Raw genomic sequence first — 72,089 nt, forward strand, 5'->3', positions numbered from 1 at the left:
TGTATTTCTTGACATGTAATACGCTTTAGACGTCTGTTCTTTTCTGTAAGTGTCGTCTAAGGTTGTTGAAGTTTTCCCTTTTTTAAAGTTTTTATAGGAATTAGATGTCGGTGTTTGTTTTTAGTTGACATAGTATACCTTTACAACGAGGGTGTCAACATTATAAATGATGGTATTTTTTCAAACAGAGTCATAGTTAACTTTTGTTACATCGGTAAGTATGGAGTTCTTGACATGTAATCCCATTTAGACGTCTCTATTTTTCTAAAATCGTCGTCTAAGATTGTTGAAGTTTTCCTTTTTTGTTGTTTTTATAGTAATTAGACGTCAGTTTGTCTTTTGAGATGACGTTGTATGTCTTAACGATGTCGGTTATTTGCCATCATTGTTATATGTATCAAAAGATGATGGTCGATTTTAAGTCGGTTTAAAAACCTGCTAGACGATGGTGGATTCTCGTCGTCTATTTTGATTTTTGTAGTAGTGATGAACCTCTATAAATTCTTGTGTTCTTTGTGTACGTGTTTACTTTTTGGTTTATGGATGCTTTATCTTTGCGTGGCTTGTATATGATAGTTGCGTAGTCCATGAATGATAGGTCTTGGAGTGTTTTCGCCCAACAACTTCTTTATTGAGGTTTCTCTTAGAAGTGATGGTTAATGGACATGTGGAAGAAGCCATTTTCACCTAATGATGATCATCAGCAATGCCAAATAATCAACCTTAAACAAGGATCATCCCGTTTCAAAGTTGAGGATAATCCACCTTATCCAGGTAGCTTTAGAGTTGTGATCATGGTGCGCAGAATCACGATGACCACTGAAATCTTTGCAAATACTTGGAACCAACTATAGAGATGTGAGAGTTCATCAATTTGAGTTGACCCAAAATCTCAAATAGAGCTTCTTCAAGCTTGGAACCCTTAAAGTTCATCTTATGACCTCTGTGGTTGCACGAGTCATACAAGGAAGGGAAGCTTAAAGTTTATTCCATAGTCTAAAATTTCAATAATATCAACGAAATATTGAGGCTATTATAATTTTTTTGAGTCAAGGATATTTGAGAACGTATCCAAACACATATCACATAAATATAGATAATATCGAAAAATATCGATGTCAATAATTTCTCTCACACTTCTGACAGGACTCGCCCTTAGTCTTCCCTTTCAAAATCCGTGACAAACCCTGCTTCTCATCGCCAACTAACTTTTGACGATCCCACCTTACTAAAAAGCTCTTTAACCCTAATTTATACAATTAACTCATTTGACTCCTGCAAAAATAAAATAAAAATAAAAATAAAAATAAAAAATTCAGCAAAGTCTCCTCTATAACTGAAATGATTCCCACTTTTAGCTTGTAGAAAAACAATAAAATAACTTCCCAACTTTCAGCATACAAAAACTACCAACCACGCACAAACGCAAGCGGTTCTGAAGACTCAGACCAAAACTCAAACATCAATCCATTTAGACCTGTCATAGCCATAAACAAATTGTAACCAGAACCAAAAAATAAAACTGGAATTTAAATAAGCATTTTATCTCACCTAAGTTTCAATCGGGCTTTAGGCCCACCGACAAATTCAAAACCAAACTCAACAAAAAATAACTATTTCTCGGTTGCATCTAGGTTAACCCAATTCGTCTACATACCCTTACAAAGAGATCAAGCCACACGTAATTCTTCCAAATAAAATGATCACATTTCAAAAACATATAGATCCCCCAAGCATCATAACCCAGATCACACCTACGGTGAGCTCTCACCAAGCACATGCTCAAGAAAATCCCACTATCATTCCCATTATATCTTTAACTTCACACAAACACCTTTCCCAAACATGCACGACAGAATCATCGATGCCTGTGTAGCTGAAACTTAATCCCTAGACACGCACGACAGAATCCTCAACCCCCGCATAGCTAGAACTCAAACCACTATCCCAAATCCCCAAAACACACTGTCATAAATTTATATAATAAAAACTCAACCCACAACCAAGTTGTGGATGAGGAATGAGTAGTCCAACCGGGGGACTATTGCTACTTAGACATGCATGGTAGAATCCTCAATACATGTGCGGCTAAATATTCCTCATACGTGTGCAGACTGCCGGTCAAGACCTTCGGTACACCCGGTCAATGGTGCCCAGTATCCCGAAAGACCTCTGAAGAGTTACCATGTGTCTAATATATCAAGTATCAAAATTCGGGGAGGTACATATGATAATGCACATCATGTACCGGGGGAAACAATCCAATGTAGGGATTGTTCTACCAGACCACATGGCAGAATCCTCAATACTCATGTGGCTAGGGAATGAGCAGTCCAATCGGGGGACTATTGCTCCTCAGACACGCACGATAGAATCCTCAATACATGTGCAACTAAAATAAGTCTTCAGTACACCCAGCCAAGGGTGCACGTGTGGTCATCATCCATATCGAGCCGAAGATGGTACATATGATGGTGCAATTCACAAACTATATATATATATATATACGGCCCCACTTCCCACTCAACACACAATCTTTATACATAATAATGAAAATGACAATAATAGTAATAACCATAATAGTAATACCGATAACAATATTGACTATATACTCTCTGAAATCCTCATGTCATAAAAAGCAACAAAAAAAAAAACTAAACCAATCCGAAAACTCATTACCTTGATTCAACCATGTATAATCCTTCAAAACGTTTCAAACTAAAATATGAATATGCATAGTAGACCGTTTAGGAATTTGGTATTCATAATTGAATGAATAAGGAAATGGATATACATACTTCATCACTTTCATAAAAGCAGCACAACAAATAATCAAACGTCAAACTATAGGATAAAATAATAAACGAACCAATTCTTAATAACCCATTACTGCACTCCCTCATCCTAAACCATTAAAAAACTTCCTTTTATTCATTCGTGAAACAATTCACCCTTATCAAACTAGTCATCAATTTCAAACATACATACACATTTAAAATCATCCCAAGCCATAACTGAAAATAGTATGTAAGACATCTTGCTTGGAAGTAAAATTGACAAATACATCATCCGTAAATATTTAATAAATTCAAACCACAAAAGCCAACCTTAGAATAAAAGTCCATTCACCACACAAGAATTATTGTCATTCAACATCAAATCATGCATCAAATTCACACCATTCCCAAAGCTTCATTTATATCAATATAACAGCCAAAAACCAATTAAACAATATTATAATCTGAAAATTAAAGCACTATAAACGTACCTTTCAAATGTTCAGAGAGTAATGCACACTAAAATCAAAAGCCCAATATATAGCCTCAATCGCACATTTAAAATCAAACCCTAGTTCCCGGGACTTAATGTGGACCCGCCACCTTCAAAAAATCCTAAGGCTATTCTAGTACTTTCCAAAGGACGGGAAGGTCTCAAAAGACCTGTGGCCAACGGTTTGGTCAAACTTTCCATTTTTTGTCAATAGTGCCCGCAGGGCCCACCGCCTCCGATTGCAAATTTAGAAGTTCCTAGAGGTCCAACAAGGTCTACTTAACACGCCCTGAAAGTTTGGTCTCAATCAAGAGGTCGGATCGCTCTCGATTGCTTGATCAGAGTCACTGGTTTACCAAATGCTTGATCGTGTAGGTACTTCAGAGTCCATTTTTGGTCAACAATGCCCGCAGGGCGCACCACCTCTTTGAGTATCTACATGATCCTAAAGGTATAGAGAACAACATACTTGGAATTGGAGCCAATCCAACGGTCCGAACATATCAAACTCGAATATCGCCTAACAGGCTTAAATCCGTTTCATTGTCATAGGACAACCAAATTCGAATCCGAGCATACCGTCATGCTCGGGACGGCACGGGGATCAAATCATAACATAATGGGCCACCACACCGTGGCCCATGCATCGTCAACACGCATCGCGGTCGTGGCTAGCTTGACAAATTTTCAACGACAGAAATTTCTCAAATCACCCAACAATACCCATACCAATATGTTCAGACTAACAAGGGGAGTGATTTTTGTTCTTGGACCGTGGCCAAAAACTAGCATAAACTAACTAGAACGAACCCAAACTGTGACCCCTACGTTAGTGTAGAAGAAGTTACATATCTCACTCGATGAAAAGCGGTGGCGAAGTCGCGAGCGGTGTTGAAAACTTCGTAAATCGGTGCCACTTCAATTGTTCCAGCTGCAAATCCTTGGGTTTTTGAGCTGGAAATTAGGCTAGGTTTGGTAGAGGACAAAGATATGAAGATTTTGGGATATGTCTTGCCTGAAACTTGATGGCTGGAGTTAGGAGAAATCGCCAGCCAAAGTGGCCCGAGTACTATAGCAAACATATCTTGTGTGATCTTGCTGAATAAATTTCCTATTTCCAATTTTATCCTTTTGGTTTCTAGACCTTTATGTGTTCATTACAACCTAGAATTGAGCATGCCGCCTGTCTACGGACTCATATCGAGGAGCTCTACGTAATGGTGCCACTCAATTCCCCTAAATTCTTCCGGATAAAAAAGTGACCAAAGTGACACTACACCTCAAGGGCAAAATTGTAATTTCACAATTACATAGACTTGAATAAAACGATTAAATTGGGTAAGGGGTGTTACAATCTATATCTTTTATAAAAATTTCATCCTCAAAATTTCATACCTGTCATTCAAAGAGGTATGGGTACTAGGCCCGCATTTGCTTCTCGGGTTCCCAAGTGGCTTCCTCAATGGCTTGACATGACGGGGACCTTCCCACATTTCCCGAATCTCATCACACCTTCCAAGGAGATAATTCTAAGAATACCCACTCACCAACTGAAAATTCAACATCCTTGGACCAACTGTCCATGTAACCCTCCTATCGGTATTGTGTCATTTTAGACTTTTCCAACATCATCCTCACTACCTCTATTGTCCTCTGAACAAACTCTATCTACTCCAATTTTCTTTCACCAACCTCACTCACCTAGGAGCCATACAATGACTCATGTATAAGGCCTTATTCTTGGGTACACACAAACAACCTTTTAACACTTCCCTCCACAAAATTTGTCCATGTACAGTAGTTCTTCACTTCAAATCTCACCATGCAAAGCACATGATCCTACAGTTAGGTTCCCTCCAGCAAGTAAGCTTCCTTCTTAATCCCTTCCTCAATTCATCCGTATTAGGTTACATCACCACGTATCCGAAGCCTCACAATAATGCATTACTGCATATGACAAAGTTCCTTTGTCATTAGGAAAGGCTAACAATGGTGTGGTGATCAACCACCTCTTGAACTCTTGAAGACTCAGTTCGTACTCATCGGTTTCACCGAAATGTCATTCCATTCCTCAACTGCATAAGGCATGCGGTCATCGTAGAGATGTGTTTTCACAAAACAACGATACCCACCAACCAAACCAAGAAGACTACTTACTTCAGCCACACTAGTGGATTACACCCAATCTACCATTGCTTCCACTTTATAAAGATCCATTAGTAATTTGAACACACGCCCCAACAAATCAACTTCAACCATGTATTGCTTCTAGGTATGACAACCCATATGAGCTCCCATTGGTCCATCATGAAGAACACACAACCTGCTTAGCTATTTTCGTTCCTCAACTTTCTTCGCAGGCACGGCTCTAAGGCTGCCTATGCTCTCAAACTTGAGATACCCATGACTACATTAATTCTCCCTGGATGCTACACAAGGGTAACATCCCAAACTTATTGAACTATGCCAACTTTCCTTTTTCTCTTATTCATTTTCTTTCAACCATTCAAATTTCCCCAAAACACCCTTAAACTATAATTGAGTCAACTAAGACTCAAACAAACTCAAGCAACCTTAAAACCCAGAAGTCAAAGTTCATCGAGAATCAAAGGAAATAATTTGCAAGATGCACCTAAAACGTCTAATAACACTACTACAAAAAGTGAAAAAGACGACCAGAAAAATACGACGGTCTAAGTGAAAACCGTCGTTGTTTTTAAAAGACGACGGTTTTATAAAACCGCCGTGTAATAACACATTAGACAACTAAAAAATGGAGTTTCAAATGGCTGTTCATAAAACACGACGTACTTAATTTAAAAACCGACGTCTTATTGAAATAGGATTTTCAAGAGGTAAAATCGAAGCCAACAAATAACGGCGGAAGTTATGAACCGACCGACGTAGAAAGTAAAGACGACGGTTTCAAAAAGCCGTCGTTTTTACCCGAAATTAACACGACCAAGTTTTCGTATAAGGCGCCGTATAATTACAAATAAATCCACGGCGGTAAAATACAAAATACCGCCGTATTAAATTAATGTACAACTACGGCAAAGGTAAATATAACGACGTCTTTCTCGTATTTCTACGACGACATCTTTAATTCTTACCAAGTTGGGGTTTTCATATAACGACGTATTATAGAATTTAACGTCGATTTGTCCACTTTATACGTCATACATTATATTTAAACCGTCGTCTGAATAAGAATTGTTTTTAACAATTTATTTCTTGGATTTTGTTATCCTACGTCGGTAGATCTACTTAACGACAAGAATTGAAATAACCACGACGGTTTATATAGAAAACCGCCGACATAATCAGATTATTCTGAGATCACAAGGGTTAGGAAATCTTACAAGATGGAACTCTGTTGCTCATCATAATCTTACCAGAAGACAATATTTTAGAGGTTAATGATGTATGTGTATTTGTGTCTTTGAGATACACAAACGCACATACACATTAACATCCAAAAAATTGCATCTGAAATTTGACGACGGCAGCCTCAGATTTGCAATCAGAGAGACAATTTTTTGGAAGTGAATGATGCGTGTGCGTTTGTGTATCTACACAAACGCACACACACATTCACATCCAAACAATTGCCTCCTAAAACTTCACGACGGCAGCCACAGATTTGCAATCAGCGAGACAATTTATTGAAAATTGGTGATTTGCAATCAGATTTGCAATCAGCCACAGATAACCAACATTCAAACAATTGCCTCCCAAGAGATGAGGTGAGACAGAGAAAGGGGCAAGAAGAAGTTGAAACCCTAATCGAATACTAAAACTGAAAGAACCCGTGGAAAAAAACCCTATTTATAATTAAAAAACCAAATCCACGTCGGTTATATTACACATAACGACGTTTAACAAAAATAATCCTCGTCGGTAACAAATACATTACGTCGTTTTCTTCTTACTTAAGACGACAAGAAACAACGACGGTATAACAAAAACATCGTTGTTTTATATTTTTATTTGATTTAAATCAGTCACCTAGAAAAGAAACTTTATAAATTCTAGAACATTAATTTCCTCGGGAAAAAAACTATATGTATAAGGCACTGTTTTGAAAAATAAACTATAAGAAAAAGGAGAAAAAAATTATATTTATAATAAAAAAATAAAATCCACGTCGGTTATATTACACATAACAACGTGTAAAACGAATCCACGTCGCAAAAAATAATACGTCGTTTTAGTTTAGTGTTATCCACGTCGGTATATTACAATAAAACGACGTATATTATAAAAATACACGTCGTAAATTTAAAACAACCGTCGTGTTAAATATTTCTACCATGACGCGAGATATTGAGTTATCGACTTTTATTTAGGAGTTTACTACGGCGGTACCTACAACACTACTGTCGTATTATGTACCACGTCATAAGTTCAAATTAACGTCGTAGTTTGTCTATTAATACGTCGTCGTTATATGTAAACCGCCGTCTTATTACTATGAAACGGTTTGTATACATATACAACTTTTCGTCTACCTGACTTACACATGCACTGTTTCCAAACCCGAGAAAAAATTTCAATCTCCCAGAGAAAACTTTTCGTCTTTTTCCTTGTCGAGAGCCTTTGTGAGTATCTCATCGTCTTCCTCTTGTCTTTCGCTGTCGCCTCTGAACTTAAACACCAAAATCCGAGAGAAAGCTTTCATTGCACGCAAAAGGTAAGCTTTCATTTCTCACTATTTTTGTTGCTATTTTGCATGCTCATACTGTTTTGTTTTGAAAATCTTTTTACCTTTTTTCTGGCGAAAATCATTTTTATTCTTTCAAGTTTGATAAAATACACAGAAAGAGAGGGAAAGTTTCAACTTTGAACACAACTAATTCAACTAAATAAGACGACGGTAGCTTTGTATTTACGTGGTTAAATATGTAGACCACGACGGTTCGTACAGTCGTCCTAGCGTCGTCTTAAAATTGATCTAAGTTGTTTTTAAAATGACGGTCAAATTTTTATTTGCTTGTTTAGTTGCAGGTTTGATTTCTCTGAACCATGGTTTTCGTTTTTCCTAATTTGATAAAATACAAAGAGAAAGAAAGTAGGGTTTGGTATCTTATATAGACGACGGTATCTTATTATTGACGCCGTGTGAATGTTCATACCACGACGTTGTTTTAAGATACCATCGTCTATAAAAAGATGCCAAAGCTTTTTTTCTTTGTATTTTATCAAATTAGGAAAAACAAAAACCATGTTTCAGAGAAATTAAACCTGCAATCAAACATTCACAGAGAAAGAAAAATGTTTTTGGTTTCTTATAAATACGACGGTAGCTTATTATTCACGTCGTGTGAATATCCATAACACGACGGTATATTAATATTTACGTCGTGTTAATATGAATATCACGACGTCGTGTAAATATCGCCGTAATAAGTTCTTATTACGTCTTATTTAATATTGTTTCGTCGTTGTTTAAACATTTATATTGTTTCTTCTTTAAACATTTATTACGTCTGATGTTATGTTATTACGTCGTGTAAAATCTTATCATACGTCGTAGTTTATAAATAACCATCGTTTGTGTTCTAATTTTTTCCCGAAATATTTTCACTTGCAGGTTTGTTTATTCTGTAACCATGGTTTCTCAAGACCAAAGTAAGTACTCTGGCTCCAAAAAAAATGGAGGTAAGGAGCTTGGAATGGTAACTCCTCAAGACAAGCCCTTGAAGAAGATGAAGTTTGTTTCATCTGCTGAGACAGAACCAAGCAGCCCGACAACAATTTCTGAGGATTCAAAGTCAGGTCGAGGTATGAGCACAATGCCTCGTGTTGTGAAGAGAAAATTGCAGAAAATCAAGCCAGTTGTTGAGTACAATAAAAGGGGGAAAGGATGTGGCCCTGCACATCTTGAGATGCAGTCCTACATTGGTGTGTTGGCATGCTCCAGAGTCCCACTTGTGGACAAGAAATGGGCTGAAATCCCCAATGATATAAAGGAGCAGATTTGGGAAGCCGTTGACATGGCTTTTGTGGTAGGTCAAGGGGCAAGACCTCGGTGTTATCTTCTCTGCCAAGAAATGGAAGGATTTCAAGTCTACACTGACGAGGCATTATATCCTTCCATACATCAAGGAGAGGGAGAAATTAAGCCAACCCCCTGAAGTATATAAATTCATAGAGAAAGCAGAATGGGATGCCTTTGTAGCTTCAAGGTTATCCAAAGAATTTGAGTCTGCATGCATTCTCAACATTCCAGATTAGGAGAAACTTGAGTACAATCATCGATTGTCTCGAAAAGGATATGCTGGTTTGGAGGATCAATTGGAGGAAACCATGCAGGGTAGAAATTGATCGATCTACCTTATGGAAGAAAGCTAGACAGGACAAACATGGTAACATCCCAGATCCAAAGGTGGCAGAGAAAGCAAAATTAATTGTAAGCCTACACACTCTGTTTTAAAATTTTATTAAACTGTGTATATATAATTCTTATTACGTCTTATGTTATATTTTTTAAATCGTGTCAATGATTTTACTACGTCGAAATATTTTAAAAACGTCGTGAAAGATCTAAAACTGGAATCACAACTCTTTTTCTGTAATTATAGATAAGACGTCGGTGGTTAATTTTTTCGTCGTTTTAATGTTATTACTACGTCGAAATGTTTTCAAAACGTCGTGAAAGATCTAAATCTGGAATCACAACTGTTTTCGTAATTACAGAAAAAGACGTCGGTGGTTTATTTATTGCGTCGTTTTAAACATCTAACCACGTCGGTTTTAATTAACGTCGTTATAAATATATTATAACGTCGATTTCTATTTTGGTGCGTCGTGTGAAATTATATACTGCGTCGTTTGTTTATAAATAACCGTCGTGTGTTTTCTTGTGCTGACTTTTTTGTATGTCTTTGTTTTAGGATGAATTGCAAAAACAAGTGGTGAAGGCAATCTGAGTGTAATGGCAGTAATGATGTCTTGACCTTGGCTTTGGGTCCCGAGCATCCAGGGAGAGTAAGAGGGGTAGGTGCTGGGATTTCCCCTAGGCAATTCTTCAATTTACCTAGACCACAGAGGGTAAAGTTTGCTGATCAATTGAAGGAAAGTGTAAGACTTGTCCTTCAAGAGGAAACTAAGAAGATGGAAGCTAGAACCAAACAATTAGTAGAGGTGAGAGGGAACATTTACTAAGTCGACTTTCCCAACCTCATCCCCAATTTTGATCCAAGCATGCTTAAACCGAAAACTAGCCCCTCTCAAAACCAAGGTCTACAGCAAAGTCCCATAAATCCAATGTCTGATAAAGCAAGTTGTTCTGGGGCTGAAGGGAGATCCCAACATTTAGAGGATGATCTGCCAAAATGGGAACAGCAGGAAGAAACGGTAACATAACGAACTTTGAATTCTCTGTTTTTTTACATTAGACGTCGTTATTATGAATAAACCCGCTGCTTTAAAACATACCACGACGATTTTATAAATAACCCGTCATGTTTATTTAAATATCACGTCGTATTTAGTTTACTTGTTTTACACGCCACTAGACGTCGTACTTTGTGGTTTTTAGACGACGGTTTTAGTCCTTAACGACGTAATATACAATTACCACGACGTTTATTATTTGCCATCGTTTAATAATTTTAAGACGTCCATAATTCTTACATACCGTCTTAGGTTATGCCTTACCACGACGTTTTGGTTTAATTTTTTTACTCTCTGTACAATCTGTCTTATATATATATTTCTTTATTATTTAAAACAGAAATCTGGGGCTTTAGATAATCAAGATGAAGAGAAGAAAGGAGAAAACAAAGATGAAGGGAAGAAGGAAGAAAAAAAAGAGAAAAAAGATGAAGGCCAAAAGGAAGACACAAATGATGAAGAGAAGAAAGAAGAAAAACAAGAAGAAGAAAAGCATGACGAGGAGGTATATTCTCATAACTTTGCCTTTTAATTTGTTTTCACATTTGACGTCGATATTTTCTTTAAACCGTCGTTTGTTTTCACATTAGGCGGAATTTATTTTCTACGACGTCGATAGTTATCTAAAAGCGACGGTATTTAATTATCGTCGTTTAAATTATAATAAGACGACGTTTTTTAATTTAAACCGTCGTTTTTAATGAATTACCACGTCATTTTATTTTGCTTTATTTCTTTAAACAGTAATGAAGTAGTTGATTATTGAATGTGGAGGTGCCATCTTCCTTACAGTCCCTTTGTCGTTATGTGGAAAGCGACACTAAAGCCTCAGGAGAAGATCATGACCTTCAACATTGAGAAGGAGGTGTTTAGTGCAGATCGAAGTACCTTCATCTTGCATGAAGATATTACAGTTTGTGCATGGAAGAAATTGGGGCTACTTTGTGGTTGCAGTATATATGAGGTTTGTCCTAATCAAATATCAAACATTATATCATAAGACGTCGGTTGTTTAATTATTACGTCGTTTTAAACCACTAACCACGTCGTTCTTTTTTTACCGTCGTGATAAATTAGTTATCACGTCTGCTTCTATTTCAGTTAGTGTGAAATTGTATAATACGTCGTTTGTGTATAAATAACCGTCGTTTGTTTTATATATTTAGGTGCTTATATGATGTTTTGAGAGAAGCAAATATGTGCAGCATGGTTGGCTTTATCGACCCTGCTCAAGTTAGTGCCAACGCTGGGTCACTAACGGATGATCACGAATTGTAGCCAGTCGACTTCAAAAAACAGATGGTGAACAGATTTTCATGATGCCTTACAATCCAGGGTTAGTCTCCTTAAAAGGATTTTGTTTGTATGATTTTCACTAATTGACCACTTATAAAACTGTTTAACTAATTCTGTGTCGTTTGAAACATCTAACCACGTCGGTTATTTATTTATTGAGTCGTTTGAAACAACTAACCACGTCGGTAGTTAATTATCGTCGTGATAAATTTATAATGACGTCGATGATTAAGTTATTACGTCGTGTGAAACTATATAATACGTCGGTTTTTATAAATAAACGTCGTTTTCCCTCGTGCTGACTTTTATATTAACCGCAGTCGCTTTTTATTTTATTTTTGTGCAGCCGTCATTGGGTCTTCTTGATTGTGAGGGCAAAGAGGGAAACCGTCTATTTTCTGGATCCTCTGCCTGGAAATCGTGTGGTTGATGAGGAGGGCAAAAACATCGTGAAATTGCTTTAAAATTTATAATTCCCTACATAGGCGACCAGGCCGTAAAGCACCAATCTGGAAAACTCGCCAGGCACACCAAAGCAACCCAGCAGTGTCGAATGCGGGTATTATGTGATGCGCTTCATGAGGGACATCATCATGGATCCTTCCTTGGAGTTTGAGAAGAAGGTAGAATAAAATTTTCAGAAACATTTTTGTGGTTTTTGTATTATCAACGACGGTCATTTAAAATTACCGTCGTTGAATCGATATACTACGTCGGTTATGAAAAAACGCGTTGTGTGTCTGAATTTCTTTTTATTTTGTAAAGCTTAATAATCATTGTTTATGGATTGCAGTTTGCCAAGGGAAAAGATCAAGCGCCATACCCCCAAGCAGCCATTGATGAAGTCAGGAAAGAATGGGCAGAGTTTGTTTGCCTTCATATGGATTAGAGGATTTTTGGAACACTTGATATTTTTATATGTACTAATTTTGTCTATAATATATAATGTCCAAATTTTGTCTATAATATACATCCTTTTTTTCCCTGAAAATTTGTTGAGGTTTTCATAATATAAAAGAAAAAACAAATTGCGTAACCGACGTGTAATAACTTTCCAACGACATAATTATGTAAAAAACCGACGTAAAATGATATTTAGACGTGATGGGACGTACATAAGACGTCGTTTTGATGACAATTTCGCCATGGTTTCGCTTTTAAACGACGTGCTTTTGAACAAGTAAGTCGTTTATTAGGGTTTAGGTTAATACCTTATAACGACGGTGATTAGGTCGTTGAATATGTATTTTACGTCTGATGGTGAAACATCCGCCATGGTTTCTCTTTTAAACGACGTCCTTTTTACATGTGAGTCGTTTATTATTATTTACAACGTCGTGGTTTGTTGTTGATATAAGAATATTTTATTATTTTTAATTCAAAATTTTAAAAATAAATTTAAAATAAATTCAAAAAATTCAACTTCAACTCCTATGAAGTCATTGATATATTTTCTTCCCCCTAAAACCCAAAAAAATGCAGTTTGTGTAATAAAAGATTAAAATGTCCAACCAAAATAAAATTGTTTTGATGAGTCATAGCATCACTTACATAGTTTGATGGTTTAGGGTCTAGGTTTGGGGATTAGGGTTGTTATTTATTAGGGTTTATGGTTAAAGTATAATTTTTGGGGTTTAGGGTTTATGTTTGTTATTTCTTAGGATGTAAAACCATAAACAATTTTATAAAATTAAATTTTACAAATATATAATTTAGGGTTTTAAAGTTTAGGTATTACTTTTAACGACGGTGATTGAGTCGTGGAATATTGAGTTTACGTCGTATGGTGAAAAATCCGACGTCGTTTCTCTTTTAAACGACGTTTTGTTTACACGTGAGTCGTTTATTATTGTTTACAACGTCGGTAGTTAATTAACCCCGCCGTGGTTTGTTGTTGACATAAGAATATTTTATTATTTTTAATTCAAAATTTTAAAAATAAATTTAAAATAAATTCAAAAAATTCAACTTCAACTCCTATGAAGTCATTGATATATTTTCTTCCCCCTAAAACCCAAAAAATGCAGTTTGTGTAATAAAAGATTAAAATGTCCAACCTAAATAAAATTGTTTTGATGAGTCATAGCATCACTTATATAGTTTGATGGTTTAGGGTTTGGGGATTAGGGTTGTTATTTATTAGGGTTTATGGTTAAAGTATAATTTTTGGGGTTTAGGGTTTATGTTTGTTATTTATTAGGATGTAAAACCATAAACAATTTTATAAAATTAAATTTTACAAATATATAATTTAGGGTTTTAAAGTTTAGGGTATTACTTTTAACGACGGTGATTGAGTCGTGGAATATGGAGTTTACGTCGTATGATGAAAAATCCGACGCTCGTTTCTCTTTTAAACAACGTTTTGTTTACACGTGAGTCGTTTATTATTGTTTACTAAACGCCGGTAGTTAATTAACCCCGCCGTGGTTTTTCATAGTTTTAACGCCTTTTTGATTTTGTGTGGTACATAGTTTTACCACGACGTCCTTAATGTAATAAGCGTCATGTTTAATGTTAAATTTTAACGACGCGTGTTTTTTCGGTCGATGTTTTAAAAAGCGCGCTTTCTTAAAATATTCATGAGACCTAAAATTTTCAGATTTGGCTCTTATTTTTATACTTCTAACCCTGAACCCTAAAATTGTCAGATTTGCGCAACATAACATTTCGCTCTCTCACTTCATCTCTAATTCAAAGTTGGGCCAGGCTGTGTCAAATCCAATTTGGTCATAATCTGTGAGCTCTGCCAACCTGTAAGTACAAACCCTCTCTTCCCCTTGTAAATTCATTGAATGATATATTACGTTGTTTTGTTAAAGGGTTTTAGGTATATGTTTTGCGATCTGTTAATAATGTTGTTGGAGGTATGGGTTCATGGATTTTCTGTTTAATGTTTTCTTGATCACTCTCTGTTATGTTGAATTGGGAATGGATTTCATTTTGTCGGATCTTTTAATCACTCTCTGTTATGTTGAATTGGGAATGGATTTATTGTTTTCATGCTTAGTATATGTTGGTTTCACGTATATGTTGGTTTCTTGCTTGGTTTCATGTCTATGTTGTGTTCTTAATAGGGTTTTGGGATCTTGAAAATAAACTGGATATCGACGCCAGCGTTTGAGCATTTACGGTTTTTACTTTAAACCGTCGTTTTATTATTTATACACGACGGTGTTATGTAACTACCGTCGTGGTTATAATTAGACGACGTAAAATCCGTCGTCTATATATGTCAAATACGTCTGTTTTTGTTTAAAAACCGTCGTCTATGTTGTATATTACTTGCTATTAGACTTTATATAATCTGCTATAGTGATGGTCATTGCTTTCCTTTTCACTTTATTATATATAATAGGGTATAGTGTCGGAGATGGATAAGTCATGGATGCACTCGGATAGAAGATCGAAGGCATATGAGTTAGGGGTGGAAGCATTTTTGAACTTTTCTGAGAAAATCTTCTAACTACCACACATATCCGTTGTCCATGTGTTAAATGTGTTAATTTGAAATTGTTTGGGGTTGGAATTATAAGGGATCACTTATACTTTAATGGAGTTGACCAAAGCTATAAGAATTGGACATTTCACGGAGAACAACAGGAAGCGACTACTAATGCTAGTAGAAATGTTGAAGAAGATGATGACCATAGTAGGTACAGTTTTGTGTCTGAAGAAATAGAGATGGATGATAATGATTTTGGTGATTTTGGATCTGATCCTTATGAGTTTGCCAATGTGATTGGGGATGGAGATCAACCATTGTACCCTGGTTGTAGAAAGTACACGAAGTTATCGGCATTAGTGAAGTTGTATAATTTGAAGGCAAAATATGGGATGAGTGATGGCTGTTTTACAGAATTATTGATACTTCAAGGCGATTTGCTTCCAGAAGGAAATACAATACCGGCCTCTATGTATGAGGCAAAAAAGACTTTGTGTGCATTGGGGCTGAGTTATGAGAAAATGCACGCATGCCCCAATGATTGCATCTTGTATAGGAAGGAGTATGAGGATTTAACTCATTGTCCTAATTGTGGTATCTCAAGGTGGAAGGAAGGCAAAGATTCAATCTTGAAAGAGGGTGTGCCAGCGAAGGTGGTGTGGTATTTTCCTCCAATTCCAAGGTTTAAAAGGATGTTTCGATCACATGAGACCGCTAAGAGTTTGACTTGGCATGCTGCTAGAAAATCAATTGACGGTTATATGTCTCATCCATGGATTCCCCGTCTTGGAAACTTCTTGATGATAAATGGCCCGAGTTTGGTAATGAGCCGAGAAACTTGAGATTGGCTCTGTCATCCGATGGATTCAATCCCCACAGTTCTCTAAGTAGCATATAGTTGCTGGCCAGTTATCTTAGTTACATATAATCTCCCTCCATGGCTGTGCATGAAGCGAAAGTTCATGATGTTGACCTTATTGATTTCCGGTCCTAAACAACCCGGAAATGATATAGACGTCTACTTGGAGCCTTTGATTGATGATTTAAAATCTTTGTGGGATGGGATTGGAGGAGTGTATGATGCACATAATGGAGAATACTTAACTCAGAGCTGCATTAATGTGGACAATTAATGATTTCCCCGCCTATGGAAACTTATCTGGTTGTGTTGTTAAAGGATATAAAGCTTGTCCAATATGCGGCGATGATACACCTAGTCACAGGTTGAAAAATGGCCACAAAATTTGTTACATTGGGCATAGAAAATGGTTACCGATCAATCATCCATATAGGAGGCAACGTGCAGCTTTTAATGGGAAACTGAATATGGCACGCCTCCTGAGCCATTAACTGAGAAGAAGTGCTGCATATGGTTGAAGATGGTGACAGAGTTTGTTGGAAGAAGAAATCAATATTCTTTGATCTCGAGTATTGGAAATACCTTCCTGTGAGGCATGTCCTAGATGTTATGCACATTGAGAAGAATGTTATGCGATAGTATCATTGGTACATTGTCTTTGGAGATCCTGGAAAAAATAAAGATGGGATTTGCTCGATTAGATTTATTGAACATGGGGTCAAAGCGATTTGCAACCCGAGTATGGAGAAAGACGTACTCGTTTGCCTCCCAGGGCCTTGGAATTTGTCAAGAGCAGAGAAGAGAGAGGTTTGCAATTCTTTCTATGGTATGAAGGTCCCTGAAGGTTATTCTTCAAATATAAAAATCTTGTATCTTTACAAGATTCAAGACTTCTTGGCCTTAAATCACATGATTGTCATACCTTAATGCAACAATTGCTCCTGTGGCAATTGCCTTTTGGAGAAGCCTCAAGGTATGCAATAACTCGTTTGTGCTTCTTCTTCAATGCTATATGTGCAAAGATGCTGATGTTTCCAAGCTAGATAAGTTGGAAGAAGATGTAGTAGTTACTTTGTGTTTGCTTGAGAAGTACTTTCCCCCTTCATTCTTTGATATCATGGTTCATCTAGTAGTACATCTTGTCAGAGAAGTTCGTCTGTGTGGGCCAGTATATTTTAGATGGATGTATCCGTTTGAAAGATATATGAAAGTGCTAAAGGGGTATGTTCAGAATCGTACTCGTCCCGAAGGTTGCATTGCTTAGCGGTATATAGTCTGAAGAAGTCTGTAGAGTTTTGTACCGAGCATTTATCCGATGTTAGTACAGTTGGAGTGCCTTCTGCCAAAAGATGGGAGTTTCAAAGCCATTATCAGGTTGCACAAAGTGAGCGTAGTTGATCGGGACCTGTTGAACCAAGCACATCTATATGTCTTGGAGAATACGGAGGAAGTCCTACCTTATATCGAGTACGTATGAGTTTTATTCTTTAAGTTTCCATTTTAAATTATTTCTTATGTTTATCTTATATGTTTGGGACCGTAATACTTGAATTTTGTGTGTCATGTAGGCAACATATGATCCACATCCAGACCACTTATCCAAAATTTAGAAAGAGAACAAAGTGGCTGCAGGATAAGCACAATAGCACTTTCATTCAATGGCTACGCTTCAAGGTATATGTTATTGAATAACATATTGGACTTTTAATTTTCTTCTTTCTATGTTAGATTGAATTAAGTTATATGATTAATTTGTAGGTTCAAAGTGAACTTAATGAGGAAGACAATCATGGCATGTATCAGAAAATTTAAGGTGGCTAGCAATGGTCCAAACATGGCAGCATTATATAGGAGCTATCTCATTAAAGGTATTAAATTCAACATCAAGGCACAAGATGATGTGGACAACTCAAAATAGTGGAGTTTATTTACTTGCACATACTATGCAAGTTGCTAGTGCCAAGGATAAAAACCCAATTCTCTCAAATATGGGTTTCTATGGTGTCATTCAAGAAATTTGGGACCTTGACTACCAAAAAGTTTATAATCCCACTTTAGGTGTGATTGGATTGATAATACTTCTGGTCTTGTAGTGGGCTTAACTTGGATTTACCCTTGTAGATTTGAGTAAAATTGGACATAGGAATGACCAATTTGTTTTGGCTTCTCAAGTCAAACAAGTATTTTTGTTGACGACCGATGCATCGTGGTTGGTCGGTAGTGTTATCAATGCCTAATAGAGAATATAATGATGTTATTGGTGATGATGTCTTAGGTGATGTGAGAATTGAGTGTGAGCCATTTACTAGGGGATGCCAAATGTTGACACATTTGATGAAGTGGTGGTTGAGTTAGGAGTCAAAATATTCGAGATGGGTGTGAAGATATATGGGTTGAATGATGCTTTAATTGGCAAAGTATGACATTAATTTTGTAATATATTGTAATGTGATTTCTTCACTTTCATTATACATTTTGGCCACAAAACAATCGAACAAAATTACTGGTTCCAGATTACAAAACACGACGGTTTTGATAAAAATGTGAAAAACAAACGTCTGTTCTAATAAATAACGACGTTTTGGAGCATTCAACGACCGCAATATATTTACCGACGTCTTAAAGCAAAGTAACAATGAAGAACCACGACGCTATTGTGAAACAGTAATCCAGGATAACACGTCGGACAAGCATAAAGAACCGCCATGTAATTCAAAATAACACGACTCAATCCCATAATACCGACGTCTAAAAGATGAGAATTTTAACTGAACGTTACAAAAGACGACGTCGTCATGAATTTACCACGTCGTAAGTTCTTTAATAAACGAAGTGGAAAAGGATGAATTCACGACGGTATTTGAAGTCCATTAAATTCGTCGACGTTAAGATGAATTAGACGACGTTAATTTTTTTAATGAAGACGTATAAATTATTACAACACGACGGTCTTTTTCATGGTACCGGCGTTGTATAGACGACAATGTCGTCCTTATAAATTATTGTGTCGTAATTAATGACCCCATCATTTTTTCCACGTCGTTTATTTTCAAAATATGACGTATAAATTCTGTAATCGGCTCTCATTTATTTGGAACCGACGTTGTTTATTCATTTCAACGTCGTCTAAGTAAATACATACGTCTTAATTAATGAACCTGACATCTATTTTCACGTCATAATTCGTAGAAAAATCGAAGTGGAAAATAGATTTTGCGACGGTATTTGAAGTCCATTAAACTTGTCGACGTTAAGATATATGAATTAGACGACATCAATTTTTTAAATGAAGACGTATAAATTATTAAAGACGACAGTCTTTTTAATGGTGACGACGTTGTATATAGACTACAACGTCGTCATTATAAATTACTGTGTCGTAATTAATGACACCATCTTTTTTCACGTCGTTTATTTTCAAAATATGACGTATAAATTCTGTAATACGGCTCTCATTTATTTGGAACCGACGTTATTTATCAAATTCAACGTCGTCTCTGTAAATATATGCGTCGTAAGTAATGACCCTGACATCTATTTCCACGTCATAATTCATAAAAAATCGAAGTGGAAAATTTATTTTACGACGGTTGTGGGAAATGTTGTGACGTAGTAGGTGTCAATAACGTAAATCTATTATGATTGTAAAGACGTCGATTATATTTGTCATCTGTTTCCTTTTAACGACGCTTTTTGTTGGAGTTGGTCGCCTATTCTCATCCTCGATCGCTTTTTATGTCTTTTGCAGCACAAAGACGCGGTTTTTATTTTGATGACGTTTTGTTTTAACAATGACGGTTAGTCACCGTCGTGGTTTGGTTATGGAAAAGATGTCGGTGGATTCCACGACGATTTGAAAACAGAATACACGACGTGAATTCCTGCGTGGTTTTCATTTTTTGTAGTAGTAAGGTCACCCGGCTGTATTAATTGTAATAAGTGCTGTATTAATTTAATATACCTCGACCATAAAAATACATTTATGTGGTGTAAAATTGTACCTAACCATGATGATTTCGCAGTACTTGAAGTCATGTGATACTATAATCAACCATGGTGGTTTCTACATGTATCTCATTGTATGAACCTCCATACTTGTAAAATCCTAACCCAAATTAATTATTATTTAATTAATTTGTGAAACTTAAGATTTTTCCCTTAGAGTAAGGTCAAGTTAGTCACTTTTCAATCCGTAAGGATTTTTGGGATTTTAGTGATACCATTGTATAGAGCTTGTTGATACGAGTTTGTGGACACGTAGTGGGCTCAAATCAGAGTTATAACGAAGAAGTTATGATAAATGAAAGTGCAGTGACACAATCGTAAATTTTTTGAAGTTGGGTTTTAAATCAAGTTAGCATTCTCTCTCTCCCTCATTTCTCTTTCCCCAACCACCAAATGTAATGCCACCACCACCAAAAATTTTGTCTCTCTTCCCCCTTCAAAACCCACTACCTTTTGGCGATCAAAACCATCGATTTAGGGCTCGATTTCAAGCAAAACCCGAGGCCTATTTTGGAGCCGCGACTGCCGTTTGATCTAGAAGTTGTGCCGACCAGTTTCAGCCACCACCATGTATGTTATCACACCCAAACCACTCCTCTACCTCTCTTTTGTGTTTTCCCTCAAAGATCAGGCCCAATTCCAAGTGAAAATCAACGAACTCCGAAGCCAAAACTTCCTAGATTTTCTGGCGAGAAAACTGGTTGTTCGAGGCTCTTAAGGCCAAATTGGTCTTCAATGCAGGTTCTTTGGAGCTACGAATTGCTCTGGACGAACCACAAAGGGTTGAGTGTGCTTTGGACCATGTGTGACTGGACATTTGTTTTATAAATGATTTTTCCTGCTATGATGGTTTTATGAAATGTTTTATGAATGAATTATTTATGGCGTTTACTTTCTAAGTATTCGGTTTTGGTTGAAAATTCTTTATATCTAGTTTATTTGTGGGTTAGCATTTGAGGTTGATATTAAATGCTTGGAAATGATTTAATTTTGGTTTGATTTTTTGGAATTAGTTTGAGAACGATTTGGAAAGGGGTTTTTTTTAATTTATTTAATTAAGCATGATGTATACTTGGTAATTAGTTCGATTTTGAAAGATTGGTGGATTGTTTGAGAAAACCGAGAAACAATTTGGGAAAGAATTTTGGAAAAGGGATTTGTGAAAAAGGGAGTTTTTATGTTTAAGTGTCAAGAAGTGGATTTCAAACCCACCCTAGGTACCCAGACCCGGTTGCCTTTGGAAAAGTATAATTGTTGCCTGTGGAAAAGAATATAACAGTTGCCTTCGGAAAAGTGAATCAGTTGCCTTCGATAGAGTCTGTGCACATGACTAAAATTGCCTATACCTAGATAGAGACTACTCTGTAAGTTTCCAGCAGTATATTGCTTGTACTTGTGTTATTGCGTGCTATCCGGCCAATGGTTTGCATGTAGCTGCAGTGAAGGTTATTTTGTTGGTGTCCGCCAAGATATGTGCATGTACCTACTTATGTAGGTGCCCGGATAGGATTTTCCACCACCACACCGCCTGATTGTCTACACATGTGGTTGACCTGTTTACCCATTCTCGGGTTGCCTCGGTGTAGTTGCCTATACTGTATCACAAATACGAGTGTCCAGCCAAAGATGATTTTCCTAAGATGTTCCCTGCCACTCTATTGCTATACTACAGAGTTGGCCAGTTTTCCCCATAGGTATACTTGGGTGGAGAGTTTTTGTATGAATTGGATCGAGATTGGATACTTGGTAATTAGTTTGAGTTTGAAAGATTGGTGGATTGTTTGAGAAAATCCAGAAACAATTTGGGAAAGAATTTTGGAAAAGATATTTGTGAAAAAGGGAGTTTTTATGTTTAAGTGTCAAGAAGTGGATTTCAAACCCACCCTAGGTACCCAGATCCGGTTGCCTTCGAAATTTATTGGTTGTCTTTAGAAAATTATAATTGTTACCAGTGGAAAAGAATATACTTGCCTTCGGAAAAGTGAATCGGTTTCCTTCGATAGAGTCTTATGTACATGACTAGAATTGCATGTACCTACATAGAGACTACTATGTAAGTGTCCGGCCAGACTATATTGCTTGTACCTGTGTTGGACTGTGGCCAATGGTTTGCACGAGCTGCAGTAAGGTTATTCTCAGAGGTGTCCGCTAGTATATTGCATGCACCTACTTATGTGGGTGTCCGGCCAGGATTTTCCACCACCACCTGCCTGATTGTCTACATAGGTGGTTGACCAATTTACCCATTCCCTGGTTGCCTCAGTTTATTGCTGATCGTATCACAAATACGAGTGTCGGCCAGTGATTTTCCCAAGATGTTCCCCTTCCACCCTTTCGATATACTACATAGGGTTGGCCAGTTTTCCCCATAGGTATACTTGGGTGGAGAGTTTTTGTATGAATTAGATCGAGCCTGGAATTTGAGTTTACTTGTTTTATTATATATTCATAGGATTGTTTGAAACATGATTTAGGATGAATCATATTTTGAGTTTACTCAATGTATTCAATTTAAATGTTATTTGAAATACAAGATTGGTTTAATGGTATTTTACTTACCAGTTGATTTTGAGTTTGTTTTACCTACATATGTATTTATCATATTTTGTTCCTATACGTATATTTGCATGTGTTTTAGTGAGTTTTCAAAGGTTTGCAAAAATAGAGGGGTTAATATGTTCTGTATAATTACTTTCGAGAAGTACATAGCTCCTAGGAAGTACATAGTTCAGAGTTCGGACGACCACGTAAGCTACTCCGGCATCGGTTATGTCTTTATAGTTCTACCTAGTAGGAAACTTCATTTTCCATTTTCGTTGTTTATTTGGAAACTAATTTTGTAAATTTAACTGTAGTAGTTTGCTATCATATTTCCTACTTAGGATTGAATTTGAGGCCAGAGGCCATGTGAAATTTGTGTGTGCCTTATCTTGTGTGTGCAGCCAGTTGGGATTATTAGATTGTCATTGTTTGCAGGGGTTAATTTGGGAAAAGTTCATTTTACAGGGGAGACTCTGCTGAAATTTCGCTACAAGTCTCAACCCATTTTTCTTAAAGTACGGGTGAGATGCGTAAAGTTAGTAATGGGTCCGCATCGCTTAGGTGCTGGAATATGGAACAGATTCACGAGTTTCAAGGGGAATTCAGGTCGAGTCCTTCAATACTAGGGCAGTTTTATAAAACGCTTCATCTTATGAAACATTGGGTTTCTATATTAACTTTTGCCTGACCTAGCCTAAAATTTTACGTTTTCCCAACCTGAAAAAATATTTTCACTCTCCTCTCAATTTTCCCTCCCAAAGCAATGTCTTTGAATCTCATCGTCTTCCTCTCCTCCTCTCCTCCTCATTTTCGTCTCATAATCTCCCAATGCCAAAAGCAAGACTTTCATTGCACACAACAGGTTACCATTTCTCACTCTCCTTAATCTTTTTATTTTTTTTGGTAAAAATTATTTTACGTATTTCTAAGTTTGATAAAATATACAAACCAAGAATGAAAGTGTCTAGAAACACGACTCTGTTTTCAAAATACCATTGTCTTCCATTGTTTTGAATAATATCAGTACGATAGTGTCTCTCACTCTCTCTCTCTCCCTCTGCGTTATGCGTTTATCCTGTAATCTTTGTTATAGGAAGCTTTTTAGTAGCGGTGGTAATGTATTTACATTTTCTGTATTTTACTCTTAATAAGACGACGGTGGTTTCTTATTTACATCGTTTGAATTATCACACCACGACGGTAATTATCTACCACTGTGATAAAACTCTTAATGCAACGGTAGTTCTTATCTAGAGACATGTGAAATGTAATACTACGTCGGTGCTTTCAAATAACCGTCGTTTTTATTCTTTGAAAATCTGAAATATTTTCACTTGCAAGTTATATTTATCTATAACCATAGTTTTTAAAGCTCAAAGTAAGGAGGCTAGTTTGAAAAAAGAAAAATCAAAGTAAGGAGCTTCAAGTTTCAAAATCTCAAATTAGGGAAGACAAATCAGCTCAAACCAGGTCATCAAAGAAGATGAGATTTGTTTCATCTGCTGAGAAAGAACCCAATAACACAACTACATTTGATAAGGAGGCAAAGTCAGGTCGTGGTATAAACACAATGTGCCGTGTTGTGAAGAGAAAAATCCAAAAACTAAAACCTGTTATTCAGTACAATAAAAGAAAAGACCACATGGCCCGACAACTATTACGATGCAATCCTATCATCTGCAGCAATGGATTGAATTGCCCAGGATATAAAGGAGCAGATTTGCGAAGCTGTTTAGATGACATATGTTGTAGGGCAAGGGGTAAGAAGATGGTCTTATCATCTAGAGCAAATAAATGGAAGGATTTTAAGTCTACATTAACTAGGTAGTATATTCTTCCATTCAAAGAAATGGTCTTATCATTTGCAACAAAGAACCCACTCAACTATGTCCATGCATAGAGAAACCGGATTGGGATGCCTTTCTAGCTTCAAGGTAATCTGAAGAATTTGTAGTTATGCATAACTGAAAAATCATAGAGGAGGGAGAAATGTGAGTACAATCATTGATTGTCTCAAAAAGGGGATGTTGGTTTGGAGGACCAATTGGAAGAAAGCACGCCCAAGAAAGAAATAGATCAATCTCTGTTATGGAGGAAAGCTAGAGAAGATGAACATGGTAACATCCGTTATCCAAATGCTACAGAGAAAGCAAGATTAATTGTGAGCCTAAATTCACTCACTCTGTTATTAATTGGTATTACAGAGCATTTTGAATTTGAATTAGACGTCATTTGGAGTGAAATACCACGATGGTTTAGATGCTTGAGTTAGAATCATTTTTATTTTACTTGTTTTACAAGCTATCTTCACTCACTCACACTCTCTTTCTCTTTTAGGATGAATTGCAAAAACAAGTCTCTGAAGGCACTTTTATAGTCTCGAGAACTAATGATGTACTGACTATCGCTTTGGGAACACCCGAGCATGGAGGAAGAGTTAGAGGTGTAGGAGTTGGGTTTCCCTTGGTCAATACTTCAATACCTAGACAACAAATAATAAGGTTTGCCGATCAACTCAAGGAAAGTGTAAGAGAGGTACTTGTTCTGTAACAAATTATAACATATGACCTTCTTTTTTTTTTATATCTTCATTACGCAAGTTTTGGGCACAACACTTTCAGTATTAAAAATACTGGGTTGAAGATGTAAAATACGACTGTCTAATTAATAAATTACAAAAACAGACGTCGAAATGATACCCGAAATCATTTTTTAACAAACGTTGCAGAATGGACGATGGTAAACAATTGTACCTAAATAAAAACCGCCATTTGACATAAGAAACATGTCGGTTAAATAAAATTGAATTCCAATTAGACGACGCTGAATGAAAAATAATGTTGTTTTTATTATTGAACCATGACCGTATTGTAGGTACCGACGTCTGAAGGTTAACACACATGACTGTCATTTAGTTGAAAGCATCGTACATAATAATCAAACAGTCATGTGTAGCCGTTACTATTGTATATTCACGATGGAGTTGTTCATAGAAGTGACATTTGAAATATGAACATACGATGGTAAAGTGTATAAGACGACGTATTTAACGACTTCACTACGACCTTCCATATATATATTTATCGTCGTCTATCATAAAGAAGGCATTTTAGTTTAAATATCTGTCTTGAAAGTTCTTCTGAACATCGGTAAGCTGATACCTGCTCGTCATCTAACAAACATACACATGACGATATCAATGTTATCAGTGTCGTATTCACGACGGAGTTGTTCATAGAAGTGACATTTCAAATATAATAACATGATGGTAAAGGGTAAAAAATGACATATTTAACGACTTCCACTACTACAAAAATCGAAATAGACGATGGGAAACCACTGTCGTGAAGAAGGTTTTCCAACCGTCGTGAAATTGACCGCCATCTTTTGTAAAATCAACAACGACGGTTAATAACCGACGTTGTTAAGAAATTCAACGTCCATATTTATTAATAACCGATGTGTAATTACTATATACTTAGCCTAAAATGAAATCTTCGACAACATTAGACGACGGTTTTATGAAAAAGGAGACGTCTAAAGACTGTTACATGTAATGATCCAAAGAAGAACATATGTACAGATAATTATCCACGTCTCTAAATGAAGGGGAAAAGACTTGGATAAGCTAGAAACCGTCGTGGTTAACATTTACTATGTTAAAAAAATAAATAAATAAAAACCGACGTGTGAACCATAAACAACGACGTACACATAAACCAACAGACGTTTAAAGAGTATTACATGTCATTTGTCTTTCAATAACCACCGTAAAATAAAATAACTATGTCCTGCATCAGGCATCACCGACGCTTATGTACTTATCCACGTCGCGAACTATAATACAAACCGTCGTGTTAACTTGTTCACACGTCTGTTTTTTTTCGAGATTCATCGTTTAAATAGAACAAAGAAGGCCCTTTAACATAGGTAGACGCCACTTTTTTCTAAATAACCGACGTCTAAAATATTTAAAATGATAGAATATTACTCAATATCGATGTACAAAACTCTCGCCCACGTCGGTTTATGTCAAGGGCTGACGTTATAAATAATATTTAAGGCGTGGATAGAAACATAACCGACATGGATTATAGATTCAACGTATGTTTCTTTAAAATAAAGGATGTGGTTAATTACTTCACTACGTCTAGAGATCCACCTGCTTGACGTTGTAATTACTTACCACGTCAATTCTTATTACATAATGATGTGGTTGTCCTTTTAAAAGTTACTTGTTTGACCTGCCATGACTTATGTATGCGCAGAGACGTCAGTTGTTATAGACTAGCAAACGTGCAAAACATCTGTCACAACAGTTAATGGAACTGAAAGACCTTTATTTTCAGGTTTAGAAGAAGGTTTATTTTAAGCAAACCGTCTTGATTTTTTTTTTTTTTTATGTCTGTTTTTTTGTTTTACGATCTGTTGCCTTTTGAAACCCGATGTTGTTTTTATCTTGGAAGTCTGTGTTTCCAATTTTTATCCCTGACCATCGTACTTTACAGCTTTAACCCAGCTTTTTTAATTTTTGATTTGTCTTGCCCAAAGCCTACATAATGAAAATGTGATAAGAATTAAAATGTTGTACATAATTATTAATTAATGTCATACAATTAACTGAATAACTAAGGTCATACATTACAACAATCAATCAATCCATATATCTTGACACCCATCTCTAATATTTTCATTTCCAAACTCACCCACTAGATCATCAAATGAGTCAACATTTGGTATCCCTCTAGGAAATGGCTCACACTCAATTCTAGTATCACCTAGCACATCATAACCAATAACATCATTATATTCTCTATTAGGCATTGATAACACTACCGACCAACCACGATGCATTGGGTCGTCAACATAAAATACTTGTTTGACTTGAGAAGCCATAACAAATTCGTCATTCCTATGTCCAATTTTACTCAAATCTACAAGGGTAAATCCAAGTTTGTCGACTACAAGGCCCGAAGTGTTATCTATCCAATCACACCTCAAGACTGGGATTCTAAACTTTTGGTAGTCAAGGTCCCAAATTTCTTGAATAACACCATAAAAACCCATATTAGAGACAATAGGGTTTTTATCCTTGGCACTAGCAACTTGCATAGTATGTGCAAGTAAATAAACTCCACTATCTTGGACAGTTCGCACATCATCTTGTGCCTTAGTGTTAAATTTAACACCATTAATAAGATAGCTCCTATATGATGGCACTGCCATGCTTGGACTAGCTGCCAGCCACCTCAAATTTTCTGATACGCCATTATGCTCTTCCCCATTAAGTTCACTTTGAACCTACAAATTAATCACATATACCTTAATTCAATCTAACATATAGAATGGAAGAAAATTAAAAGTTGATGCATGTCATTCAATAACATATATATACCTTAAGGTGGAGCCATTGAATGAAAGTGTTATTATGCTTATCTTGCAGCCACTTTGTTCTCTTTCTAAATTTTGGATAAGTGGTCTTGATGTGGATCATATGTTCCCTACATTGACACCAAAAAATCAAGCATTATGATTCCTTGTTTATAAGATAAACATAAGGAATAATAATGTTTAAAATGGCTCCGTATGAAAAATAAAAGTCATACGTACTCGATATAAGGCAGGACTTCCTCCGTATTCTCCAAGACATATAAATGTGTCTGGTTTAACAAGTCCCGATCAACTAAGCTTACTGTGCAACCTGATAATGGCTTCAAAACTCACATCTTCTGGCTTGAAGGCACTCCAATTGTATTAACTTCAGATAAATGCTCGGTGCAAAACTCTACAGCTTCTTCAGCTATATACCACGCAACAATGCAACCTTCTGGAAGAGTACGGTTCTAAACATACCCTTTTAGCACTTTCATATACCTTTCAAACGGATACATCCATCTAAAATATACTGGGCCACATAGACGAACTTCACTGACAAGATATACTACTAGATGAACCATGATATCAGAGAATGAAGGGGGAAAGTACTTCTGAAACAAACACAAAGTAACTACTACATCTTCTTCCAACTTATCTAGCTTGGAGACATCCACCATCTTTGCACATATAGCATTGAAGAAGAAGCACAATTGAGTTATTACATAACTTGCAGGCTTCACCAAAACAGAACGAATTGTCACAAGGAGCAATTGTTGCATCAAGGTATGACAATCATGAGATTTAAGTCCAAGAAGTCTTGAATTTTTTAAAGATACAAGATGTTTTATATTTGAACAATAAACATCAGGGACCTTCATACCATAGAAAGAATTGCAAACCGCTCTCTTCTCTGCTCTTGACAAATTCCAAGGCCCTGGAGGCTAGCGAGTACGTCTTTGTCCATACTCGGGTTGCAAATCAGTTTTGACCCCCATGTTCAATAAATCTAACCGACCAGCAATCCCATCTTTATTTTTTCCAGGGATTTCTAGCAATGTACCAATGATACTATCGCAAACATTCTTCTTAATATGCATAACATCTAGGACATGCCTCACATGAAGGTATTTCCAATACTCGAGATCAAAGAATTTTGATTTCTTCTTCCAACAAACTCTGTCACCATCATTCTCACCAACATTTCCCCCATTTTTCGAGCCCCATATGTAATTAATATCTTCAACAATGTGCAACACTTCTTCTCCGTTTAATGGCTCGGGAGGCGTGCCATATTCAGGTTTCCCATTAAAAGCTGCACGCTGCCTCCGATATGGATGATTGATTGGTAATCATTTTATATTCCGAATGTAACAAATTTTGTGGTCATTTTTCAACCTGTGACTAGGTGTATCATCGCTGCATATTGGACAAGCTTTATATCCTTTAACAACACAACTAGATAAGTTCTCATAGGCAGGAAAATCATTACTGTCCACAATAATACACCTTTGAGTGTAAAGTATTCTCCTATATGTGCATCATACACTCCTCTAATCTCATCCCACAGAGATTTTAAATCATCAATCAAAGGCTCTAAGTAGACGTCTATATCATTTCTAGGATGTTTAGGACTGGAAATCAACAAGGTCAACATCATGAACTTCCGTTTCATGCATAGCCATGGTGGGAGATTATATGTAACTAAAATAACTGGTCAACAACTATATCTACTACTTAAAGAACTGTGGGGATTGAATCCATCAGATGAGAGAGCCAATCTCAAGTTTCTCGGCTCTTTACCAAACTCGGGCCATTTATCATCAACAAGTTTCCAAGACGGGGAATTCGCTAGATGAGACATTTGATTGTCAACTGATTTTCTAGCAGCATGCCAAGTCAAACTCTTAGTTGTCTTATGTGATTGCAACATCCTTTTAAACCTTGGAATTGGAGGAAAATACCACACCACCTTTGCTGGCACACCCTCTTTCAAGATTGAATCTTTGCCTTCCTTCCACCTTGAGACACCATAAGTAGGACAATTAGTTGAATCTTCATAATCCTTCCTATACAAAATGCGGTCATTGGGACACGTGGATTTTCTCATAACTCATCCCTAAAGCAGACAATGTCTTTTTGGCCTCGTACATAGAGGAAGGTAGTGTATTTCCTTCTGGAAGCAAATCTCCTTGAAGTATCAATAATTCTGTAAAACAAACATCACTTATCCCATGTTTTGCTTTCAAATTATATAACTTCGCCAAAGCCAACAACATCATGTACTTACTGCGACCAGGGTACAAGGGTTGATCTCCATCCCCAATCACATTGGCAAACTCATAAGGATCAAATCCAATATCGCCTAAATCATTATCATTCATCCCTACTTCTTCAGAAACAAAACTGAACCCACATTGCTCATCCTCTTCCACATTTCTACTAGCATTAGTAGTCCATTCCAAAGGTTCTCCATGCCATGTCCAAATCTTATAGCTTTGGTCAATTCCATTAAAGTATAAGTGGTCCCTTATAATTTCAACTCCAAACAATCGAATATGCCCACATTTAACACATGGACAATGAATATGAGTTGTATTTAAAAGATTTTCCATAGCAAAATTCAAAAATCCTTCCACACCTAACTCATATGCCTTCGATCTTCTATCCGCAAGCATCCATGACTTATCCATCTCACACACTATAAAATCATACATATAATAAAGTGAAAAGACCAGCAATGAAACACTACTATATAAACAGAGAAGAGAACAAAGTGGGAAAAATGAAAACAAATTGCACAATAATCAGACGACGGTTTGTACGAAATAATCGTCACATAACATATATTAAGACGACGGTATGTCTATTTACCGTCATCTTTAAGCGAACACCAGGATATCTGTATTCTTTTTTAAGAACAGGGCTGGGTTATGGTCGACTAACAACGATGGCGGTAGTAAATAAAAAGCCGACGTATAATAAAATTTTAGACGACGGTTTACAAAAAACCAATGCCTAATTCTTCCATCCCCATTCCATTTCAAAGAATCCTTAATAGAATGCAAACATCAAACATAAAAGAACCCATATATAGCTCCCAATCAAGAACCCATAGCTCCCAAAACATAAAAGAACCCATATTAAGAAATCAAAGCTGAGAAAATATACAAACTAACAAAATATTTAGAGAGATCTAAGAGAATATACAAACTAAGAGAATATTGAGAGAGTACTGAGAGAATATATACAAACTAATAATAAGATAATATTGAGAGAGAGCTGAGAGAATATACTTATATGGATATTGAGAGAGAGCTCAGAGAAAATATCAAATGCTTGAGAGAGCTCTGAGAATATACCCAATGCTTTGAGAGACAGCTCATAGAAAATACCCAATGCTTTGAGAGAGAGTGAAAACTTTAAGACCAATTTAAGTTGAAGAAAGAGAAGGAAATACTTTAGGGTTAAATGGAAATTCGGAAAATTTTAGATCTCGGTCAAAAAATTCAAAGAACCGCGTTTATTAAAGACGATGGTAAATACAACCCGATCGTCGTTTAATTTCATATTTATAACGATGCTTATTTTATATTTACGACGTTGTATTATGTTTTCATGTCGCTCATACAAAAACCGACGTCTAAAATATTTAAAAACTAGCTTTGGTGTGCGTTTCTTGGGATTCAAACTCTCGTATTGACCAAAAAGAGCGAGAGCAAACCGGCGTCATTTCAATAAAACCTAAACCCTAAACCCTGAACCCTAAATTTTACAATAATTATAAATAAATAAAAATACACAAGTATGAGAAAATGAACCAAAAATTGCTATGGACTCCTCACAACAATGCCTTCTATATTATTAGGCTAAAATCTATTTTAAAGAATTTTCAATTTTATGACCACCAATGGATCACATAAACCTTAGGGTTATGAAATGGAAAGTATGATGACTATTGTGCTTTGTCCCTAAATCATTTTGACTTTTGTTATCACTTCTAATTTTGAAATCTAAAATTAAAATTTTCAGGCATGTAGGAGATAGATATTGTCCCAATGAGTGCATAGAATTTGTCAGTTTATTTTTTGGATTTTTTATGAATATTTTTTGAATATTAGTACCAATAAAAATAATTTTAAAATTAAATTTTTTAAAGATTTAGGGGAGATAAAATCTTCCAATGAGTGCATAGTAGTTGTCAGTTTATTTTATGGAATTTGTTTTGAAATTATTACGAATATTAGGAATAAAATATCAAAGTCATACAAAAATTGAATACAAAAGTACATAACCGACGTTGCATTAGTTTACAACGACGTTAAGTAATTCGTAACGTCGTCCTAGTAAACATAAAACGTCGCAATGTAATAACCGACGTGTTTAGTTATTTACAACGTCTATTACTATTATGATGATGATGTTGTTTATGGATACAACGTCATCATTTAACATGTAATGGACGTTGTATGTCTCTACAAATTTTTTCGTAGATTTTAGTTTTTTAAAGAAACCAACTGGTATATCAACCTTAAATGTCGTTTTTGAGAAATGTCGTCGATGTTTTGTTTCCAACTATATATAAGTGAAATGTAAAGATGAATGAGACGTCGGATTTTGGGAATTAATTTACATTTTTATGATTTATTTTCATTTTAGTTCATTTTAACACATTTATATTTTATACAAACAAAAATAAAATTAGAAACAAAAATATATTTCATTTGATTTTTTTTGATGAATGTTCAAATAATTAATAAAAATATGTTTATATACATTGTCAAAAATTTAAAATAAATCTAAATATTTTTAAATAAATGTATATTATCAATTATTGTTTTGTAATTGCTTGTTCACGAATTCTCCCCATTCCAGCCTGACTTCGTCAATATGTTCTTGAGTATACAGAACTGGTTCCTTTTTCTTGTCCAACTGCAAATAAAGGACAAAAACCGACGTGTTAGAAGCAATAAAACGACGGTTTTTAAAGCAAATGTCGTGGTATTAAAATAAAGAAATTATATATTAAATTTTACCTTCTTCTCAAATGCTAGGGCTGGATCACGAATTATATCTCTCATGAAACGCATCACGTAATAGCCACACTCTACATTTGTTGGTTGTCTAGGAGTGCCTTGTAGATTTTTCCATATGGGTGATTTACGTGATGATTGTTTCCCTGTGTGAGAGTTATACATTTTGATTGAACTGTATCAAGAAAACAAAAAGTGTTAATGACAAAACTAAAAATCAGCATCAAAATTATTAACAGTCGTGGTAAATAATTGAAGACGACGGTTTTGTAAAACAAATGATGTTGTATTTTATATACAACGTTGGAAAATAAGAACCGTCGTTGTGTTTCATTCTAACGTCGGTGACGAAGAAAAACGATGTATAACCAAAGTTAATTTTAAATGAAAGTTTAACAGAAAAAATTAAAAAGTCCTAAAATTGAAAACAAAATCGACATGGTATTTCAATTAAGACGACGGTTCCAAGAAAATACTGACGTTGTAAATGATTGAAAACGTCAGTTATAATATACCGTCGTTGTGTTTTCACTACAACGTCGGTATTGGAAAAAGTCTTCGTATCAATCAAATGTAGATATAAAAAATCATACGTTTTCATTGAGAAACTTATGTATTCAATATATTTATCATGCCCTCGTCAACAGAGAGGTTTGGCAATGAATTCATGTAATAGACAGTCTCCTTAACTGGTCTCACAATTATTAACACCCAATGACCCCTACACAAAATTATCCATATATATTAAATATGCTACAAAAAAATATATTACAAGGAACCAATTAAGTGTAGAAGGGGACTAACCCTGGATTATAAGGCACCAAGTAAAATTGATCCCCATCTGCTTTTTTTAGGCTTTCTGAGAGATGTTTTGAGCAGTGAGATAACGTTCCAGATTGAGAGCTTGTCCAAGGTCCACGAGGCCAACAAGTTTTACCATATTTGCCATTTTTAAATAGTCAAATAGGTACCTAATTAAATATATGAAATTCAATTAAATGAGATTTTAATTTAAAAGAAAGAAAATGTAAAAAAAAAAAAACAAAATTGGATTTCTAGAATTACCTCATCTATACTACAATCACTGTGGCTTCAATCTCAAACATGGAAGCAAACTGTAAAATGTCTTCACTCAAGAGCTGTATCATGATCAGTATCAAACATTTCCTCAGGCATCGAATCAGAATGGTCTCAAGTTAGCGTGCTTCAACTTGGTCTCGACATATTGGCATAGGGCTAACAGAGGAGCTGGCAAGTCAAGCTTTGAGAGATCCTGTAATAAGAAATAAATAAATAAATAAAAGTTAGTGTGTTCATGAAGTAAAATAAACGACTCCAACAAATCAACAAAACCGACATGGTATATAATATCAACAACAGTTTCTAGAACATGTTGACGGGGTAAAGGTTATAGACGATGGTAAATACATAACAGTCGTTGTGTAAACACTACTACATTTTAGTCTTTTGCGCGACGAAAGGATATTCGCTATGCAAAATGATTTTAGTCGCACATCATTATGGCGCGCGAAGTTTCGTCGCGCACAGTCCGTCGCGCAAAGTTCGTGAAGAAAGGATTTGCGCGACGAACAATGATATCTGCCGCGCAGTGCGCTACGATAACACCTTCGTTTCAAAAACATTTGGGGACGACCTCATTATCCGTCGCGACAATATTTGCGCGACGTAAAGAGGTCGTCGCAAAAAAACTGCGCGACGGAATTGTCCGTCGCGCGAGCTACATGAACCTTGCGCGACGACATCTTATTCGTCGCGCATACACATCTTGCACAACGAAACTAATCGTCGCGCAAGATTAAAATATATTTGTCGATTTGTTATTTAAATGTTTTTGCGCGACGATTTACGTTTCGTCGCGCAAAAGCAATATATATTATTAAAAAAATTATTATTATTTGATTTTAATTTTGTAAAAAATAAATTTGGTTTTTTTAATTAAAATGAAATTACAATAAAAAAATTAATCGTAAAGAAAACATCTATTATATAAAATAAAATAAATGTATACAAATTGTAAAAGTAATTATAAAAATAAAAACTAATCAAATAATGTTCAAATCTACATGGTAAATCGTCGCCACATGCGGCTCGGAGGTATGGGTGTCTGCGAGGGCCGTGGTGTGTTGGGGATGCTCGTGGACAGGCTCGGAGGTCGACGCACTGCAAAATTCGGATTGGAATGCCGGATCGCGCGAAGGGACCTGCAGAATCACCGACATCCGACCCTCAAGCTCGGCAACCGCAATGTCAAAACACACCGATCGCTTGCTCGCGACGATGACCGCGGTCGAGGTTCCCTCTCGGGCATTCCCATCCCCTACAATACGTTCCCGGCCCTCCCAAGAGTCCGATCCAACGTCTGCGTCAAAATCTGAAATCCAAAGATCATGCGGAGGATCCACTGACTCGATCGGAGTCTCGGAGGAAGTTGGGAGGCGGACTCTTGAAGAACCAACCGCTCCTCTCCACCATCGCTGCATTTAACATTACATAAAATATAAATTAAAAATGCATATAAATTGAAAGTGTAACATAAGAATTAAAAATACATAATACTTACATGAAGGGACTCGGCCAACTCATTCCTGTGTCGAACATAAACGCGTCACCAAAGACGCTCGATCTCTGGGAATTTCGATTTCTTAATTGAACAAGAGAAGAAAAATATTAGTATGAACAAAAGAAATTAATAATAATGACGTATTAAAAATTAAATATAAATTATATTATTCTTACCCGACGCCGTGCATCCATCCTATATGAGAAGGGCCTGGAGCCGGAATGGTGAAGAAGAGTCTTCTTCTTCCTATTGCCTTTATTCACTTGGGCTTTATTCTGTTATACAAAAAATAAAATGTAATCATTGAACTATAAATAAATTAAATAATAATGAGATATAAAAAATAAAATAAACATTAAACAAATATTATTAAAAAAATACCACATAATCGGGCGCCTGAAAATGAGCGCAGAGCCACGCCCAACTATCCTCCCGCCCCTCAAGCTCATTCGCAACCCTCCAAGAGCGACTTGCGGATCATCAAACGCTCGAAATGGTGGTGCAAGTCGCTTCTTCCATCGCTTGTACCTCTCACCGAAGAGTCTCGCTGACGACGCCAAAGTCTCTCGTTGATGTCCTCTAAGTCGTAGTTCGCCTGCAATAAATTGATTACATACATTAAGTAATAGAAATATATAAAGTTTGAAAGAAAAATAATTAAAAGATAGGAAAAATACCGACAACTGGCCGCGAACTTGCATCTTGATCTCGTCAGGTATGACCTTCCAAGACTTCCATTGCATCGGGCAATGGGTCCGAACGACGTGCCCAATGTCGTGGGCCAAGGAGCTATGCAAGTCCGCCGTCGGTGCAGCCCGATGGCGCTCGTCATATCCGATGCCGATCATCGCTGGTCACCCGGTGACTTCGCCGCCTTCACCGCCGACACGGCCCTCGGGTGTTCCTCTTGGCTGCAAAGGGATATGACAATATTGTTACATATACAATCAAATTGAACCATAAAATTCTCAATTAAAAAAATGTTAAAAAAATGAAAGGGAAGGGTATTACTGAGGTGCCCCGAGGCACCGAGATACCAATGGATGTGGTGTCGGTGGTGGTAGCGGGCGGTGTCGCCGCTTAGCGCTAAGAGGCTGCACCACCAAGAAGATGATGAGGTAGCCGCCTGATCCCCAGACCAGCTAGCACGTGGTCTGCTCCATCGCTTTAGCGATGGCGGTGATACCGGCCGAGGGGCTCAACTCTGTAGCCGCCACCGCCTACGACGCCTAATCAAGTCTCGACATCTGCACAATTTCATTATTCCAATGTAGCACATACAATGTCAGTAAAAAATTGAACTAACTAATTAAAATCATAGTTTGACCTAGGGTTTGCGATTTCGGAGTATCCGGGACTCCGATCCACGATCCGTCGATTCCTAAACGATCCTATAAATACATGGTACCACATACGTGAGTTTCAGCTCAATCCAACGGTCCGAACATATCAAACCCTAAAATCGCACAATAGGTTCGAACCGTTCGACACTCAAACGATAACCAAATTCCAATCCGAGCACACCTACGCGCTCGTGACAACGAAATGTTTGCACTGGGACAAAATGCCCTATGCCACAAGATTTCACGCGCCACCACACGCGGCAGCGTGGGTGCCCTAAGCGATAACAATCCCCGGGAAATCCTACAAATTAAGGGGCAAGGTTCCTACCCTAGGTTTAAAACATCAATTGGAGGCACTTTTGTTCTCGGACCTACCCCGAAAAACGGACGGAAGTGGCCGGAATTTCAATTTCAAAACCGGCCGAAACCTAGGGTTTCAAATTGACTACCCTATGCACACAATCAATCAATCCTACACAACCATCAGCTAGAGCATGAAAAATAGGCCAGAAAGCATACCTCAATTGCCGGATTTGGTGGCCGGAGGAGAGAGAACAACGGCGGCGAAGATTCGGCCTAAACGGAGCAATTCACGGCGGCAGGATGGACGGCGACGGCGGAGAAGCTCCTGGGTTCGACGGTGGAGGCGGCAGGGTCTGATTTGGGGAGTAAGGGCTGAGGTCACGGCGGAGAGAAATGGAGGTTTAGGGCTCGGTTTGAGAAATTGGGGAAGAAGGAGAAGATCGCGATTTTCAGAAAACTTATTCGACTTTGCGCGACGATTTAATGAAGATATCCGTCGCGCAAAGTTCACTAAAATTGGACATTTGCGCGACATTATAAAAATTGATATTTGCGCGACTTAAAAACTTGGTTTCACGCGCAGTTGTGAACATATATACCTTGCGCGATTTAAACAAATAGTGTCGTCGCGCAAGATACTTGTCCGCCGCCAAAATTTTGGGATTTGATTTTGCGCGGGAAAAATCATTGCAATGTGATTGCGCGATTTAATGTGTATTTGTCACGCATGCTTGTTGTTATTAAAGTTTGCGACGAATGGCCACCTATTAAATCGCGCAAACTGGCTTTTGCCAAAAATTTTGCTAAGTGTTGGAGCGGGAGGGAGGAATTTTTAGTTAGCTTGCGCGAATGGGCACCTATTAAATCGCGCAAACCGCTTTTAAAAAATTCACCAAGTGTTGGAGCGGGAGGGAGGGAATTTTTTAGCTAGTTTGCGCGAATGGGAACCTATTCGTCGCGTTAAACTGGCTTTTTGCCAAAAAATTTCGCTAAGTGTTGGAGCGGGAGGGTAGGGAATTTTTAGCAGTTTGCGCTGACGAATGGGCACCTATTAAATCGCGCAAACCGCTTTTAAAAAATTTCGCTAAGTGTTGGAGCGGGAGGAGGAATTTTGTTTTATTGATTTTGCGCGACGGGCACGTGTTTGTCGCATAAGTAAGCTAAACCCTTCTCTAAGTGTTGGAGCGAGGAGGGGAGGGAAATTTTTATTGATTTTGCGCGACGAATGGGCGCGTATTCGTCGCGCATAAAACTATACCCTAGTACCCTAAACCCTAAAACCTGTACCTAAGCCCTAAACCCGAACTCCTGAACTAGTTTCAATGATCCAACCGCCAATCTTCTTTTTTCATAGTTCAAGATCGTATACGTCAAAAATCATAATGAATGAACATTCAGAGATTGAGTAACGGGACAAAACGTTTCGACGGTTCTAAACAAATTGTCCCGATTCAACGGTGATTTTAATTCCGATCTTGAAAATTTTTTACAGCTACGGTTCTTGACCCTATATGAATACAGAGATGTAATTCGATCTTCAATTTCAGATATTTACAGTACAAGACATCACATAATCTTATGTTAGATTGAAGGAATGTATAAAGAAATTATTCAGTTTTTATGAATATTGTGTTTTTATCGAATACGTATTCTAGGAAACTAGTTTCAGTAATCTAGCCGTCAAATATGTTTGTTTATACTTCGAGATCTTATACGTCAAAAATGAGAAAAAAACATTCAGAGCTCAAGTAACGGGACAAAACGTTTCATGACGGTTATAAACGAAAAGTCATGATTCAACGGTTATTTTGACTCTGATTTTGATGATTTTTTACAGCTATACTGTTTAACCCTATGTGAATACAGTGAACTACTTCGATCGTCAATTTCAACTATAAACGTGTGTATATTTCAGAAATATATATATATATATATATGTATATGTTTGCGCGAAGACTTCCTTTCTTCGTCGCGCTAAAGGTACTTGCGCGACGATATTATTTGTCGCGCAAATGATAGAGTATGCGCGACGTGTACGTTATCCGTCGCGCAAAAATTGCGCGACAATTATGCCTTCGTCGCGCAAGATTATTTGCATTCACATATTATTAATCTGAAGTATTCATCATTACATTTAATTAATTGTATGAAAGTATGATTTATTCTATTTTCTTTCAATTTGAGAATGGAAGGATTGTTGATAATCTTATGTTCTTTGTATTCATTTTTTCGGTTATATGGTTTTCATTTTGAAAGTTTTTTGTGAAAATAAATTTAAACTTTATGATACAAATTAGTTGGCTATATTTATTTACGAATGGTTTATAACTACAATTATTTTAATAATGTTTCACTTGGTATCATATATAATGTTTGGATATAACAAGTACATATATGAAAACATTTGCATTACACAAAATATGTCCACTAACATAATAAAATTACAAAAAAAATTAATCATTCATCATCTGAACTATAATAACTTTCGTTATCGTTGCTATCATCACTTTCGGTCTCCCAATCCTCTTCCTCCTCCTCTTCCTCCGCCTCCTCTATAACTACATCATCGTCGTTGCTCGGGCAAACTGCAACATCATATCGCGGAAGATCACCGAGGTCAATTGTAATTGACTGAATCGGTATTTCGATTGAAGACAGTCCTTGTATTTCAAATGGCTCTTGTATAACATTAGTATCTCAAAGTGTCTCCGCATCATTTTCCATTGAAGATTCTAAACGTTGGTCAGCTACATTGTTGACGTTGTTGTCAGTTGGGTCTAGTTCTGGTATAGCATACACGCCTCGTGATCCATCTTTTGAACAACGTTCCAACCGCTTCCGCTTTAGGGTCATCTAGATACACAATTTGTGTTGCCATGTTTGCCAAAATATAAGGGTCGTCATCATACCAAGTTCTATTCATGTTCACAGATAGTAAGCCATGATCGATTTTAACACATCCCGGCCTATTTGGGTTGGTGTCAAACCATCGACACTTAAACATGATCACTTGGTATCGATCTTTGTAAAGCAATTGCACGACAGTTGTGAGTTTGCCATAGAAATCAATGTCCGTACTTTCGCCTCCACCTAGGACATGGACACCGCTGTTTTGCGTACACAACTTGTCATCTCGTGCTTCGGCCAAAAATTTGACACCGTTGACATTACAACCCGAGAACAATTCAGCGCGAATCGGGCCGAACGCCAAGTTATATAACTCATCACTGTAAGTTGGGGAATTCGATGATTTCAACTTATTCACCTAATATTATACAAAACCATTCATATGTTAGTCTGACAAAATTTATAAAAAACATTTATATTTCTCAAATAACAAACACTGATAACTTACAGAATCCAAAAACCATTGTGGAAACAATTCACGGTGTTTCTGGGCAACCAAATGTGATGGATGTTCTCGCTTCATCATCTCTTCATGCTCATATAAGTATCCCATGATCTCATCACAATTGTTCAGTACGAACCAATGCGCTACCTCCATGTCATTTCTAGAAAACGACTCTCCGCGTCCAGGATCTCCGAAGGGTCGTGCGCTTTGGGCAAAAACAGAAAGTTTTTCATTTCTCATACCTCCATCATGATTGCGCTGAGGACGATTGAAAACCGTCTCCACATCTTTTAAATACATTCCGCAGAAAGTAAGCGACTCATATTGAACCCAAGCCTCTACGATTGATCCTTCGCTATGCATACACTTTTTTCAGCTCTCCGAGAAGCCTGCCAAAATAAAACGATATGATGGAAATTAGCAAGCATGTGATAATGATGCATACACAAATGATAAGGATTATATACCTTTCTATTGGATACATCCAGCGATAGTTGACAGGACCAGCAAGTAATGCCTCTTCTGGCAAGTGAACCATCACGTGCATCATACTTGTGAAGAAAGCTGGAGGAAATATCATCTCAAACTTGCATAGGACTTGGACAATGTCATGGCGCAACTGAAACATGTTCGTTTTTCGCAAAGTTTTCGCCGTCAGTTGGGAAAAAAATCTGGGCAACAAAATGATTGGCTTCACTACATCTTCCGGCAATAGGTGTCGAATACCAACAGGAAGTAGGCGTTGCATAAACACATGGCAGTCATGGCTTTTAAGTCCAGTAAATTTACCCCCGTCAACATTCACACAACGTGCGATATTAGAAGCATACCCATCGGGAAACTTTACTGACGATACAAACTTTAGAAACTCTTTCTTGTCATTCGGTTTCATAGAAAAGAATGCAAGATCCCTTCTAAGCTTTATCATTGTCCCTATTCATCCATAAACCCCTTCGTATGCCCATTCTTTCCAAATCAAGGACGAGCTTTGATCGTGTCCTTTGTCTTCCATCGATATCTAGAATCGTGCCCACCAATGTGTCGAATACATTTTTCTCAACATGCATCACATCTAGATTGTGCCTCAATATTAGTTTCGACCAATATGGGAGCTCAAAAAACATAGGCTTGTGCGTCCGGTTCATATGTGTAGAAGGTCTGATACGACTAATCTGTTTTCCCGAAGGGAGCAAAATCCAACCGGTTAAGCTGGTCCAATATCTCATCACCGGACCATTCTTTGGGTCTAAAGCGGCACGCTTCGGTGTTCCCGCGAACTCTTTATCTTTTTCCCTCCACTCATGGTCCCATGGCAACCATTTCCGATGACCAAGGTAACAAACTTTTCCAGATGCCAACCGGTTACATCTTCCTTGCATACTGTGACATGCCATATAACCTTTTGTGCTCCACCCGAAACCATTGCATATGCCTTTGGAAATCATTCACATCCACATAATCTGCTGCCAAAGTGAATATCTTCCCGATTGATTTATAAACGTGCGAACACCGTTTGTCCACAAATCCTTCAGCTCATCAACCAGCGGCCTTAAGTAAACATCGATTGACCTCCCAGGATCCTCAGTTATCAAAACAGTCATCATCATGTATTCTTTTTTCATGCATTTCCAAGGCGGCAAATTATATGGGAATACGAAAATCGGCCAAGTGCTGTGGTGTTGGTTTAGAACCCCATACGGATTGAATCCGTCAGTGGCAAGTCCCAATCTAACATTTCGGGGATCAGCAGCAAACTCGGGGAACGTTCGATCGAACTCTTTCCATGCCTCCCCATCTGCAGGATGCCGCATCACATCATCGTCTACCCGTTTTTCCTGATGCCATCTCATGTCTGTGGCAGTATGCGTCGACATATACAATCGCTGCAACCTAGGTTTCAGGGGCAAATAACGCATGACTTTTTGTGGGATCTTAGTCGTCCTATTCTGAGATGTCATCTTGAACCTCGACTCATTGCATATAGGACATGTATCCAACGATTCATGCTCTTTGTAGAATAACATGCAATTGTTTTTGCAAGCATGGATTTTTTCATAACCCAATCCAAGACCATTCAACACCTTCTGCGCCTGTTTATGGTCTTTCGGCAAACAATTGTCCGTCGGAAGCATTCTCTTGAAAACCCCCAAAAAGTAATCGAAACACAGGTTCGACATACGATACTTTATTTTTCCGTGCATTAGCTCCACAATGGCCGTGAGAACGGAAAAGCTCTCGCACCCCGGGTATAACTCTTGGTTGGCATTTTTTAACAATTTCTCATATTGTTCAAACTCCGCACTGTCTATTGGTGTAGGCACATCATCTTGCTCTTCTTGATTCATGTTGGTCGATGCAAATGGAAAAACATCCTGTATAATATCCATGACTTGATCATTAGCATCCACAATAGGTTGAACATTGTCCACTCTTGTGGCATTTGAAGACGAAGCATGCTCTAATTGTTCCCCGTGAAGGTTCCAAATGCTATATGTCTCAATCATTCCATTCCTTACTAAATGAAATCCAACATTTTCAATTGTCTCCCATAACGTGTTGTTGCACCTCCTACAAGGACAACGGATTCTAGTTGCACCCGGGTTGTGTCTACGTGCAAACTCAATAAAATCCTCGATTCCATCCAAGTATTCGCTGCGATCTGCTCGGGTTTTGTATCCACCTTCTGTCCATAATTCCTGAAACCAGAATCACAACAACTTCATACGAAGTTATAATGTCACCTTATGCCTCCGGTAAGGGTCCTATCCCATTCGGGAATGCATATTTCCTGCCACGTGAACCTACGACTACATGAGATTAGATTTCGACGTGGATGAATTTCGACAAGATCTCGCCATTCTTGAGGTGGCCATAGGTATAAATACCTATGTATCACCCGAAGAACGTCGAGATGACAACGAAATATCCACAATCGAAACCTAATCTCTGTAGCCATAGATTACGTGACAACACTATGCATTACCAAACTGTCCAAATAATGGGACAATTCAAGAATTAATTGGACCGCAGTCATGCATTACGCATCCATGCACGAAATCCAACTAATCTCGAACGGGAAACTAAGTGTTACTAAACATAAAAATAAAAGCACGAAGTTAATTTCAATTAACTTCGTACATCACAACAGATTGTACTACGTTACGCACAACATAATATAAATATAACTTCACAAGAACATTTTAAACATATATAAAACAAATAAAATACATTCTCAATCGTTCTCCACCAATCGCTAATTACAAATATCCTAACGAAAACAAATTAAAAAACCTTAGTACGAACTTAAATTAATACTTTTAAACTAATGACGAAAAATACTTACCCAATCAATGTATTGAAATCCCAGCAAGAGAGGTTGAGAGAAAGGCGAGGCGAATGCTTTGTTTTTGCATTCTACCTCTGCAATGGCAGAATTCTAATATGAAGAAGAAAGACTTTGCGCGACGAACATACTTATTAAATCGCGCAAACTCCCGTCGAACAAACCCATTTTTCGTCGCGCAAACACGCGTCGACATCTAACTTTTGCGCGACGCTGAGTTTTCCGTCGCGCAAAATTTCGTCGCGCAAAAACAAAATTCCGTCCACGCAAAACAAGATATTTCGCGTAAACGTTGAACTTTACGCACTAAATGAGGATTTGTCCTTTTTGCGCGACGGATAATTTCTTCGTCGCGCAATGTTGCCTTTTGCGACGATATTTCGTCGCGCAAATGTTTCGCGCTAAAAAAATTCCCGCTTTTTAACTCTCTTATGCGCGAAAATTTTTTTGTCGCACATATACATTTTATGCGACAAAAAATTTGGTGGCGCAAATTTTGTGGATTCTTGCGCGAATATTTGTTTTCGTCGCGCCAGATTGTTCTTGCGCGACGAGTTGTTCTTCGTCGCGCAATATTTCGTCGCGCTAATAGTGAAAAGTTATAACGTCGCTACACAATAGAAAGGTCGTCTAGGTTAAACTAGATGACGGGTTTTAAAATAAATACCGACGTCTATTTAAAATTTAAAATTCAGAAAAAGCAAATGTCAGAGATTTTACCGTTTGATCTTGGGTTTTCAAAGAACATCAGCATCAGCATCATTCATGGGATTGTCTTCATCCAATTCAGGGGCTTTCACATTAGAGCAGCTTGCTTTGTTAGACATTGGATTTTTTGGGCTTTGCTCTTGAGGAATTGGAGTAATTGGTGTAGCTGGTGTAGTTGGAATTTTACTGAGCATGTTGGGATCAAAGTTGGGAATTAGTTGAGTGAATTGTTTCAACATAATTTCCCTCTTTGCTCTGACGCCTCCATAACACTTTCCTTTGCCCGCCTCCATCTTTTTGGTTTCCTCTCTCACGCTGCCATAATACTTTCCTTCAATTTGTTAGCAAATTTTACTCTCTGCTATCTCGGCAAATTGAAGAATTGAGTTGGAGAAACCCCAGCTCCAACACCTCTAACCCTCCCACCATGCTCAAGTGTTCCCAAAGCCATGGTCAAAACATCATTGCTCCCAGAGACAGTCAGAGTGCCCTCGGAGACTTGTTTTTCAAATCATCCTAAAAGTGAGAGAGAGAATGTCAGTGAGTGAACAGATAGTAAAACTGAACAAATAAATAAATTAATAAAAATATTAACCAACGTGGCAAGTAGGTTATAATGATGGTTTATTTTAAAAACAGACGCAGAAAATAATTTAATACGTCATCCCAAAACTACCGTCGTTTTGTATACATTAAGACGTCGGTCCATGAAATAACCATCGTTTATGTGACATCATAGATAAAAACACTTAACCAAAATATTCACTGATCCAGAAATAGTGTACAAACCAATTGCAGAGAAATAGAGAGGGAGAGAGAGTGTGTATGTGTGTGAATATGAAGAAAGTTCAAAATTTAATTTAAAAAACCTTATACAGAAACACAAAACCGTCGTTGTAATTCAATGAAGACGTCGATTTTATAAAAATATTGACGTTACTTATTTTTTAAAAGGCGGTGATTAAAAACCGTCGTGGGGTTTCGTGTCTAACGACGGTTGATAAAAAGGCCGACGTCTGAATGAAAAATAAAACCTCTGTTTTACAAGTTTAGAACAGAGTCAGTGAAATTTATGATTAATTTTGCCTTCTCTGCAACCTTTGGATCAAGGATGTTTCCCTGTTTATCTTCTCTTGCCTTCTTCCATTGCAGAGATCGATCGATTTCTTCATCGGGCATGGTTTCTTCCAATTGATCCTCCAAACCAACGTACCCTTTTCGAGACAACCTATGGTTGTACTCATATCTCTCCCTTCTCTGTGACTACTGAATGCACAGCCTCAAAATCTGGGGATAACCTTGAAGCTACAAAGGCATCCCATTCAGATTTCTCTATGAAGTTATAAAGCTGAGGGGGCTCTTTTAACTTCTCCTTCTCATTTTCAAATGGAAGGATAAACTGTCTAGTTAAGGTAGCCACTTGAACAGCTTCCCAAATCTGCTCCTTCAGGTCCTTGGGCAATTAAGTCCATTTCTTGTCCATAAGAGAGACTCTGGTGCTTGTCAAATCACCAATGTAACTCTGCATCTCAATAGCAGCTTTGCCATGTGGTCTGCCACTTTTATTGTACTCAACCACAGGCTTAATCTTTTGGATTTTCCTCTTCACAACACGGCTCATTGTGTTGATACGGCAAGTCGATTTCGTCACTTCATCAAATGTTGCAGAGCATGGGTCGTTCTCGGAGGATGAAGTAAATCTCATCTTCTTTGCAGGATTGCTTGGAACATATTTGGATTCAGCCATTTGTGCCTTTGAAACTGCAATGTCCTTGCCTTGACCTTTTGCAGCTTGAGCCTCCTTACTTTGTGATTTCAAAACCATGTTTAGAGAGAAGTACAAACTGCAAGAAAAACAACGACGGTTAGGTAAAATACAGACGTAAAATGAAAGTTCAGACGACGGCAAACCAGTAGAACCGTCGTGCTAATCTATAGAAACATGGATGTGCTAATATGACGTGGTCATTAACTTAAGACGACGGTAATTAAATACAACTGTCGTCGTATTATAAGTTCATAAATAAAAAAACTGCCCAGTTTTTTCTCTCCACGTTCAAATAAGACAACGGTTTTCTCTTTCAAACGACGTATTTATTAACACTCCACATCTATTATTATGAACAGTCGTGCTATTAAAATAGCATGAATTTAATTACCGTCGTGGTGTATCAACAAGAAAATCAAATTCGATAAAAATCCGTCGTCCTCACATGAACTGCGAGTGGGAACAGTGAAAGATTTGGCCTTTTCATACTCTAGTCTTGTTTCAAACATCAGTGTGACTCGTTCTTTTTAAAAAAAAAAACTTCAAATGAAAGGGAAAGTGAAGAAAAAAAAACGGAGTGAGAAAATACCTTTGGCTTGCAAAGAAAGTTTTCTCTGAAATAAATTTTGGAGACGAAGACGAGGAAGAACGTAAAAGAGAGGGAAACTGAGAAATAGACACGCAGCTTTTCGGAGTGAGAGGGAAACTGAGAGAAAACTGAAAATTTTAGAGAGAACGTAAAAGTTTAGGTCAGGTGACCAAAAAGTTTATATAGTGTCCCGAAAATAACGACAACGACTGTAATCATAAAAACCGCCCTAGTATGTACTTACCACGACATTAAAATAACATCAACCGACGTGGTTAGTAAAAAAGCCTTTTGACTTTTTGTATTCCAAAAACAACGTGGTTAGTTGGGCGCTACACATCAAAAGTTTACCTTTAAATAAGTAATATTATAAGTTACCACGTTGTTTTTGTATATTAAACCGATGTGGTTTTCAAAAACCTCGTTGACTTAATTTTAATAACCGACATTGTTTGTATGTTTAATACGTCCTACTTTTTTACAGAACCGACGTTGATTCGTTATGAAACGGCGTTATTTTAAATGTAACCGACGTAGATATGAAATTTTTTTTATAAATTGAGTTTTTTTCCACGATTTCTTTTCAATTAGGGTTCCAATTTCTTCTTGCCCTCTATCTCACCTCTTAGGAGGCAATTGTTTTGGATGTTGATGTGTGTGTATTTGTGTCTCATTTGAGACACAAATACACATACATCATCAATCTCTAAAATATTGTCTCTCTGAATGCAAATCTGTGGCTGCCGTCATCAAATTTTAGAGGCAATTGCTTGGATGTTGATGTGTGTGTGCGTTAGTGTAGATACACAAACACACACACATCATCAACATCCAAAAAATTGCCTTTCTAAATGCAAATCTGTGGCTGCCGTCATTAAATTTTAGAGGCAAATTTTTGGATGTTGATGTGTATGTGCCTTTGTGTCTCTCAAAGACACGAAGACACATACATCATCAACCTCTAAAATATTGCCTTTTTGTGGTCCGATTATGATGAGGAACAGAGTTCCATCTGGTAAGATTTCGAACTCGCTGGGATCTCAGATCTAATTCTGTCTGCTGTTTTCTATATAAACCGTTGTGGTTATTCTCAATTCTTGACATTAAGTTGATCCACAGACGTAGGATGACAAAATTCAAGAAAAAAAAAATACGGTTAACACGACGGTTTAGATATAAGGTCGGACGTATAAAGTGAATAAATACGACGGTAATTTTAACTTCACGACTTATATCTTGGATCTCAGAAAAATCTATTCTGTCAGCGGTTTTCTATATAAACCGTCATGGTTATTCTCAATTCTTGTAATTAAGTTTGTCTACCGTCGTAGGATACCAAAATCCAAGAAATAAATAGTAAAAAATAATGTAATTAAGACAACCGTTTAGGTATAAGGATAGACATATAAAGTCAAAAATACGATGGTAATTTTAACTTCACGACATAGTAAATTTTATTACACGGCGTTAATTGAACAAACCAATGTGGTTAGAGTTAAAGATACCGTTGTAGTATGGAACATGAAATAAGTCGATAAAATTATATTTTACGTCGTTGTACATGTATTTAAGACGGCGGTATTTTGTAATATACCGCCGAAATTATGGGACATCGGATACAAAAACTTGGTTGTGGTTATTGTGGAGAAAAGACAGCGGCTGTTTCTTTAAACCGTCGTCTTTACTTTCTACGCCGGTTGATTCATACCTTATGCCGTTCTTTTGGGCTCCGAGTTTACTCAAGAAAACTTTTTCAATAAGACGTCGCTTTTTAAAATAGGTGTGTCGTGTTTTAAAAACAACCATTGATTTCCCATTTTTAAGGTGTTTAAGTTATTCTTACACAGTGGTGTCATAAAACCGCTCGTCTTTTCAAACACAACGACGGTTTTCCATTAAACCGTCGTTTTTTTCTGGTCGCCTTTTTCACTTTTTGTAGTAGTGTTCACTATGATCTTCCATATATATTTACCATCGTCTCAAAACCACACAAAAGGCATTTCAGTTTAAATATCTGTTGTAGAAAGTTCTTCAACGTCGGTAAGCTGATTCTCTGTTATCGCCTAACAAACATATGCACGACAATATCATTGTTATCAGTGCATCGTATTCATGACGGAGTTGCTCATAGAAGCGGCATTTCAAATATAATAACACGATGATAAAGGGTACAAAACGATGTATTTAACGACTTCATTATGACCTTCCATATACATTTACCGTTATCTATTAGAACCACAAAAGGTGTTTCAATTTAAATATCTGTCGTTAAAGTTCTTTTGAACGTCGATAAGCTGATCCTTTTTGTCGTCTAACAGACATACACACAATCATATCGGTGTTATTAGCGTCGTATAGAAGGAGGAACCACGTCTATATTTATATTATTCGTGTCGTGGTAAGTTAAGTAATAACGATGGCCATATAAATACTAGGGTCGTAGTAGATCATAATAACATCGTTCTTTCCATATTTAAAGCCGCTACTACTATATTTGCACATCGTTCAATACCATGGTAGTTGATTTTAAAGTACTGTTGTGATAGTGATTATGCACAACAGTATGCTAATAGTTTTTGTCGTGGTTACTCTATGTTATAGCGAGAGGTGGATAAATTGTTCTAGGTTATCTCCTTCAGACAACGTGAAGTTTCTAGAAGCATCGTCTATGCTTATCGAAGTTGGCCTTTTTTGTTGTTTTTATATTAATTAGACATCGATTTTTAGTTAGAGATGATGTAGTATGTTGTAATAACGGCGGTAATTTACTGTCGTGGTTTTATGCATCAAAAGATGGCGGTCGATTTCACGATGATGTAAAAAGCGTCTACACGATGGTGGATTCCCGTTGTCTATTGCGATTTTTGTAGTAGTGTTTTAACCTTATAGGAACTCTATGTGGTACTAAGTCACTCATGTATCTTACCATGCAACGTATAAATTGTAAAATATTGTAGTAAATCATTATAAAATAAATGATTATGGTGTGTTTAATCTTCTTTCATTAATTACTACATATTTTCTACACTCGCAGTGTTTGCCAACTTGCTATATAATCAATTTAAATCAGTTAAACCCATCATGCAATGCATTTCCTTCAAATTTTTTGTGATAAAGTAATAGATAATTGACTAAATAAAAATCCTCCAAAGTTTCAAGAAAAATTTCCAAGTTTTTCTTACAATTTCCATGGTTTTTATTCAATTTTTATCGATATTGATAATATCCCGATATTTTCATAGAAATTTCGGTGTTTTTGGACTACCAATAATTCCGAAACCATCGATATTTTAGACCTTGATTTATTCTTCTTCGTCGTTCTTATTTTGTGCTTCACTTTTAAATTCATTATATCTTTAATCCTTTTATAACACTTTATTTCTCGTCATATCATTTAATCACATTTATATTTATCATAAACTCTTAAAAACCTTAAAAATCAAAATACAAAGCCTAACCATTATTGACCCCAAGTAGGAGAAAGAATGTATGCCAAGATGGGATTTCTTGTTTGGCTGAACAATCAGTTGATTAGAAGTTAGAAGCGCTATCACATTGCTTAAAATCTTTCCATCCAAATCATTTGATAGCTTGGTAGTGGCATGTCCACATAACTCAAGCAAAGGAGGACCAAAACTCCTTCAAGCACTAGTTTTTGTCCAAAAAGAGGGAAGCAATGTGCATAATCTAACATACAAGGAAGGAATAGGTGAGACATGCAATCGCACTAGTTTTTCTTTCTGTGCCAGTCTTTATACTGACTAATATGAGTACGAGACTATCTTTCTCAACAGCTTAAAAACACATGGAGTATGCTAGCTAATAAATAATATATTCCCTGAAATCAGTATTGTACGTAAGATTAAGAAATCTCACATCCTCCCTCACAAAAGCCTCACTTGTCTACCAAAAATCCAACTGAAAGGTACGGACATGGGTGGTTGCTTGGTCCTTGCTTGAGCTCTTTCCTCTAGCTTTCTTATTCTCGGTGGCAACCCACAAACAAACTCTTGAGCCTTTCGGCCTTCAGGTGAAAGTCCGACAAGGGTTTCTACCTTCCACGTGGCAAGCAACGACTCCAATATATCGGCATAGTCATTGGCGGTATAGACACCTAACTGCTGCGCAACACTGGAAAAGTGTTGAAAAAGGTGGTCATCACGGCCATCATACATCAAGTGAGCTGGCATGGTGATTTTCTTCCTCATCATGTGAGCTAAAGAAATGACAGTATAATCAGGATCCAACTCAAAGAGCTTGGTCACAATCTTGGTGTAGGCAGCCTCATGGCGCTTCTCATCTGAGGCTATTATGCCGCATATTTGTGCCAACTTCAAGTCCCCATGCTTCTTGGCAAGTTTGGCAGTGTTCCCATGAGAGATAGCGGTAGCCCTTTCCTGGAATGAAGTGAATATGAACCCCAAGTAGGGATTGTTCTCTCCCCCGGGATCCTATGAATACGTACACATATAGGTACATTTATACATGCAGGTTAAGTATACACAAGAAAATTCAGGGCCTAAATAACATGTTTTTACCCTACAATCAATGTTTAATAATTTCCCATTAGACATTAATCTAAATTGAGCTTTCAAACAGTTTTCAGTTTTTTACTTTGTGTACACTTGAAGACTATATGTGTTAATATACTAAACATGTTTCAGATATTCAGTTTTATTTAAAATAAAAACTCGAAACTCGAAACAGAAATAGTCATCAAACGGTCTCAATTTTCTATTAAGGAGAAGGAGATAACATTAATTGATTAATTTAATCATTAGATGCATATGAATATATATATATATGCTTAAGGTGTAACATACCATTCCAAAAGTAATCAAATACTGAATGGTCTTCTCAATTTGGGACATGTCGACTCGTCCGGTGAGATAGAGATACTTATTAAGAAGGTCACCATGCCTTTTCTCTTCAGCAGTCCAGGCCCTGGTCCAGACTGCCCAAGAAGTAGGGCTTGAACCTGTTTCATCTGCAACTCCATCCAAAGTGTTGAGCATTGTTTGGTAAGTGGGAAGGGCGTCCTCAGTGATCATATTTCCCACCAAAACAACAAAGAAATCATCTGGAACCTCCTTTGCCCTCTCCCTCAGTTCCTTGACTTGCTCATGAAAACCGTCATCTCGGGAAGCCGCTGGATCAGGCAGAAAATCTTGAGGTTGCCAGCACTTTTCAACAGGTTTCAAGTGAGTTAAGATGTTGTCCTTAGCCCAGTCGTCTAGGGATTTAAAGATGCTAATTTTTTCAGGTGGCATGGAATGAGTGATTTCTTGATAAAGCAACTCTCGCCGAGGCATAAAAGCCTTCTTGTAACTGTAATCCCTGTTAATCTTCTCATCAACCTTCAGATCTCTGCATACATATATTAATATATATTAGTAAAACAGACAAATATATGGATAAGATAATAAAAAATAAAGCAAATTAAAATTGTCTCACTTTGAAGGTGCAGGGCTGGATGAGCCCGTGAAGAACTTGGGAGATGTGAGGCAGCTGGTGATCAACATTGGCGGGAGATGAAGATGACATCATCCTCTTACAGTGAGTTAAATATTAAGGAAAGATACTTTGAGTTAATTAAATCCCTAGCTAACCTACGCCCAACCCAACCAAGCAAACGAAACAACTACTTAACAATCTTCCCTCTAATTTGGGAAAACAAATCATGCGTTGTGTGTGTGGCATAAATACGAAAGCTCATGCGTTGGGAAAACAAATTGTTTACACCATAATCAACCGAGCATATCTAGCATCAAAGCAACTAGCACCAAGAGCATCAACACCATGACACGTGTCACCACCACAACGACTTGCACAAAGTCCCACATCGGAAATCTACACAAACCTCCCACTTTCACCTCCCTATAAATAGGGACTTCTCTCCACTTAGAAGAGGGACTTCTTCTCTCCACTTGGAAGAGGATCCGGGTCTCAGAGCTAGACCCTAGGGCTGGGGACTCTCTCCTAGATCCCTAGCCTGGGCATCTCACTTGTCATCTTTATATTCGGGTCCAACCTCATGTATAAATGTAATCATATACTATTATAATGAGAACATACTTCTCCGTGGACGTAGCCCATTCATTAAGGGTGAACCACGTATATCTTGTCTTCTTTACATTTATCGCTTGCCCAAGTCTTTACATACATGCTTAAGGTTTTCACCTTCATCCACCATCCATCATACCTCATCACTAAGTTGGGCTCAATCTTGGCTTGACCATTTTGAGCATCAACAGTTTGGCGCCGTCTGTGGGAATCGATACAAAAGGCTTATGTCGTTCTCCCCTTCCTCAGTGCCCTTCGGCACCCATACAATCTTCATCATATAGCTTGGATGATGCCTTCGGCACCCAGCCATCATTTGGCATGAGTTATGCCTTCAACACCTAGCCATCAATCGGCGCAATCGATGCCTTCAGCACCGCGCCATTATTTGGCACCCAGCCATCAACCCGCGCAAGAGATGCCTTCAGCACCTACGCGCCTAGCCACAATGCCTTGCAACATGCAAGTTTTGTGTTGCATTCGATACCTTCATGCCCAGCCACATTGCCTTGGGACACGCAAGCCTTGTGTCGCCTTCAGCGCCCCCGTGCCTAGCCACATCTTGTGTCACATTCGATACTCTTGTGCCTAGCCACATCGCTCTGCGACACGCAAGCTTTGTGTTGCCTTCGGCACCTTCGTGCCCAGCCACGTTGCCTTGCGACATGCAAGCATTGTGTCACCTTCGGCACCATCGTGCCTAACTACATCGCTCTGCAACACGCAAGCTTTGTGTTGCCTTCAGCGCCCCCGTGCCTAGCCACATCTTGTATCACATTCGATACCCTCGTGCCTAGCCACATCGCTCTGCGACACGCAAACTTTGTGTTGCCTTCGGCACCTTCGTGCCCAGCCACGTTGCCTTGCGACACGCAGGCTTTGTGTCACCTTCGGTACCCTTGTGCCTAGCTACATCGCCTTGTGACATGCAAATGCAAGCTTTATGTTGCCTTCGGCACCCCCGTGCCTAGCCACATGACATACAAGCTTTGTGTTGCCTTCGGCACCCACGTGCTTAGCCACCTTGTCTTGCGACACGCAAGCTTTGTGTTGCCTCCGCACCCCGTGCCTAGCCACATCGCTCGCGACACGCAAGCTTTGTGTTGCCTTCGCACCTTCGCTCCCAGCCACGCTGCCTTCGCGACATGCAAGCATTGTGTCACCTTCGCACTATCGCGCCTAACTACATCGCTCGCAACACGCAGCTTTGTGTTGCCTTCGCCCCTCGCCTAGCCACATCTTGGGTCACCTTCGCACCCTCGTGCCTAGGCCCACCGCCTTGCGACATGCAATTTATGCCTTCGCACCCTCGTGCCTAGGCCCATTTCCTTGCGACATGCAATTCTTGTGCCTTCGCACCCTCGTGCTCACCACACCACCCTGCGACATAACTTTGTGCCTTCGGCAATACACAAAGGCCTTGCCAAACAGCAAGGCCCACGGAAAAGTATTTGGGGCCTCAAAACAATACTTTGTTGCCAAGTGCCTAGCTCCAAAGCTTGTTGTACGTGGACATTCGATTCACCGCTCGGCTACAAAGCCTAGCTCAAAAAGGCCACAGCCCAGGAGGGTCCAACTACCCCGACTCCAAGAAAACTCACGGCTCCAAGCCTCCTTGCCGAAGCGGTGCTCACACCGTGAGGATGCTCACGATGCCCAGCAGCCTCCCTTAGAGATTCGGCCTAGCCTTCCTTCAAACGCAGCCCGGCTTCCAAATCTGCACACCTCGTAGGATCAGCCAATTTGCCTCGAATGCCCGGCTCCACCCGTGGCCACAACTCAAGCCTTTGACCAAATTGTTCTCGAGCTGGCTCCAAAGTTTCACGAAAGCCCAAAGGCTCAGACTTCTTACCGAAGCTGCCTCGCAACCAAGCTTCAACTATTCAGCCACCATTTCAGCCCAGGAACCACCTTTCAATCACATTGAAAGTCTCAATTTATGGGTGGCCAAATATTCCAATTGCATGGCTTGCATGACCAAGGAGGCCAACCATTATTCCCAATCCAATAAGGAGCTCACGTGGTTCACTTTCCAATTCAACTAAAGCATCACTTTGCATGGCTTGCATGGTTATATTTGTTTGCATGGCTTACGTGGTTATTATTGTTTGCATGATTGAAGACAACTAGCTGAAGGTCTGGAACATTTTAAATGGCCAGCCAAACAAAGACCTAAACCACTAAATTTATCAAGATACCCAATAGGAAGGCAAGTGTCAACTACTTCACACAGTTATAAACTTGACTGTCAAAATCCATGCTCAAGCAAAAGAACAGCACCTCAACTACCAAAAAAAGGAGGGGCTTCAGAGCTTCATATTCAACGCTTCAGCAGCTTCATATTCGATGAAGTTTGTCGAAACTACAAGGCCTAGCCCCAAGGCTCTTTGAATATGCCTTCACGGCCCAGCTAAAAGACCTTAGGACCCAGTCCGTGCGCACAAGACCTCCAAGTCTGCCCTCCAAAGGCTACGGACGCAGGCCTTGAAGACAAATTTTTAACTATCCAAAGAGAGTACACAATGAGTTCAAAGTGAATAGGACTGGATTCCAGCAATGTTCAGCTCCATTGGACAGAGTACCATTAACCAGTGGATATGATGGGAAGCCCAGCTACCTATTTTAGCCTTACCAAAGTCAAGGCCTCAAGTCACAACTTCAAGGCCCAACTCCGAGTATACCTTAGGTGCCCCAGCTCACCAAAGATCAACAAGCCTAGCTTCAATGGTCCGGCTCCAAGAATTTCTCAATAGTCCAGTTTCGAAGGCAAACCAAATCGCCTAGCACCTACCAACCAAATCTGCCTAAGGGTTTGGGTTCATAATATACAGCACCTAAGGTTCACAAACAGAGGAATAATAATTCACGCTCATCCAGCCCCACCTAAGGTCACCGAAGGCCTAGCTCCTCTTGTCGAAATGCCCGGACCCAAAGACCCAAGGTCCTTGCCGAAGGTGTAGCACCTCGGCTCCGCTAAATAGCCCACGGGTCCAGCTCCAAGCACAACGCAAATCATCCGGACTCAGCTACTTTGCCAACACCTACAAAATATGGAGAGTCAACTTGCCGAACGGCAAGGGATGGGCAAGCAACAAAATGGAGGCCTCCAAAATGGCAGCAACTTACCTCAGAAATTTGATCTAGACACCTGTGTCACAAGGAAAGCCCACTCCGCCTACTTTTGCAATGTCTCACCCCAAATTTGTTCCAGCAGCTCTAAGGACCCACTACGGATAGCCCAGCTCCCAAAGCCCAGCCCTAGCCAAGGTCTAGCTCCAAATGGCCGGGCACCCGGCTCAAGTGCCACCTACGAGCTCAAGCTACACCGAGACGCCACACCACTCTGGGTATCCGACCCGCCTCTCCTTGATGCCCGGCTACAAGGAAGCTAGCTACACAACAACAACAACCATTCAAAAAACATTTACAAACACCCTTGCCGAACGGCAAGGGTTATGTGGCAACAACATGGAGGCTTCCATGAACATCATCTCACCTCAAAAAACTGCTCAAGGCACCCGCTAGCCAGATCTCGCCCAAACACCATTGCAAGGACCCAGAGATCAGCGCTTCAGCCCCAAAACTCTCAAGGAGCCTAGCTCCAAATTTGTAAGGGTGACTTCAAGAACCCAAGTATACTGGCTCACGGTGCTTCAACTCCAATATTCTTCTCCAACAAATTTTGGATCGCATGAACAGCTAATGGGGGGCTTGTATCTCTTCTCCAATCTTTGGACTCACCTTCTCAAGCACTTGCGAACCCAGCTTCACCAAGCTCCAATTCTCCGACCCTGCTCAAGACTTGGAACTAGCACAAAACGGAGGAATCATGATTTGATCAAGACACCCGCTCCAAGAGCCCAGCCACTCAAAGGCCAAACCCGTGCACTTCCAAAACTCCAATGGTCCGGCTCCAAGAAAATTATCAATATCACAGCCTCACCAACCTGCCGAATAAACAAACGTCAGATGTCCACCAAAAAATTTTCAAAGTGACCTTGCCGAACGGCAAGGTCCATACGGAATTCAAAACAAGGGCCACCCATCCTCGGTTCCACACTCACCTATGCTCAAGCTCCAGCGAATCCGACAAGGACCCAGCTCACGGGATGACGACACTACGGACCCAGCCGGATCGTCTCGAAACCATGCACTCAGACCCACTCCTTGCCAAGACAGATCAGCCCTCCTTGGGTCCCTTGTCGATCCAGCACCGCCGCCGAATCCTTCCTCTGGCGGCAATGTCTCTGAGCCCAGCTCCACCTTCACGCCAAACCGCTGGTTCCTGTGGCCAAGGAACTCGAAAGTCCTAGCTATCTCTTGCCTAGCCCCCTCTTCTTCTTTTGTGCCCTACAAATGTCCCAGCTATCTCTTGCCGAACGGCAAGAGATAGTCAAACTATCAAACACCGAGAGCCCAGCCACTTGTCAGAAGGTATAGCCCCAAGCCTAGCTCCAAGGCAGCCGGTTCCAAGCTACGTGCCGAACCCAGGAGGCCCAAAATCCATATTCACGCTCAGACAGCTCACAATATACCTTCAGCATGCTTCTACCGATCAAGCAAGACAATAGTAACATGCTCAGCTCCTCCTCCCGAACGCTGGCCATTTGATAACGGCCCAACCTTTGGAACCCGGCTCCAAATGCCTTACCAAAGCTCCATCAAGGCCTAGCTCCATGCAACATTGCCGAAGCCAACTAGAGCCCAGCCCTTCATTTTGGAAGCCCCAATGGCCCAACCCCAATTACCAAAAGCATTGGAGGCCCAGCCCCCTGATCGCCAAGACCTTGAATTCCAAGCCAAGCCTAAAACTGTCTTGGCTTCCTTGCCGAACGGCAACACCTATGAAACTTTTTGGGAAGGGTCACAACTATTCTCCCTCCAAAAAAATCAAGAAAAACCAAGAAATGGCCAGCTCCGAAAAATCACGAAATGGCCAGCTCCAAGTCACGGCCCGACTTCATTCTCGGGTTCCCGTGCTCCATGTTCACGCCTAAACGGCCACTAAAACCACGGACCCAAGACTTGCCGAAGCTATGACCAACAACTCTCAAACACCCTTCCAAATCTGCCCCCCAGGTTCAACCACTACTCAAAACCTCAAATTTTTTCTCTAGGCACCTGCGAACCTTCGAACCAGCCCCGCTCTTGAATCAGCCCTCACAGCTCAACTTCCAAAAGCTTGAACACACCTTTGCGGAACCAATCTATGGAGCCAAGCTCACTAAGATACCGAAGGCCCACTCAATCTCTCGGCGGGGCACGGTTCCACTCACCGAACAGCAAGGTTCTTGCTGAAAGCTCAAAACTCGATTTTCCTCCCTCAAAATAACCACATCGAAGCAACCCCAGCTCCAGCATGTATCACCCTCACAAAGCCCTAACCCACCTTGCCGAACGGCAAGCTGTGCGAGTCCGACTCCGAGCTCGTGGATGCCTTGCCGACACTCCAAGAAGAACCAGCCCGGCTTCACCCTCCTACCGAAGCCTCAATGGGGTGCCCGACTGCTGAAGGACCAGCTCCTTCGACAATAACCTTGCCGAAGGAAGAGGAAGCTACAAAAAAATGTCTTAGCTCTCTCTTGCCGAACGGCAAGAGCTTTTGAAACTAATTTATCTACTCTCTTAAAAAATTCCTACCCTAGCTCACCACATCTCTTGGCCCTTGCCGAAGCCTAGCTCCAGGACTTTGCCAACCTATTAAGGCCCAGCCTTTAAAACCCCCAAAACTTGGTCAAGAACCTAAAGATACCCCAAGGACCCAGCTCTTTATTTTTTCAAATGTTTTCTCCCTTGCCGAGCACGGCAAGGGTCTGGTACAGCTTATGAGATGCTCTCCCCCTTTCCAACAAAGGCCCAGCCCACCCTCCAAAAGGACTTTGCTAAAGGCCCATGCCAGCCCAAGTCTACAAGGTCTTGAGTTAGCTCTACCAAACCCTTGTGCTCACGGAGGCAGCACCTTGTTTTTCGACTTGAAGTGCCTTGGCCTCCTTGCCGAACGGTAAGGGGCATTAAAACTACAAGAAGGTTCACACGGCACCCCCCTACCAAAGGAATCAATAGCCTAGGCCACATGGCCATTCAAAAAAAACAAAAAAAACAAAAAGGGAAAAAGGGCTATAAAAGTGAAATTGAAACCCACACTTCTTTTTCTCCTTCAAGCTTGAGCCCAATCTTTTGGGAACCCAAGCCCTTGTTGCCCAAAACCATCACTTGGTTACCAAACGGCAGGACCCGAGTCATAAACACTGAGGCCCACATATTTTATTGCTGAGAGCTTCAAAGACCCCAGTCTACATTTCTTTCAAAGATACCCAGCTACCAATGGTCCTAAAACCTCACACAGCTACCAAGTGTTTACGCAACTTCTAGCTTGCCAACTTAGGGGACTAGGGACTGCCCTACGGCTCCCACTGAACCTGGAATGCTCGGTCATGATTACACAAAAACTCACAAGTTCCCAACCCAGAAGTTACTTCTTGACCGCGAACTTGGGGGACTACTGTTTACACCATAATCAACCGAGCATATCTAGCATCAAAGCAACTAGCACCAAGAGCATCAACACCATGACACGTGTCACCACCACAACGACTTGCACAAAGTCCCACATCGGAAATCTACACAAACCTCCCACTTTCACCTCCCTATAAATAGGGACTTCTCTCCACTTAGAAGAGGGACTTCTTCTCTCCACTTGGAAGAGGATCCGGGTCTCAGAGCTAGACCCTAGGGCTGGGGACTCTCTCCTAGATCCCTAGCCTGGGCATCTCACTTGTCATCTTTATATTCGGGTCCAACCTCATGTATAAATGTAATCATATACTATTATAATGAGAACATACTTCTCCGTGGACGTAGCCCATTCATTAAGGGTGAACCACGTATATCTTGTCTTCTTTACATTTATCGCTTGCCCAAGTCTTTACATACATGCTTAAGGTTTTCACCTTCATCCACCATCCATCATACCTCATCACTAAGTTGGGCTCAATCTTGGCTTGACCATTTTGAGCATCAACACAAATTATGTTATTTCATGCAAAAAAATGCTTTGTTGAGAATATTGTCGCACGTTTGGAAATGGGCCTATCTACTCATTTTCAATTGATTTTAAATTGAATTACTCTAAATTGTTACAGAGAACCGGAAGAAGTCTTTCTATGACTCTCCCTCTTGCGAAGTGGACATGAATCAAATTGAAGACTATTATGCCTCGTTTGTTACACAGGATTGTCTTGACATTGACTTAGGAACTGTCTTAGCTTGGCTTGACTTGGTTTAAATTGGATAACACAAATGTGTTTGATGAAAACTTGGACTAAGACTAGATTTTTTTATTTTCCAAAAATATATATATGTATATATGTATAAATACATACATTATATATGTATATTATAATATATATAATATATGTATATACTGTCTTCTTCTATTGAGGGAATCCTTATTTGATGGACACTCTTTAGGGTATCGTGCAAATTTTTTATCAACAATCCAAACTGTCTTTTTTGCAAGTCTTCATTTATAGATCATCTTTGAAAAAAAGACAAATCGGAAACCGTTTCAACCTCCAATTGTGTCCTACAAACTCAATGAACATTGTGCTTCAAGAAAGTACTAAAATTTCAATAACTCAATTAAGTTGTCAAATAATATTGGATTCATGTGTTTTTTTGTAGAGATGATCGATCTTTAAATGAATACCTACAAAATATAAGGTTTGGATTAGTGAAATACAATACAGAGTGAGCCCTACAAGGGTGTCCCTCAAATAAGCTTATTTCAGGGTTCCTTCAATGAAAGGTCTCTGAATGTATATATATACATACATATATATTGAGGGATCCCTCAATCGAAGGGGATTGTATATATATATGTGTGTGTGTGTGTGTGTGTGTGTGTGTGTCTGTGTGTCTGTGTGTCTGTGTCTCTATATATTATAGGGTTAATGTGACAAGACCTGCCCCGAATTCCTCGGAACCCGGAACGAATCTTGTAGAAATTCCGACATCACCCCGATGCAGGGCCCATTTCAATTACTATATCCTCTATTCCAAAATTAAGGAAAAGTGGCACGAGACTTTCTACCGAAATTTCAGCAGTCTCCCTTGAAAAATGGACATTTCCCAAAACTTCTCAACTTGTCAAAACATATTTAATATCACCAACCAACAGCATGCACAAGATAGTTTCATGCAATTCACATAATCGGCCTCCGGCCTTCAAATAATCCGAAGCAAAACCACCTACCAAGCTCTTAAGTCAAATGATGAAAATAAACCATGCATTTAATGAACTCAAACTAATTTACGCATACCCACCATAATTAACACCAAACAACTTCCCAAAGTCCATCATGCGGTATTTCACAAACAAACACAATCGCGAGTAGATTAAGGACTCGACCCAAATCGTACACCAATCCAAAACGGGTTTCAACCCTAACTTGACGACAACCACCATTTAACAGCACTCACTTAGTCCAACGGAAAGATGAACATTTATTCAATCAAGCCTCTTTTTTTTTTTTCTTTTAATCGAGCCTTAAAACCACCGACAAGGTCAACACCAAACTCATCCAAAGACCAAAATAACTTGAGTTCGCGATTGCACCTAAGTGGGACCCCAGGCTACCTACGTACCCTTATTGAGGGATCAAGCCACACGTAGTTCTTTCATCCATATTCACGAACCATATAATTTACAATCATTTGAAGTATTATAAATATATTATATTCTAGAATTATCTTTCCCCTTTAATTTGAATCAAAACACACCAAACATAATTCTTGTTAAGCATCAATCTTTCCCAATATAGTATAACAATCCTTTATTCCTCTCCCTATTCTTTTACCACACGCCAGAATTCTCCAACGCCACGTGTGATAATCCATAACAAATCACACGGTCTCACACGTCGGAATATTCCAACGCCACATGTGAGACCAGATAATCACATATTCTTCCCATACGCAAGAAAATTTCCAACGCCACATATCGGAAGTGTCTCACACGCTGGAATATTCCAACACCACGTATGACCAGATAATCATATATTCTTCCCATATGCCGAAAAATTTCCAACGCCACATATAGGAAGTGTCTCACACGCCAGAATATTCCAACACCACGTGTGAGACCATATAATCACATATTCTTCCCATACAACGGAAAATTTTTAACACCACGTATGGGAAGTGTCTCACACGCTGGAATATTCCAATGCCACGTGTGAGACCATATAATCACATATCTTCCTATACGTCGGAAAATTTCCAACGCCACATATGGAAATTCCAATAACTGAAGGATGGTACTTAACATAGTGTAATCATATAACTTCCCACAATAATCCACATTATTATTTAATCCCAATCCACAAAAATTCATCCAAACCCATCCACAATAATTTGACATAACACATAAATTCATTGCCAAAATAATTCAAACTTTCAAATCTCAAGTCAAACAATTTCCAAATTAAATATCACCAATATAGCTATATATGAATTTCTCAATCTTATTCCAAACTATATTTCATGCATAATCCTTTAATCATTTAGAATAGTGCATATTTACAATAAATGCTCACTCACTTCTTATTAATCATATATTCCAAATTTTCAGTATTACATAAACTTCAAAAAACAATATAACATCTGATAATCCCCCAGTTTAAAACAATAAATTAATCTCATAATCCACGTAATCAACATAACTCAATATAACGGTCAAGACTCGTCAATAAGGTCATTTTAATCCTCCTAGAAAGGTAAAACTACCTCGGAAGACTCAAGGTTAACCAAGTGTCAAACTACCCAAACTTGGTCAAATAGGCCCACGACCTCCGATTTTCTATCCGAAATTTCCTATGGGTTCCACAAGGTTTAGGATACACATCCTGCAAGCTTGGTCCAGATCGAACGGTCGGATCCCTCGCGATTGCACGATCGGACGGCTATTGTAAAACACAAACTTTAAGTTATCGAATTGGAACATCCGGGGCTCCGATTCCCGATCCACGAATTACTACCCAATCCTAAGAATGTCTAGATTAACATATATTAAATTCGAAACAATCCAACGGTTCAAACCTATCTAACCCGGATAACGCACAATAGGCTAAATCCTTTTGGGGTTCCAACGTCAACCAAATTGGAATCTGAAAGTGCCTACGTGCTCAGGAGGACCAGGAGATCACATCGAGACACAATGCCCCTTTTCTACAGTGCCCACGCTCCGGCAGGCGATTACGCTTTGCCGGAAAATCTCAATATTTCATATCAAGACTCTTTCCCTAGGTGTAACACCCTATTTCGAGTCACTTTTGTTCTTGGACAAACCCTAAAAAGTGACCGGAAGTGGCCGGAATTTCATCCTAAAATTCGGCCAAACTTAAATTCGAAAATTGATCTATCAACACTTAAAATTTCTGAAATCCTACCCAACCATCAATTAGATCATGAAAAATAAGTGAGAAAGCATACCTCACTCGTCGGAAACTGTGGCCGAATGACGAAGCGAAGCCGGCAAAATTGTTAAAAATTCGATCTGCTTTGGCTATTTCGCGGCCACGCATGCGGATCAAGGCCGGACCGGTCGGTGTCGAAGAGGAAGTGAGGCGATTCGGTGCCGCCCAAGTGGAGGTGTGGTGGCGGTGGCAATGTGGAAGTTGCTATCGTCGCAAGCCAAAAGGGTGGGGGGACTGTTTTGACAGAGAGAGAGAGAGAGAGAAATGGGGTTTTCTCATTTTTATCCAACCCTTTTCGCAAAAATTACGGTAAATGTCACTGACGGCATTTTGATCGTATCTTTTTCATTACAACTCCGATTCAAGCTCACTTCGTGTCTACAGACTCATCTCGTCGTGCTCTATGCAACGATACAGTCTAAATTCTCAAATTCCTTCCCAGTCAAAAAGTCAACTTTAAACCTAATAAAATATTCTATGGGCAAAATAGTCTTTTATCTGAATAAATTAATAATTAACAAATTTATTTAGGACCGGGTCGTTACATAATGACTGAAATAGTCCCTCAAATTTTGCCCCAGTATTATTTTGGTCCACCAATTAAAATTTCATTTCAATGGTACTTGAACTCTCTATTTACTATCAAATTTGTCCTATAGTCAAAGTTCGTCAATTTTGTTGTTAAATTGAGGGGTAAAACCCCCCATATAAATTAAAATATTAATAAGGTATTAATTTTTTTTTTTGGCAAAAAAAGTGTAATTAAAAATCTGCTTGAACTTAACTTCAAGCAGCCTTTCGTCCAATTAAAAAAAAACTCTAAGCGCAAACGCTTGCTCCTAACCCCACTGCTTGTACACTCCTCACATACTTATTCCTCCAAATTCACAGCTTGGTAGTTGCGCATTTCGACGCATATGTATATATATGTATATAAACATACAAAGAGCTTCTATTGAGGGATCCTTCAAATTAGCTTATTTGAGGGACACTCTTGTAGGGTCCACTCTGCATTGTATTTCACTCATCCAAACGTCTATGTTTTAGATAATCATTCAAAGATCATCTTTACAAAAAATCACTTGAATACGATATCGTTTGACCACTTAATTGTGTTATTAAAATTATAGTACTTTCTTGAAGTATGGTATTCGTTGATTTTGTAGGATACAATTGGATGTTGAAATGGTTTCCAATTTGTCTAATTTTTTGTAAGGATGATCTATGAATGTAGACTTAAAAAATAGAAGATTTGGATTGTTAGAAAGAAAAAAAAAATTTGTAGAGTACCCTAAAGGATGTCCCTCAAATAAAATTATTTAAGGCATCCATCAACAGAAGGGGATTATATATACATATTTTATATATATATATATATATATCTCTGTGTGTGTGTGTGTGTGTGTGTGTACATATAATAAGAATAATAATATATGTTATTATTATTACAATATAATATATACAAATTTATAAATAAACCCAATCCTAGACATGTATTTATAAAAAAACCCAAGCACTATTTAAACATAGAAACACACCCAAAATCAACCCCAAAATCAATAATTATATATTTTTTGGAAGCGGCTTTCCATAACTCCAGATAAGGGAGTCGAGTTGGCGTGGTGGATCCATCTCGAAATCCAACCAGATCCAATGGATGAGAGAGAGAGAGAGAGAGAGAGAGAGAGAGAGAGAGAGAGAGAGAGAGAGAGAGAGAGAGAGAGCCCTATTCATTTTTTATAAATAAAAAAACTATATATATTATTTTAAAGAAATATTCATACTACATATTCATTATTTATTAATATGACATTTCCTCATTTAATATTTATTGTGAAGACTTATATGTTATTAAATCTTAAGCCTACTCCCCCTCCCCCAACCGTTAACGTCATCCAAAAGATCGTCAAAAAAAGAAAAACCAAAGAAAACAAAAAGACAATATGCATATATTTTAAAAAGTCACAATAAGTATATGAATAGTAGGCTTATTTACTATAGCACCCCCTGAAACTTCAATCAAATCTCGCTTAACCCCCCCCAAGTTAAAATGGCTCACTTAACCCCTTTGACCGTGGTTTTGTGTTCCCCTGAAACTTCGATCAAATCTCACTTAACCCCCCCAAGTTAAAATGGCCCACTTAACCCCTTTGACCATGGTTTTGTGTTCCACTTCTTCCCCTCTCCCCAAAAAAAAACAATTAACGTCATCCAAAATACCGTCAAAAAAGCTAACATGGCAGGGGCATTATGGTAAAAGCACTCACGTTGGCTAATCGCTGACCTTAGTCAGTAGCCTACATGGCATATTGGACCCCACAGGCATTGAAAATCCTAATCTAAGGGGTTGAAGGGGTTGAAGGGGTTAAGATAACAATGCTTACTCTTCTTCTTCGATAATAGGGTTTCTAAACCCAAAGCAATTACGTACCACCATTTGAAGGATTTAAGGTTCCCCAAAGAAAAATCTCTCCATCTTTGTTCGATTAAAGGGTGTGAAGATGAGGAAAGAACCTCCACAAGGAGAAGAGGTGGCCGTTGCTGCACCTCATTACTATTGTGGGAGGCTTGCTCGGCTGCAGACTTCTTGGGCAGAGTCCAACCCACTTCAGAGGTTCTTTGTGTGTCCAAAGTCAGAGGTAGGTTTTGTATTTGCTATTTTATCGAAAATTAGAAGCAAAAAAAAATTGTGAGAATGTGATGGAATTGTTGTTTGAATGCAGAGGGGGAAAAAAGCTGTGGGTTTTTTGTATGGGTTGATATTGAAATGCCTCCCTGTAAGAAAGCTCTGATGGCTTGGCTATTGAGGACAAAGAGAGAAGTTGAAGATCAGATTGGGCGTGCGAGAGCAAGAGAGAAGAAGTTGTGGATTGCTCTGTTTATTTATTGGGCCTTTGTGTTTATGGTTTGGTTTGGCAATGTTGTGTAATGTAAGTTAGGCAATGTGGTATGTTTGAAAGTTAGGTAATGTTATGTAATGTACCTAGTTGAATGGCAATTTAGGAAGATGAGAGTCTTTATGTAATGGTTGCAGCATTTTGCAAATGTAATGGTTTAAAAGCCCTTTTGTAATGGTATTGCAAATCATAATCCTACTGCTGCTTCAATAAATGGGTTATTTTTCTTGTTGCCTTTCCACTCTAATAAAAGCTTCAATGTATTCTCCATTGATGACCGATCAGATGGCCTACTCCTAATGCAAAGTGTAGCAACCTCAAGTACCAGTTTTATCTCCTCTCGCACGGAAGGTTCGTACCAACTTCATTCTCATTGTAAATTTCTCTCATAATAACTTCCCTTGACTTGCTCTGTATGCTTGCTCCTGAATTTGTCAACCTGCCATTGCTTAAAATTTCCAGCATGATCTCCCCAAAGTTGTATACATCCTTGTATAGCTCCTCTTTTGTGGCATTATTGTTATCACCTATTCAAACATTTACATACAAACTTTTCAACAATCGCTTTTGGGTCCAAACAAAAGAAGAAAATGAGTAATGACAAAATTGATAGAGACTAATCGCAAAAGAAATCGAGGTGTTCAGATAATTCTTTTTTTTCTGCTGGGAACAGTAATATTATTGTCACTTATGGAATTCCCAGGTCCCGCACACTTTTGGTATTGATGTAGCTGTTATACCAATGAAAATTGAATACCTCATTCTCATTATTAAATACTCAAGATAGAAAATGATAAAATATCTAGCATTTAGCATTAGAATTTGCAGAACGTACTTCCTTCTCTGAGGATAGCTTGTGGGGTTTAAATAGAAAATTTCTTTTATTTATTATTTTTTCAGCTTGGGATGTAAGGGTAGTTTGGGAAGATAGTGGGGTTTTCTTAGAAATTGTGAAAATTAAAATTAAAATTTGGGATAAACTTAAAATATGGGGTGAATTAAGAGAAGTGTGGGGTTTAAATAGAAAATCTCATCCAGAATCCTTGTAATAAGGTAAATCTTGTATTCACTCATGGGTAGCAAACTTCCAATAAGTGAGGCGCTATGAAAGATCCCCATATCCATCACGGCAGTAATGGATCAAAGATTATGGATATCCAAATCAAGTGAATAAAAAGGGTACTTTCTAATTTTGAAAAGAAAAAAAAAAAAAGGCTTGTAGTGACCTTGGCCCTTCAAAAATTGGGCTTGCGTTATGCATATGTGTTTGGGCTTGCATTGGACAGGTTTAATAAAAAGAAGTGAGGTTTCAGTTCCGGGGCCCACCAATATATTTATTTTAAAAAAATTGAAAGAATAAGAGATTAAGTTAATTCTGTATTTTGTTTTTTAAAAGTATCTTTAACCAAATTGGAAGTAAATGACTTTTACCCAACCAACTAAAGAAGGATTGGAACATCATAGCTTTTAATATAAAATTCAATGTGAAGCCAGTCTTAAGCAGTCTTGATCTCAGGATTAGAAGTCTCCACTCTACCGCAGACAGAAATAATTGGAATTTGGGTGTTTTCTCTCCTATAGTTTCAAATATTTTAATTCTTTACAGGTTAGATAAATTTATATAGTCATAATTTTTCCCTTATGTTTATTTATTCAATATATTTTTATATGTTTATATGAAAGAAAATTAAAGTTTTCATTGTTTTATAGTTATACCTTTCGAGATTTGAAAGAACGACTTGCACCTTTTATTGTTATTTTTTTTCATAAAGTGCTAAGATTGAAAGATTAGAAATATTGTAAATATATTATTTGATTTTTGTTGGCCCCCTTACACATAAATTCATGGCTTCGTCCTTACATGCATCCCATGATATAACTCAAATATAGTGAACCAGTATGAGTTCATGTGTAAGTTTATGCTTTTTATTCAATCTCCATTTATATCGTTTTCAATTGTTCGTTGGATGATTATCAAAACCAAATTTTCCAGCACCTTTGTACCGTGTAGGTCAAGTAATGAAAAAAGAACCTCCTTCGAAATGACCACGCATGCATAAAACAAATTCAAGAGAGCTTAGTCCTATGATGGTTTGAATTTTTTACCCAATATATAAAAGTTTTGCATGATTTGGGTCGTAACTTGTTAGAAGAAGTCAATTAACAAAGAAAAAAAATGTAATCCTTTATGAGTTACAATTAATTAGAAGTCATAAGTACCATACTCCCAAAAGATATTGGAAAAAAAAGACAAGAAAAACAAGTCTGATATAGTCCTCAGTTACCTTTGTTTCGTATGAATCTTTAAAGCAAAAATTATGCACTGTTCCCATATATCTCAAATGTAAAGTAAAGCAGAGAAAAAGCAAACAAAAAATATTCAAAAAAAAACAAAAAACAAAACCAAGCAACAAGCTAGCTAGGTTTGTACTGTTATTAGGCTGTAAGTCTGCAAGTTGAAAGAGCTAGTGACCACTGCCTCTAGGGCTAGGCCCAGAAGCCAATCTTTGGAGCCAACAGGCCATGGTATTCTTTGCGGTTTGGTAGACAGAGGGAGGGTAGTGTGTTTGAAGGGGATTAGCATGAGCAAAGTCCTCTTGCAACACTCTTGTTGCCTCAACCCCATGATTGCTCAAAAAGGCCACCGAGAGGATCACCAAAACAATCAAAATGGTGCTATTATTCTTTAGGAAATTCATCTTCATGAAAATAAATGGCCTCAAATTTTCTCTGTAAATGTGGAGAAAAAGGTGATGAAGGTTAAGTTTAGGAGATACTTGTGGATGATTGATATACAAATTAGTGGAATTAATAATGTTACCAAGAATTTATAGGGAGAGAGTGAGTAAGGGTTGGTGAGATTGGTGTTTAATTACTTGTTGACCGAGGGGGAGTGGAACACACTACTTTTAGTAAGGATTGTTATGTCTAATACTTAATTTTTCTTAATATATATATAGTCCCCTTTTATTGAGGAATCTCTTAAATAATTTTATTTGAGGGACACCCGGGTTCCCTACGATCTTTTTTCAATGATCCAAACCATCTTTTTAAGTCCAAATTCATATATCATCCATGCAAAAAATTAGACAAATTGGAAACCATTTCGACATCCAATCGTGTCATACAAAATCAATGAACACGGTGCTTCAAAAAAGTATTAAAATTTCAATAACTCAATTGAGTGGTCAAATGATATCATATTCAAGTGATTTTTTGTAGAGATGATCTTTAAATGATTATCTAAAAAATAGACAGTTTGAATTAGTGAAATACAATACGGAGTGGATCCTAGAAGGGTGTCCCTCAAATAAGTTATTTGAGAGATCCCTCAACTAAAGCTCTCTGTATATACATACATCTGCAGATGTTTGTACATTATTATCTTACGAATGCCACTGTAAACAAAGAGAAATATAGGGAGAATTGGTAAAAAATACATGGTGTCCACGATAATATCCTCCCGTCGGCATATATATAATGCACACACATATAATTTCAATATTCCGTGGTTTGAATTTGTCAACGCCTATAAAATTTGAATATTGATGTGATGAATTTACTAGTACGCAACTAGTGACTAGTGCCCAACCCTGTTCCGTGACGAGAATAACTAAGTCAAATCATATTGTCAATCTTATGACTGGAGCAAGAGAATATGCGGATGGTTTGATTTCTAGTCAAATATGTAACATTGGATCAAAACCGGGGGGGTTCTGCTCGTTGGAAAACAAATTTGCACGCCCTAAAAATTTCTTAAAATGACTTGTAAAATAGATAAAAGAGCTCCGAGGGTTAAGCACAGGGTGGTGCCGCCGGCCAAGGACACGATAACGATGAAGTAAAGTGGACCAATACTTTAGATCAATCTAAAATGATACCACAACACAAGACAACTTAATTGTACTTATCTGTCTCTGTGCGATTTGGTAGCCCTTTAGGACTAACGTGTTGACCAAATAGGACTTGCGTGAGGATTAGAAGTGAAATATTTCAACCCAAAATTTGATTGTTCATACAAATAAGGAGGGCAATAATATTTGTATTTAGAATATTCAAAATCTGTATGTTAATAATTAGTTTTAGTTGGAAAATGTCCCACCCCTCCCCGTGTGAAAAGAAAAAAATCAACTGTCAAAAATACAAGAAAATAAACAAACGAAAAATACAATATTTCAAAGCATGTTTCAAATGCCAATTTCGTTTTGAAGACCACAGGATACATAATTCCTACTTTTGACTGTATAAAGTTTGGATAATTGAATTTGCTAAACGACCTGTTTCATTCTCATGTGTTGTCGTGTTTATTCTAATTGTGTTATGTCAGAGCTATATTTACAGACCGACTTAATCCGTTTGATACCTCTAATTTTAAAGAATACTTTATAAATACTTTTGGTTTCCAATGAAAACCAAACACCTCTAAATTCCGGAGCGCCCAGAAAATTGGAGCAACATCCTCGTTGGAGACAAAACATTGTTAACTTGGATGGTATTCTAGCCTTCATTACTTAATCAAAGTAAGATACTATCAAACTGTACAGTTGAAAAATGGCACAGTGATTGCTTTTCCATTAGGCCGTAAATTTTGAACAAAATCATGCTTGTTTGGTTAATGTATGAGGCACTTATGAAATAATAGCGGTTGGAATTGGCATCACGCGGATTTGAGATTTCTTAAAATGGCCTTAGCCTCCTCAATAAGTAGTACCTCATCATTAGCCCACGATTCCTCACTGTTTTTTTTTCCTTTTTTCTTTTTATACAATCGAGATAATCGATCGAGAATTCTTAATCACTTGAGTTACAAGCCCCTTATGAATTCCTCACTCTTAGTTTATCAAGAAATGTGGAAAATATTTAATTTATTTTCAACTTCATTTATTATTAGATACATATTAATAATTGACGAGCAAATTTGATGACTCTAACATACTGCAAACGTTTATTGCAACGTAATGGGGACTTTGATTACTATCAATTAATAAAGAAATTAGAAATATTTTTGCTTAATATTTTAATCCAAGGTGTAACTTTATCATATTTCTTAACACTTGACATGTGTCTATAGGCATAACTATTGATAACTCTTTGCTTTGTATTTGTGAAACTGTGGTTGTTTACGAACACATATCAAGTGTTGAAAAATGTGGTAATGGTACGCCTTGAGTTAAAGTGGAGGCAAAAATATTCTTCCCTTATTTATATGTTGTTCTTTTTCTTTTTCTTTTTTGTTTGGAAATTTATAGAAATATTTTGTTGTTGATATTTTTAAAGGTAGATTTTTTTTTTTCTCTCTTTTTGCTGGATATTTTTACAGCTACATTATTTTAGGTTACGTAGGACTAGAGGCCTTGCACAGAAATCCGCTATACTAATCATCGCATTTTAATAAATAAATAAATAAGACCCATCGCATATTCAGTGGACAATGTGATTCAACAACA

At 38.1% G+C, this 72,089-nt stretch overlaps 1 protein-coding gene and 1 pseudogene across 1 annotated transcript; both read right to left on the reverse strand.

Annotated features, from left to right (window-relative positions):
• Positions 1 to 28,534: 28,534 nt before the first annotated feature.
• LOC148920561 (uncharacterized) lies at positions 28,535 to 30,880 on the reverse strand (annotated as a pseudogene).
• A 19,941-nt stretch (positions 30,881 to 50,821) lies between these two features.
• Positions 50,822 to 52,774, reverse strand: LOC103322349 (stearoyl-[acyl-carrier-protein] 9-desaturase, chloroplastic-like). Its single transcript, XM_008224253.2, has 3 exons — positions 52,662 to 52,774; positions 52,031 to 52,574; positions 50,822 to 51,658 (listed from the first exon to the last, which is right to left on the reverse strand). The coding sequence occupies exons 1-3, from the start codon at positions 52,727 to 52,729 to the stop codon at positions 51,092 to 51,094; spliced, it is 1,179 nt and encodes a 392-aa protein (XP_008222475.1). The 5' UTR covers positions 52,730 to 52,774; the 3' UTR covers positions 50,822 to 51,091.
• Between the last annotated feature and the right edge of the window lie 19,315 nt (positions 52,775 to 72,089).

This window comes from Prunus mume, linkage group LG2, assembly GCF_029339155.1.
Source record: "Prunus mume cultivar Tortuosa linkage group LG2, ASM2933915v1, whole genome shotgun sequence".
In the NCBI taxonomy this organism is placed as follows: Eukaryota; Viridiplantae; Streptophyta; class Magnoliopsida; order Rosales; family Rosaceae; genus Prunus; species Prunus mume.

Bases quoted from the DNA above. Each gene is read 5' to 3' on its own strand.
- LOC103322349 (XM_008224253.2), bottom strand. From the start codon at position 52,729: ATGTTGATCACCAGCTGCCTCACATCTCCCAAGTTCTTCACGGGCTCA. The intron at 52,575-52,661 runs GTGAGACAATTT...ATATGTATGCAG, and splicing joins TCCAGCCCTGCACCTTCAAA to AGATCTGAAGGTTGATGAGA. The intron at 51,659-52,030 runs GTATGTTACACC...ACGTATTCATAG, and splicing joins ATTTGATTACTTTTGGAATG to GATCCCGGGGGAGAGAACAA.